The 60,948-nt window shown below is 37.5% G+C and overlaps 2 protein-coding genes across 3 annotated transcripts in view; both read right to left on the reverse strand.

The window, feature by feature from the left end:
• LOC132126360 (MAP kinase-activated protein kinase 2-like) overlaps nucleotides 1-14,623 on the reverse strand; it is a 17,415-nt gene extending 2,792 nt beyond the window's left edge. The window contains exons 1-8 of one of the 2 annotated variants that reach the window (XM_059537570.1): nucleotides 14,499-14,621; nucleotides 13,885-14,181; nucleotides 3,049-3,188; nucleotides 2,069-2,133; nucleotides 1,072-1,151; nucleotides 797-923; nucleotides 567-642; nucleotides 332-456 (exon numbers count right to left, since the gene is read on the reverse strand). In XM_059537570.1, coding sequence (XP_059393553.1) covers nucleotides 332-456; nucleotides 567-642; nucleotides 797-923; nucleotides 1,072-1,151; nucleotides 2,069-2,133; nucleotides 3,049-3,188; nucleotides 13,885-14,181 — 910 coding nt within the window. In that variant the 5' untranslated portion in view covers nucleotides 14,499-14,621. Of the gene's footprint in view, nucleotides 1-331; nucleotides 457-566; nucleotides 643-796; nucleotides 924-1,071; nucleotides 1,152-2,068; nucleotides 2,134-3,048; nucleotides 3,189-13,884 lie in introns of both variants that reach the window. The other variant, XM_059537569.1, reaches the window with a different exon arrangement.
• A 4,505-nt stretch (nucleotides 14,624-19,128) lies between these two features.
• Nucleotides 19,129-59,669, reverse strand: dnah1 (dynein, axonemal, heavy chain 1). The gene is made up of 78 exons (XM_059537549.1): nucleotides 59,508-59,669; nucleotides 58,915-59,055; nucleotides 58,380-58,472; nucleotides 56,817-56,886; nucleotides 56,576-56,738; nucleotides 54,982-55,105; nucleotides 54,637-54,769; nucleotides 54,302-54,460; nucleotides 53,720-53,963; nucleotides 53,011-53,168; nucleotides 52,690-52,901; nucleotides 52,315-52,610; nucleotides 51,856-52,006; nucleotides 49,558-49,748; nucleotides 49,242-49,467; nucleotides 49,040-49,159; nucleotides 48,530-48,612; nucleotides 48,249-48,390; nucleotides 48,002-48,157; nucleotides 47,661-47,859; nucleotides 47,191-47,444; nucleotides 46,225-46,437; nucleotides 45,925-46,089; nucleotides 45,713-45,834; nucleotides 44,453-44,558; nucleotides 43,737-43,916; nucleotides 43,374-43,514; nucleotides 43,082-43,245; nucleotides 42,770-42,880; nucleotides 42,352-42,646; nucleotides 41,994-42,107; nucleotides 41,754-41,903; nucleotides 41,497-41,583; nucleotides 41,163-41,349; nucleotides 40,854-40,945; nucleotides 40,630-40,784; nucleotides 39,858-40,035; nucleotides 39,576-39,770; nucleotides 39,318-39,437; nucleotides 39,083-39,241; nucleotides 38,810-38,917; nucleotides 38,573-38,713; nucleotides 38,323-38,483; nucleotides 38,068-38,225; nucleotides 37,666-37,839; nucleotides 37,115-37,293; nucleotides 34,902-35,129; nucleotides 34,053-34,249; nucleotides 33,275-33,410; nucleotides 32,728-32,936; nucleotides 32,345-32,516; nucleotides 32,078-32,269; nucleotides 31,884-31,994; nucleotides 31,588-31,773; nucleotides 31,280-31,471; nucleotides 30,196-30,363; nucleotides 29,761-29,952; nucleotides 29,424-29,555; nucleotides 29,016-29,141; nucleotides 28,774-28,893; nucleotides 28,316-28,465; nucleotides 28,005-28,165; nucleotides 27,675-27,900; nucleotides 27,381-27,576; nucleotides 26,780-26,931; nucleotides 26,237-26,433; nucleotides 25,991-26,135; nucleotides 25,564-25,722; nucleotides 24,801-24,932; nucleotides 24,491-24,661; nucleotides 22,429-22,608; nucleotides 22,031-22,207; nucleotides 21,718-21,888; nucleotides 20,910-21,040; nucleotides 20,472-20,616; nucleotides 20,068-20,274; nucleotides 19,567-19,801; nucleotides 19,129-19,413 (listed from the first exon to the last, which is right to left on the reverse strand). Exons 1-78 carry the CDS (start codon nucleotides 59,655-59,657, stop codon nucleotides 19,292-19,294), a joined length of 12,738 nt encoding a protein of 4,245 aa, XP_059393532.1. The 5' UTR covers nucleotides 59,658-59,669; the 3' UTR covers nucleotides 19,129-19,291.
• Nucleotides 59,670-60,948: the final 1,279 nt, after the last annotated feature.

Consider the following 60,948-nt stretch of genomic DNA (forward strand, 5'->3'; position numbering starts at 1 on the left):
TGTCATTCAAACAGTATATATAAAAAAATAATAAAGGAAGAACACGCCTAAGCTGGATATAGGCTACAGCAGTTTTAAGGGATGGATGTTTGCTTCAAGTGATAGGCCAGGTGAGTTAAATTATATTATATTGCTGTATGTCTGTCGTTTTCTTAACGATATAATTTCAAACTGGAATTATAAACAACCATGAATGTATAAAACAGGTCCAAATGATTACACACAGTCATGGAGACATAGCGATCAAAAGAAAAGCAACACTGCCCTCTGGTGGTAAACAAGGCAACATGACGTTTGACTGGGTGCAGAACAGACAAAAAATGCATCTCACCCTCCTCAGATACTTCAGCCCACTCCGGTTTAGGAAACTCGTACTGGCCCATGCGAATTCGCCGCTTCATTCCTGGTGAAATAGCCTGTCCTGTGTTGGAGTAGAAAGGTGGGAATCCACACAACCTTCATGCAACATAAAGAGGAACAAAGCAGTTTCAACTAGTTTATAATGACGTACATTATAGCTTTTCATTACCACTTAAGGTAACACCAGGCAGAGTCGTTATACTCACAGGATGTACATGATCACACCCAAAGACCACATATCACATGATTTGTCATATTTCTCAGGACCTAAAACCTCTGGTGCTGGAGATGCATGTAAAAAAAAAAAAAAACACAAGTTTGCATTTATATACCAAGTGTTATTCTATTTACACCGGATATACAAACAGAACTCAGTCTCTGTTTCTGTTTAAAGAGCGGTTCCTCTCATGATAAGATTAACATTCATCTTACTGACCTACATAATACGGCGTGTAGCAAGGCGTCTGTAATGGGTTATGCAGTGAAGTCTCTTTAGCGAAGCCAAAGTCTGTTAGTTTGAGAACTCCAGTGTCTTCTTTACTATTGTAAAGCAGGTTCTCCGGCTGAGGAAGGAATAGAGATGCTCAAAATATAGTCAACAATGACACAAAAAATAGAATCTTAATGCAATATCCCAGTTTCCTGAAAATCTGACTTGAATATAATATTATTCTCATTCTTATGGTAGAACTAGTAACAATCATCTGTTACCTTGATGTCTCTGTGTGCAATGTTCATGTTGTGCAGATACTGAATGGCTGTGCCGATGTCTCTCATGATCTCAGAGGCCTCTGCAGGTACAGAACAGAGGGAATCCAGTGTGAATGTTGTCTCTGATGCCATTTCATGATTATAAGTGTAAGACAACAGCGAACTTCCATTTTTTTTACTATTCAGTTCCTGCCTCAAAATATAGGCAAGTGTACAATTCAGTGACTTCTTCAAAAAATGAGTGACCACAACTAACTGCCATCTAATCTAGGGGTGTAAAAATCTGCTTTTGTTTCTATTTCTTTTGTTTGTTTTTCTGTCTAAAACCACAATACATACCGAACCGTGAGAAACTTAAAATGTTACACCCCTACTAATAATAATCAAAATCATAACCATAATCCTATTCATAACTAACAAACTTACTAACTAACCAATGGAAATTATATGAGGAAATAACCTCATCATAAATCTAACCATATTTATAGTTAATTAATAAACTTACTAACCAACAGAATGTATACAGAGAATTATCCTCCTTGTTATATTTATTGCTAACTTATAAACTATTTGATATTACATGGGAAATTAACTATTGATATTGCATGGGAATTTAAATAACTAACTTACCACGGGGAATTTATTGGAAATGATCCTCTGTGTTATGTTGTTAACTAACAAACAAATTAAACAACTAAAGGGAAATTGCATGGGACATTAACTTCCTCTCCATACTCATAGTTAACTAACCAGCCACTTAACAAATATTGGAAATTATCTTTCTCATCATATTTACTGTTAACTAACAAAGTATCAACTAAATGAAAATTACATGGTAAATTAACTTCCTCTGAATATTCAACCAACTGGTGCCTTAGAAGAGCTTAGGTTGGCCTAAATGTATGTGTGTGTGTTTGTGGCAATATACTTACACTTTTGCATGGTAGATTTCCTGTGTGTGTGTGCTAAAAAAAACACACAAAGACAGATAACCCACCTCGTTCCGTGAAGGCCTGGTCTCCTCTGACCTGAATTCTGCTGAAGAGCTCTCCCCCCTCCATACTGACACAACAAATGCACACACACACACATTTTCTTATTACACAGCTTAATGCACAAATACACAATCACAATAAGCTGAGTTCCTTTCCCAGCTTAGTATTTGAAAACAACAACAACAACAACATGGCTTTATGGTTACAGAAATTATGTGGATCATATTATTGCCAAAATACCCAAAAGCACGATGGAAACGGGAAATGAGCTCTAATTAAGAGATGGAACATTTATTTGTCTTTGTGAATCTCGGACTATGAAAGTGTGCTGCTCTCACAGTGAGAGTGAATGAGACGCTCTCAGACTGCTCAAGCACAGAAAACCACATCACAGCCGCTTAATACAGCGTTTGATTAAACAGCATGGAATCAAAATCAAAGCTTTGTGGCTTTTAGTCCATGTCTATTAACTTTGAGTTTGTCTGTGTGAAAGCTTGCAGTCTTTTCTGGAAAATAAATGACTCATGTTGGACTACACCAATTCCTGTCTATTAAGATCTTCTAAGTTCTAAGTTCTCTAGAATGAGAATGTCCCATTTCCTGAGTCTACTGGCATACGCCATTTAATACCACCCTTTAAGAAAAACATTAACACACTTTTAAAACAGCACATCTGTATGAAGTTTTTAAAGTCTTGTGGTTGCTGTTACTCATAACAATGCAGTCCAAACAAATGAGAATAAAATAAAAAATCCTTCAGATACAACTAGTGGAAAAGAGAACTGAAACCTTCATTCAGAACAAGACTGTGACATCAGATCACATGGTATCACTGGGTGAAAAATACAGGGGAAAGAAACCCAGTTTTTTCTGTTGTCTTTATAAAAAAAATGTCACTAGTCAAGGATGTTGAATAAAGAGCTGTACTATTTCTGGCAGCTGAGCATGATGGGAAATTATGTTTACCACTGACAGGACTGACCATTCCATAATTATGAGAAGACACTTTTTCCCACGATACATGTTTTCATAGAGGCTGAGGATCCGAACTATATGTGGCCCCCCGGATACTCGCCAGTGCAGCTCCACTTCTCTCAGAGCTTTGGGACACTCGTACAGAATCTAAAGAGATCAGAAAAAATATTCAGACTGTCAGTTTTTAAAGTTTTTAAAAATGTATACACTACTGTTCAAAAGTTTGGATCAGTAAGATTATTATTTTTTAATGAAAGCAATACTTTTTTTCAGCAAGGGTGCATTAAACTGATCAAAAGATATAATTTTACCAAATATTTGTGAAATAAATTCTGTTATTTTTTATTTTCTATTTATCTAAGAATACTTTTAATAATTGTTTATATATATATATATATATATATATATATATATAAAATACATGTAAAGATTAAATAATAAATATTATTATTTATATTTATTATTTTTTCTGAATAAATAAGATTTCCATTGATGTATGGTTTGTTATGATAGGACAATATTTGGCCGAGATACAACTATTTCAAAATCTGAAATCTGAGGGTGCAAAAATATCGGAATATTGAGAAAATCACCTTTGACGTTGTTCAAATGATTTTTTAGAAATGGACATTACTAATCAAAAATTACGTTTTGATATATTTACGGTAGAAAATTTACAAAATATCTTCATGGAACATGATCTTTACTTACGTACTTTTACTTTTTGGCATAAAAGAAATATCAATAATTTTGACCCATACAATATTTTTTAGGCTATTGCTAAAAATATACCCAGCGACTTAAGTGGTCCTTTTGTGGTCCAGGGTTATAATTTTATGTATTAAATATATATATTTCATTTTTCATCTAAATACTGAATTGTATACAGAACATTTAAATATATATATATATATGTATGTGTGTGTGTTCATTCTTAATCTCCTACTAAGTGGGACATCAAACACATGGCATGCACTGGAACATTGTGAGACCTTAACATTGCACATGTATCCCGTCAGAGTGTATTTTTGGGGCCTGAAAGCTGCCACTGCAGTGTAACTTCTTGGTGCCTTTTCAGTGTTTTGTGTCCTTTTCAGGCATGATACATTTCAACTGATACTGACAGCAGTAGTTTTATAAATAGTTTACTGTTGTATTTCTAAAAGCAAGACTAGCTTATAATCACACAGAATGTGTTTAAAAAAAATAAGTTTGTAGAAATCTGATATCACTTGTTCACTCACTAATGGATCCTCTGCAGTGAATAGGTAAAATCAAACTGAGATTTTATAAAAACATCACAATAATCCTCAAGTAGACTCCAGTCCATCAATAAACATCCTTTGACGTGAAAAGATGTGTGTTTGTAATAAACAAATTCATCATTAAGGCATTTTAACTTTAAACTGTTGCTATGGCCAAAATATAAGTCCATGATCCATATTAGGGTGCTTTCACACCTGCCTCATTTAGTTCGGTTGAATTGTACCAGAGTTCGTTTCCCCGTTTGGTGCGGTTCGTTTGGGCAGGTGTGAAAGCAGCAATCGCACTCGGGTGCGCACCAAAAGTGGACCAAACAATCGTACCGAGACCTGCTTGAAGAGGTGATCTCGGTATACGCTTTCAAACGAACTCTGGAGCGGTTCGTTTGTGGTGAGAACGTGATCGGACCTCGAACCGACCCAACTGAAAAGTACTGATCATTTTGGACTAAACCAGCTGCCGGAGTCAGCTGCGCTGTGCATTATGGGATGAGGAAGTGTTTGTTGACAGTTTGCACTATTGGAGTAGTGAGGAGGTGCGGAGCCTCATAGAAATTTGGTTAGATGACCATGAGCATGTCAGAGTTAAGAAGAATTAATGCACGTCTCCGCTTGAAGTTACAAGCGATGCCCGCTCGCCGTTTGCAGTGCATTAGAACGTTGTTTTCAAGCCGCATCCGCTCTTCATTATAGAAATGTATTGTTTGCATATTGTGGTGTATACAAACAATGTACTAGATTATGGCCAGGGACAAAACCAGCCCGCGCAGTCGTCTCTCCATAGTTGTGTTGTCTCCGTGTTGTTTGTTGGCTTTCCCTCTTATGTTGGAATAGAGCATCACAGTCCCGCCCACAGCCCGAGAGAGCTTTGGTGCCAGAAGTAAATTTCCCATTCATTTCTCCCATTGACTTTCGGAAAAATCCGTATCTAAAGAGTTTTAGAGCATGTCTGAGGATAACCAGCTACGGCTGAACTCATAAGCTTACAACATATCATTTCGAGTGAAAAAATTAAGAGAAAATCCAAAAAAAGTCAAAGGTACAAGACTGTGTACATATTTTCATTTCGAGCGAAGGAACTACTCATCCCATAAACCACCGCGCCTCACTGAATTCGACAGAAGCCACAACCGCGAAAGAGCCTTTTGAGCGACTTCCAAATCTGACGACGGCCGCGCAAACTTTTTCCTCCAGTGAATTTTATCTTATATAGTGAATGTGCAGTAATAGCAGTTCTTTCAGTATTAATCGTGTAAATAAATAGTTTTATATAGGTATTGTGTATTGATTTTTATATTTATCATCGTGTATTTTATATATTGTGTGCGTGTGTGAAAGCGGTTAACGATAACGTCACCAATGGTGCAGTGCTTTGTACCTGACTGAAATCACCGCTCAGTAGTCAACACATGTCGTTGCCATTACACAAATTATCAGGAAATGCACAAAAGGTATGCCTAGGCTAAATATTGTTTTGACAGTGGCATCATAAAATGCTTGATATGACTCATACCATATGAAGGCTACAGTAGCCTAGCTAAAGTGGACGATAATGCTAACTAACGTTACCAACCTCCATGCAAAACTCACCAAAACTTTGTAGGTCTTGTCCCTCATGCTGGCCCTTACAAAACCCACAAGCTGACCCTTGGGCACGCTACACTCAACTAACGTTACATGACCCTATCTGAAGTGGTTTTCACCCCTTTGAAAACTTGTTTTCCTCCTTGAAAAAAGCCATCATGGCAGCCAAGGAGATCATGATTGCACTGATAAGTCTACCGTGCAAAAACGCAACACAGGGTTTTATTTATTTTTTTATTAATGATCTTCAGTATACACGGACCTTCGGCGGGGTTTAACCAGACGGTTACACGAGTTCCACCAATCAGATGCATCACTGTGGGTTTGTGGGATTGTTCAGGATTGTGGGTAATGAAGTACTTATCCAAGACATCACGAATAAAAGGCATTTATCTCAAAACAAGGTTACTGCCTCATGAACCTTTGGCGTTTATATGGGCATATACTATCGCTTAGTACAGCCGTAGCTGGTTTTAAGTCTACCATGTATGGTTACGTTTTTATGGCTTATACCCCAACTGTCAATGCAGAAATTGTATTGAATTTTTACACCCATTCACTGCAGAGGATCTATTGGTGAGCAACTAATGTAATGCTACATTTCTCCAAATCTGTCCCGATGAAGAAACAAGCTTATCTACATCTTGGATGGCCTGAGGGTGAGCAGATTTTCCTTTTTTGGGAAAAATATTCCTTTAAAGTATTGGGGGGAACCCAAAAATGAAAGTTATGTAATCATTTACTGACTTTAGGTTTTTCTTCTATGGAACATGTGCTATATCCATCCCCACACTAAAAAGTTACACTCTAAACACTAAAGTTTAGCAATTGTTTACAACCAAGCGAACAGTAATGGGCTTCTGGTTTTAATTTCTATCAATTAAAGCCCAAAAGCAGTTTGAACCACTTGCAGAGGCGTGAACTGCATGCAATTTGACCCCCACCCACGTTGTCTCTGCAGTTAATAGCCAAAAGTTCACAATGTGTGTATGTGTGTGTGTGTGTGTGTGTGTGTGTGTTTCTCTTAAAAAGAGATGTGTTGCGTTTGCTTTCCAACTAACAGCAGCTAAAAGACAGTTTGAGTCATTTAACAGAGACACCCGTGGGCTGGAGCTTCAAGGACAGTGTTGCAAATGACTGACTGGAGCAACCTTTATAGTTCAGACCTGATTCAGAGATACAGGACCCACTTACAAAAAACTGCTGTAGAATCACAGGGAAACAGACGTCAGGAAACTCCTTTTACAACAATAACAGAACAGAAGCTGTGGTTGAAAGAAAACCACGAGAGTATCAGATAGCACACACACACAATAAATTACATGTGCATTGGTTTTGCTGCATAAGCTTTATGGGTAATCTTGTAAAAGGAGCGACAGCAACTATGAATGTGAGTGCTGTCTGGTGCTAACAAACACGTTCACTTACAAAGAACACTTATTAACAGTATTTTCTAAGAAAAATACTATTATTACTATTCACTTACTTATTAAGGCTAAGTAAACTAGAAACTAGAAACATTGTTTAGTGATTTTGAAGTCTCTAATGATTACCAAGGCTCCAGAAAAAGATAAATTCAACACTTTAAAATATCATTATGGTTTAAAATAATTGTTTTCTACTTTAAAAAATCTATTCCTGTGATGCAAAGTTGAATTTTCAACGTCATTACTCCAGACTTTAATGTCACATGATCTTTAGAAATCATTTTAATTAGGGATGCAATGATACCATTTTTTCAGAACCGATCCGATATGATCAGATCTGAGCATCTGCCGATACCGATCCAATCCGATACCAGCACAGTTTTTTCAATCAATGTAGAATTTCTATACTTCTCTGTGTTGACCTGATCATTAATCACAATCTACTACAGGTACATATACACAACTTCATTTTAATGAAAAATAACAAATGAAAAAATATATAATCATAATCTATGTCAAAAATAATTTATATTAAAATGATGAGCTTGAAACAACACGGAGGCACATTGTGCAGGCTGCACAGCCCTCTGAGTCCACAGAGAAAGCTGCTCGGCTTGTGTTCATCTTCAGTTCTTGCTTCACAGCAGTTCAGTCAGTGTAGTGTTTGAGTAAATGAATTACTCCGGGATATTGGTTTATTTTGACTCAGAGGTAGTGCCAGCCACGTTAAAAAAGTGAATAATTTAAGTAATTTGTGAATTAATGCTTACTGGAAAAGCAAACCGGTTCAAACGATTCAGTTCGATTTGGTGAACTGGTTCAATCGGTTCACTAAGAAGAACCGGTCAAATCAAACGATTCGCCCGCGAGCCAGACATCACTAGTACAAAGGGAAGATATATTGATACGTAGTGTATTAAATCTGTGCGTTAGTTTAATGAGCCTTTTATTTGAACGGTTTTACTGTGCGCTCTTGAAGAGAGTTTCCTGGTTTTGACTGTAGTAACCGAACACGACACACAGTTTGATTGCTGAATGGAGGATGACAGACAGCGGCAGCGGAAAGAAGAGTTTATGTGAACTGAATTTAATGACTTCAATATTAATCCGTACCTCACATTGAACTATCAGCTTCAGAACACTTGAAATATAGTGCACAAAAACGTTTTGGTGCTTTATAATGTTTTTGTGCCTTTCGTGGGGCTCAACAATAACACAATAGTATACGCACAATATCGGATTTGGATCGGTCTTGTCTGACCGATACCCGATCTGCAGAAAATACCAGTATTGGAGCTGATACCGATCCCGAGTATTGGATCGATGCATCCCTAATTCTAATATGCTGATTTTCTGCTCAACAAACTTTTATTATTTTTATGTTGAAAACATTGGTGCAGCTTAACATTTTTGTGGAAACTGATATATTATATATAAACTGATATTTTATATACCGTATTTTTCGGACTATAAATTGCACCTAAGTATAAGTCGCATCAGTCCAAAAATACGTCATGACGAGGAAAAAAACATATATAAGTTGCACTGAACTATAAGTCACATTTTTTTTAGAACCAAGAGAAAACATTATCGTCTACAGCCGCGAGAGGGCGCTCTATGATTTCAGTGCTAGGCTACAGGAACACTGAGCAGCATAGAGTGCCCTCTGGTGGCTGTAGACAGTAATGTTTTCTCTTGGTTCATTTCTCTCGGTTCATGTCAAATTAATTTTGATAAATAAGTCGCACCTGACTATAAGTCGCAGGACCAGCCAAACTATGAAAAAAATGCGACTTATAGTCCGGAAAATACGGTGTATATATATATATGTATATGGATATGGATATATCGATAGACGTATATAACTTACACAGTGAAGACTAATTCATTTACACAATGTATTTCTTATTGATTGTAGTTTTTGTCCTATTGCTTTTAATTAGTTTCTTGTTCTTATTTCATCACTGACTGTGAGCTTGAGATTTATTTTTATTATTATTTTCTTGTATTAATTTGATATTGACATTGGTGACAAGGATTATGAAAATTCTATGTTATCAAATCTTAATATAATAAAAACCTTATTAAAATAAAAAATAACTATATCAAGATATATATCGTTATCGTGATATAACATTTCTCATATCGTGATATAAGATTTTGCTCATATTGCCCACCCCTACTTTACATTATGAGAGAAAGCAGATATGACCATGTGCTTAAAAATGAGTCACCTCTACTTTTGTGCCAGCTTTTTCAGTTCCAGAACATGCTAGGCCAGTAATAATATTGTGACGAGTGGGGCGGGGCCGAGAGACGTGGGAACAGGAGCGAGGCCGGTGGAGTGATTGGGAATGAGCGACACCTGCTCGACCCACCGGTCTCGAGTCCCACGGAGGAGATGGAGGGATATAAAACCGGAGCGACGACAGTGACAGACGAGAGAGGACCAGGCCTGGATTTTAGTTGTGTTTGGTTTTTATTTGTGCGTGTCAGTCGTCCGTGAGGGGCTGACGCGCTGTTTTGTCTTTATTTTGTAATTAAAGTTTCAGTTTCATTTTCCGCCAGTTCCCGCCTCCTTCTTCCCGATGATTATGAAGGTTGAATTCGTTACAAATATATACATAATTTCAAAATTGTATGTACCATGAAAGCAATCAGTTTGCTAAATTCACAGAAACATAAACAGACAATATATGCAACAGGCAGTTCATCAGCACGTCTGCAGGGATTGATTTCAGAATGCATGATGGCTATATTGACAGTTTAATCTTTATGACTGCATTTAATTTCCTGAGTCTACAGCCACAGAATTGAACAGTCTCAGTTAACTATGAGACGAGTCTATAGACTTCCGACTGGATTCTATTTAGTAAATAAGTTATATTCTTTTATGTGAGTCATTAATTTGAATGAGATGGATGGGTTTTGTTTACAGATACCATCTAATGACAAGTATATATATATATATATATATATATATATATTAGCTTATTTATACTTTGAAATGACTTTTGTTTGTGTAGTCTAATGTAGTCAGATCGATGCATTCAATATTTTTAGTAAATTCATTTAGATGTTAAGGGCCTTTTGTTGTTACAGTTAGTGTTAGTAATAGTAATAATTGTGGTAATAATACAGTTAGTAATAATTTATGATAGTAGTGAGTATAACCAGAAGGTTTCTGTGACCACAGTTTCCTTAAGAAACTTTACAAAACCGAGTGGGGGATTACATTTTCTAGAAACCACTATATTTCGGTTTCAGCCCAGTAACGTTTAGAAATGTGTGGGGGTTTTGCATTCTGATCTGTTTGTTTGACTTGATTTAACTGGAGGTCAGCGTAATCCTAACCATCTCACGTTTGTTTCTTGGTCAAACAGAGACATGCATAAGTGTTTATATTACTTTCTGTGTTTGTCCAAGTCACATTTTATGATAACACGTGAAACATGACTCTGAAATGTCTCAAATAAGACTTTTGTAAAAGACACCACAGCGTTACTCAGCAGTCTACTTCATGAAAACTATTCTTATCTCATGTAATCTTATACCCTTCTTTATTGGGCCTGTTATAAAAGATTAACTGACTACAAATGGGACAGAGTTCGAGTTTAATTCATAGGCCAGATTTTGCAAACTGCTCCAGCATAAAACTGAGCCTCCTACAATAAATTCACTTTTACAGACAACTTGGCAGCTCGTGAAGATTCGTCATACAGCTTTGTCACACTGCCTTCTCTGTTTCTCCCTTTGGGGGAAATAAATTTCATCCCCTTAGGAAACATCAAGCGGCTGGCTTCCAGATAAACCTTGTGGCACACTCAGAAATATGCCAGGATTGAAAAAGGCTCAAACCTGAACAATGGCTGGATCCTGAACGTAGAATCAGTGTGGAAAGATGAACTCAAACACTGAACAGTGAGAGTGGCAGTGCCAGGGCTGTAATATGAACCAGTCCAAGCATACGGTAGCTCACAGCACAAGGAAAGACCATTGAACAGGGCTTACACATCTTTTCTTTTACATTTTACCCCCATGTTGCTTTATTCAATTATAATAAATACTGTTAAACATGACACAAGGTTGTGATTTTGTCTTATTCGCAGTCTTATTTTTTTTTTGTTACAAAAAACTAAATTGTCCTAAAAATGATATTATTATTATTATAATTGTTTAATATATTTAAAAAACAATTGATGTAATATTTATATAGACAGAAGTATACTGTCTTATGTACAAAAACATAAGCTGGTTGGTTGCCCCAGAAAATCTGCATTTTAATTGTACTAAAAATATATATATATATAATTTATATTTTGTTTATGTTCGAAAATCCAACAGTCCGTCAATTGTTTTTTACTTAACTGTATATATTATGTAGAGAATTGTGTCCTACAAAACATAATTGTCATGTGACCCTGGACCACAAAACCAGTCAAAAGTAGCACAAGTATATTTGTATCAATACTTTTGAAAAATACACTGCATGGGTCAAAATGATCAATTTTCTTTTTAAGCTAAAAATCATTAGGATATAAAGTAAAGATCATGTTCCATGAAGATATTTTGTAAATTAAATATATCCAAACTTAATTTTGGATTAGTAATATGCATTGCTAAGAACTTCATTTGGACAACTTTAAAGAACATTTTCTCAATATTCAGATTTTTTTGCACCCTCAGATTCCAGATTTTCAAATAGTTTTATCTCAGCCAAATAATGTCCTATCCTAACAAATCAATAGAAAGCTTTCAGATGATGTATAAATCTGTTTTTAAAAAAAAATTATGACAGGTTTTGTGGTCCAGGGTCACACACATACTGTATGTGCAATACTGTACGTAATTCAAAATATAGCTAAAACATCTTCGAAAAAAATGAATCTGAATATTTCCTTTATATTAATGTTGTAGACCATCACACTACAAACTAATCTCAATCAAGTGATCAAGAACCACCACTGCACTGGACTATGTATGCAGGGTATAGACTTTGTAATACAGAAACCCAATGGCAGGGTAATAAATATATCTCATCGGTTTGATCAGACATTAAGATATATTTTCCTTGTTGGCAGCCATTCAAGTCCAATATGGGAAATCAAGAGTGAATTAAATGAATTAGATTTAAGGGGTGGCTTCTATCCAGCTAAAGTGGATTAAACAGCACCTATACACTCACATTCATTACACGTAGCCATCAACATGCTACCTAATTAAATGGCAGCTAAGATGGACAGTTCTGCCCTATTCCTGTTTACCCTGTGATTAAAAAGGATAAAAGAGGATATTGAGCAATAAATTACTCCATAATGAGACAGGTCAGTTGGATTTTCACTGTGGTCCAGCACACTGAGATTCATTTAGGATAGCACAATAAGCATCAAAAGAGCCTCATTTACATTTTCCCATGCCATTTTCATAATAATAGGCAATGCCTCCATCACTCTGAAGAGATATTTGAGATGGTACTGTGTGTCAGTTGAGTGTAATTGAGTCTGTTTTTCACCATGGCTCTGTGTGATTCAAATCCTGACCCTACAAGAGACACTGAATGTGTATCTCAGGCCAGCTGCTGTTTAAGCCTGGTTAGATATCTTCCACTAAGTTGTAAAACAGAGTGAACAGGTGCAATTCAGACTTGCCAAATCAGACGGCCTGACAAAACTACAAGTGGACAGGGAAGTTTATAAATTCTTATTGCTTCACAACACAAAAACATAAGCAGAAGAATCATTACCTGACATTTTTGTAGTTTGCTTAACTTCCTCCTACACTTACAGGTCCATGTTTTAATAATTGAGACCAATTAGACTATAGGCAAATTTCCCCAGAGTTAAGCATTAATTTATTAAATTTGAAATATATATATATATATATATATATATATATATATATATATATATATATACAGACATTCAAACACATAGAGACACTGAAGACAAGCAAATTAACTGTTTTCTGTGACATCAGATGTGCATACATAATTAATTACTCTCTTGATTAGTAAGCTAAACTCCTGTAGCTCAAGCAACACCTGCAGCAAGTTCATTAGAAAATTTTACTTAATTTGAAACATTTTTTTTTCAAAGCTTTCATAATGACATATATATATATATATATATATATATATATATATATATATATATATATATATACATATATATATACATATATATATATATATATATATATATATTTAAAGTATATTTTTCAGCTAACAAAATTTATATTTGCAGCGTTATCAAAAAACAGTAAAATTTATTTACTTGGATTAACAATTCACCTGAATTTTTTAATTCCCTGATATTTCTGAATGTTCCATGAATCCAACACTTCTAATTTTTTCTAGATTTTGAAAAATATGGTTCATTTTAATAGGCTATTTTACGTTAATGTCCGTGATTTTTTTGACTTCTTAATGTTTTGAGGTGTAAAGACTGATTCTGAAACAAAACCACTATACTGCATGAGGTTAACAGCGTTCATTTGCCGAGAAATATGTATTGCACGAGTTGAGTCAACTCTCCCATTATATCCCCATTACAACATGTGTGTGTAATTTACCTTCAGCGCGCACTTTTGTCCGGTTTTCTTGTTATAGCACTCTACCACTTTGCCGTTAACACCCAGACCCAACACTTGACTTGAGACTTTGTAGTCCTCGGTCACGGCATGACGCTTGATTTCCAGCTTGGGATGGACGGGCAGGGGCAGGGGGACCTGAGTGGAGCCGGAGTCTGTGGACTGGCTCTCTGAGTGAGACGCGGCGCTCTCGCTCGCTTCTGTCTTCTCGCTTTGCGTTTCAGGCTTTGGCTCGGACGCGTCCGCTTTGTCCGTTTGAGGCTTTCCATTCTGGAGCATCTTTCAATACAGGCGAAATTAAGCTATCAAACACTCAACGTGGCACAAGAGGGTCCTTTAAAATCCACAGATAAACTATCTGCGCGCTGTCACTGAGTGACGCTGCTCCGAAAATACACTGCTGATGAATTCCTTTGATGACTTACGGTTACAGGATTACAGCACATTTACCAGCATTAGGCCACTTATATTCAGATACATATAAATAAAATGCCAGTTTCAACATCACCAGGAAGTTTATCATAAATAAAGTTGAAATTCCCTTATTTGAAGGCTAAGGTTTTGTCCCATAAAAACAAATTCGAAAACAGGGTTACCAAATAATAAAAGTCATATTCACGTTGAGTAGAAAAGGTCCCATCTGAAAGTGTCAGAAATGAAAAAAGGTGGTTTGTCCTGCGGAGTTCCCGTCATTGACTGTATTGCCGCGGTGTGTGTGTGTGTGTGTCGGTGTGTGCGCGCATTTACATGGGGTCAGTGTCTGAATATTGGTGCGGAAGCGCGAGCTACTGAACCGCTAGTTTCTTAAAGGAGCCGCGCACGTTTAGAAATGAAGTGAGTAAGGCAATATTCCCGTTAGAAATTACTGAGACACCGTGTTTTTATCGTCTAACTACACACTGAAACGATTAAAGGATAGAAAAATGGATCAAAAATGATCCAAAATTAAAATGATGTTGTTAAATATTTACCCTCATGTCCAGGGGCGTAGCACCAAATTTTGGGCCCTGGGTACATACCATCTTGCTGGGCCCCCAATACCATAGTGATACCAATGGGTAAGGTATTGCATTTTTATCATAAAAACACTTAAAATGTAAACAAAATAGGCCACACTCTGATTAATATATTTTTGTTTTATTGTTGAAAGTACTACTTACTGAGATGACCAAAGGTCTAGAAGGTCCAAACCTGGACTAAATCAAATATACTGTAAAGCAGTTCTGAAAATGACCATACCAAATGAGAGAAACTTTGGTCTGAAACACAAACTAAATAATGTCAGTTTTTACTAAATGCCCATTGACGGGTCTTTGCATGCGCAAATTTGCTGATCAGGTCTTTAAAGTCCAGTTTTTTGCTAGCATTTGAACAATAGTTTTCCTGTGCTTATCAGTAAGAGTTGTTGGCCATAATCCTGGGTCCTCTGACAATCCCTCTCCAGTATCCCTAAGTCTCTCATTCTCTTCTCTTTCCTCTTCAGCTCTGTCCTCCTGCTCCTGACTACCTTCATCACATTCTTCACTTTCCCTCTGATCACTTATATGAATATCAACCTCATCTTCTATTTCTGCCTCTGCTACAAGAGGAAATAAGCAAAATGGGTACATTGTTATTGTACACATTTAAACTTTAAACTGTAAACTTTAAACTGTAATTAGTAATTACACTTTAAAGTTTAAATGTGTACAATAACAATGCACTAATTTTGCTTATTTCCTCTTAACACTTAATTACTAATTACTAAGTGTTAAAAAGCTCACCTTGTCTCACTGTCACACTCACATCCACCTCACTGTCACTGCTTTCACCTAGCCATGTATGATGATGAGGGGCCTGCTGCTGCAGGGTCTGACTCTGAAACTGAAATATATGGCTTCAAATGGTTGCTAAAATATCCTTTATTGTCACAATACCTTTTTTTTTAAAAGTGTAGGCTAAGTACAAGATAATTGATGATTATTTGTCTGTTTAAAATAAATGCAGACTAGACTATAGAATCACAGGGTAAACTAACCGCCAAACTAGACATTCAGTCTTTGAATTATGTTTTAAAATAAGTCATTTTTCAATCATTAAGATGTGCATTATTATACTGAGAACAATCCTGTACTTAATGTAAGAGCGTGTGCGAGCTAATTTGCATAACAATGCGGTAAAATAGGCGCTAACGATCTGTGTTTTCTCGGGTGTTAGATTTTGACAATGGAGGGAAATATACAGTGTTTTCATGTAAACTTCTGACTCTGAGAGTGGGGAGAACTGCAGCAGAAGAGGAGACAAGCGTTTAGGCAGCTGCCTGGAGTGGCAGTGTGTTGAGCTCCGTCTGCTTCTCACTCCCTGTTATTTACGTAAGGGATAATGTATAACGTTAGATTACATTATCCTCCGCTTCGTGTCGGGGTCCTGTTCAGCCTGTCGGGGTTGTTATTCGCTATAACGACCGCCTCTCTATACATTATCCCGCTTATTACATGGCTACCCACAAAATAAATAAATAATTTGCACGAATTATTGATTTGAAAAGGAGTTTATTGATTTAAAAACGATTGTATTGCTTCCGCCAAAGAAAATAGTCCGTTCCGCGTCCATAGCAACGCGCTGTTTTTCATGGCAACGGTCTGTTATACTTCGCAGCGGTCTGTTATCAAGAAATAACAGACCGCATTCTACATTGGAATTCAGCCAAGCCATGCAATAATCAGAAACATTGTTTGCTCGCTATGAAGGGTGTGATACTATAAAGTATTGGTATATTATTCATAAATGCAAACATAAATGTATGCTATTCTACCTGGAGTAGGTATTTATGTTAAAACAATGTCAATGCTTGATGATGCATTTGGAGCTCACCTCTCTTTTCAAAAAAAATTGTGAGCAACTGCTTGCCCTCATTTGCCCTTCTCTCTTTATTCTGCTTCTCTTTTCGTTTTTGAGCCCCTGATTTTCCTTTCTTAAGGAGAGACATGACTCTTCACGGCTCACTCCAGCTCCTGTCTCATCAACTGATTCAATCACCGCGGGTCCGCAGCAGAAGCACCTGACCTGCGGGTCGTACCATTTGCATTGATTCGAGAGGGGTGTGGGGCCCTGCACAGCATGAAAATGACTTTTTTATACCAAACCAGCGCCTAACTACAAGTTTAGTTTTGCACAGGAACTTTTTTAGTTGTACATAAATGCTATACAAATGTTAGTGCATGTATATGTATGTATAGAAAACTGACTTCTAAGGGCCCCCCCCCCCTGCCTCGGGCCCTGGGTACTCGGTACCCTTTACCCCCCCAGTCCGACGCCCCTGCTCATGTCATTCCAAACAGAAAGATATTCTGATTAAATCCAAGTGCTTTGGATAGTAAGGAATGCAACTGACACATTCACGTCACCGTGATTTTGTCAAGTAAGACATGTTCCTGGACCAACATCTTTTGATGATCCTGGATCAACATTATTTTCCAAAAATATAGACTTAACCCAATCCCTTACCCCTAAACCTAAACCTATCCATAATTTATTCCTGAAATCAGTGGGAAATGGTAGCTGATATAAAAGGGCGTAGAAGCACCTAACCCTTATTGTAAGCCTAAAAAAGATATTTCCTGAAAAGCTAGATCTCAACTCTGATTGAAATGTTGTTTCAGGATCGAAAAGGATGTTGAACCAGGAACATGTTGTAGGCTACTTGTTGAAATCATGCTCACCATTCATGGCCCAGAAAGGTATACGGAAATTGTTAAAACAGTCCATGTGATATCAGTGGTTCAACCTTAATTTTATAAAGCTACAAGAATACTTTTTTGTACAATTAAAATTCAAAATAATGACTTTATTCAACAATTTCTTCTTTTCCATGTCAGTCTTTGATGTGAGTTCATGACAGTACCAAAGTATTCTCTTATCTTCATAAAATTAAGGTTGAACCACTGATTTCACATGGACATTTGGACTTGTCTTTTGTACTTAATTTGAATCTTTAGAAAGTTAATAGAGCGGGAAGTTGCAGTTTAGGGTTAGCGATATCTTTATCTTATCTTATTTACAAAAGATGTGAACTCTTTTTCGGTATATTTTTTATCTACTATTTATTTTTCTGTTTTTATTTGTTTTCATAGCAATATCTGGCATAACACTGCCAGAACTTAAACTGATAGTAATCAAAAGTGTCCATAGACATGTTATTGCTGACAGGATACCACATTCGGTAAGGCAAATGCAAATGCAAAAAAACCAAACAATTAAGACAAAAAAAAAACACCATGATAGTATCCTTCAGAAGCGTTATCAATGCTATCGAGACAGTAGCATAACACTAGTGCAGAGGTCTGTAGAACAAGTATGTTACGTCTATGCTATTTCATATTGTAGTTAAATTTTCACAAATTCATGGCAACAACATTCATAAGGGCATTAGACAATGTTATCATCTATGAAGCAATGGTTGCTGAAACTATATGAAAACTATAAGAGTAATAGGCCTATGTATTGCTGAATGAATAATAAGTAATGATCCAATGTGATATAATTTAACAATACTAATTTCTCTAAAACAGAGAAAACATCTTTCACAAACATCTACATGTCTCATATCTACATGTGTTTAGTGTGTATAATAAGTTGTATGTGGAGTTATCATGGCACAATTCCCTCCCAGACCTGTAAGTTGCATTGCAGCATACACAACGTGTAAGGTGCATTGCAATCCATGGAGGGTCAGAGAGCTCTCTTAATTTGTATATTCAAAAATGTCTTAATTTGTGTTCCGAAGATCAACAAAGCTCTTATAGGTTCAGAAGGACATGAGGGTAAGTAATAAATGACAGCATTTTCATTTTTGGGGTAAACTAAACCTTTAAAATATTTTTCATAAAAAAGCTAAAATAACACAAAATATACCTATAAGATGAAACTTAAATTTAAATGAAATTTTTAAATTAAATGTTTGTTTAAAATTGAAATGTTGCCTTTGCAACTAAAACTGAAATAAAAAACACTAAATTGTATTTAATAAAAAACTAATGAAAATGACAAAACAAAATTACTGAAATGCTAAAATGAAAATAGAAGTAAAAAGAAAAGAAAATTCTAAATATGAATAAATACTACAATATAGTGATATGCTAAAATATTAATAAATATGCCATATATATTGCATGATATCATTGCTTATGGGTGGAGTTCATTTTGTGGTTTGCGTGAGGGCCCCAAGATTTAGTACAACACCGCATCCATGCATAAAACTGTTTTATTACCACATTTAAAAACTTAGTAGTCATCTCTAAACACTGACTGAAGGTGTTTACAGTGTGACAGTGTTTTTTTCATCAATCTGTATTCTTCCAATGTTGCTTCGAGCTTTTATGTGTGTATGAATAAGGGTTTGTGTATAAGTCTAGTAGTCAAGAGCGCAGATCAAGGCCACACCCCGTTTGATCCAGTGCCCTTGGGTACGATCTGTGGGCAGCTCAACTGCAATCACATAGTTAGTTGAGTGCCCGGTGGTAGAGAGAGTTCCTGTGGGGGAATAAAAAAACAATACTTTGCAGATCTCTTGTGGGAAAATACAAAACAAATTGTCACATAAATCTCAATGACTCCACGGGATGTACAGTAGTGAAACATTAACAAAAGAGTGTTTCACAAAGAAATGCTCTTCAAATTGCTCACCAGCACGGGTAAGAGTTTTGTAGATAGGACACATGTAAATTCCAGACTGAGGGGGCTTGCGGTTGGGAACGGGTACCATCCAGATAACAGCCATCTCTGTGTAGAGCTCTTTGGGACGGGATTCAGTAAGCTGGCCTGTTTTTGAATCCCAGCGTGCCCCTTCAAGATACAGACCGTGGATGAAGCAGCCGATGTCGGGCCTCACAGTCAGCTCTGCTACTGCTTCCTTCATCACCTAAACGAGGGTTCAAACAGAGAAAAATCTAAGAAAACTGCTAAAATAATGGTGCCTAAAAAATATACACATCATGCTGTTTAGATATGCAATAGAACGTCCTATTCCAATGTTTGACCTTCTCAGGTATGCCATACTTCTCTTAATGGTCTATCAAATATCAAGCTTGCTTTGAGAGACTAATATGGAAACATAGTTGAGGCTTCAAATTGCATTACACAGAGTTTAATGCAAGAAAGCCTGGCTGCTGAAAGCAAATTATGCACCTTAAAGTCAAAAGCAATGGTGTCAATGGAGACCGAAGCGCGTCGGGCAAAGTTCTGCAGGGTTCCTGTGAGGAAGGCTTGGGGGAAGAAGAACCCACTGATCCAGAAAACAGCAGGAACACCTTGTGAAATCCAGTTCTGCAAATAGCTTATGCGCTGAACCAGATCTGACACCCAGGAAGCCAACGGCTTAAGAGATGGATATGCCTTGGGAGATATTAAAAGAAGAATATTATGCTACGCATTCAAATATATAAAATAAGTCTAAGCCCTCAGTAGTCAGAGTGCTAATTCTGATTTGAGTTACACACACAAGAGTGTTTGCATAGTCAAGACATAACAAAAAAACTCATTCCACAAATTCAGTGCATGTCTTGCATGGTTAACATTTACAAGAGTCTTGCCTTGGCCTTCCATAGTTCTGGAACAGCATTGATGAACAGACTGTTAGACATCAGCTCCAGTTCAGATGACATAACCACCAAACCCTTCAAAGCCTTCACCAGATCACTGAGACTCTGGGAAATCACTGATAGCAACTTATTGTATCTGTGAGAGTGATAGAGAGGTGCATTTTTAGAGTGTGTGTGTTTTTTAAACATACGTTATTAAATATACACTATCTGTAAGATTTTTCAATGTTTTTGAAAGAACAGTAATAGTAATACTGTTAAATATTATTGCAATTCAAAATAACCATTTTCTATTTGAATAAATTTACAAATGTAATTGATTCCTGTAATGGCAAAGCTGAATTTTCAGCAGCATTACTCATCATTTTATGTATAGAATGTTAGATGTATAGAAAGTACAACATAATTTTCTTGAAACTGTAAACTTACCTTATAACCTCCTGAACCAGGACCGTGTTCATAGATTCTTCATACATCACTGGGTATTTATTCATGACCTCCTGCACATTAATGAGACTGGGAATCTTCTCCACAATCCCCTCCACAATTTCCTCTATGATCTTAATGTGTAGAGGAGAAAAGAGAGTGTGCATTATACCTAAAATGCCTATGCATTTTACTTCACTGGTGTTAAACACAAACAATAATAATTGCAGCATTGCAACTACAATAAAAATTAAATGCACGGCTGATTAAAATGCTGCAAAGCCATGTGGGCTTCTACAACTATAGATTATCTGTTTAGGTTAAATGTGTTTTCACTACATTTAAGAGGACACTGAAGAGCACAGTTTCATGCAAAACAGCCTGGCTACACATACAATATTCATATAATGCACTACTATTCAAAAATTAGAGTTTGGTAAGATTTTTAAGTCTCGTGTACACCAAGACTGCAGTTATTTGATTAAAAATACAGAAAAACTGAAATATTGTGTTTTATTGTTAACATTATATTTTAAAGCACCTATTTATTATTTAAATATATTTTAAAATGTGATTTATTCTTTTGATGGCAAAGTTGAACTTTTCCAGATTTCAAAAGAACAGCATTTTTTCACAATGTAAAAGTGTTCACTGTTTTTATGTAAACTTAATGCATCCTTGATGTAAACAAATAACTTATTAAAGCATAATTTTTTTTTATTATTATTAAAATTCTGACCAATATATATTCAGTTTATAAACTGGTATAGAAAATTCAAATAAATGTATGTAGAATCAATATGACGCATACCTCATCTCTGGACTTGCCTCCACTGGCTGCTGCTCTGGGCTGGAGCTTCACTAAAGTTCCCAGCAGAGCAAATGTCTCATTTTGTGCAAAGCTTATGTTGGCATTGTCATGGAGGCCAAAAATCTCTGGTGAGTCGTTAATTGGTAGGCCACGAAAGTATGTCAAATAACCCTACAAAAAACAAACAAACATTAGATGTATAACAGAACACAAGCTAAATTGTATGCCTGGGAAACATTCCTTTTGCACTGATATGAGATCAGCTTTATTGTTGTTTCCTAATATCTGAGGTTAAGAGATATCAGTTCTGGACCTTGACATTGTTCTCAGTGCTGATTTGTCTGTATTCTCCAGAAGGAGAGTAAAGGTGTTTAGGGCCCAGGACAGCGGGGCAGTAGAAATCCTCCAGAATGTTTAGGATGCAGCGGCGATCCCAGTTGTCTGTCACGCGACCCCCATAGTTTATTTCCCCTGCAGTATACTTCAGAACCTGAACAGCGAGGGAGAGGGAGAGAGATCACTAAGATTTGTGAGTGTTGCTTCCTTTGTGCAAACAAAAACGCTACCAAATATAGATGTTCTGGAAATGTTTAAAATGGCATATTTATAGTCACCCAATATATGTTTTATCAGCTAAGGATATGCACAAAAGAAGGGAAATATTGTGTGAAATATTGAAACTGTGTGTGGCAAGAGAACATCTGGTTTTGCCTTATATGGGATGTCCTGATATTCATCCAGGAACATTTTCAGCTGGCTGAGGCAAATTTGCAGGTCCCCATCCGTAAACTCATATGGAATGTTAAATCCTAGTGGGCCGAATTTCCTCCGCTCAATAGCATTCCCATGGAAAAGGCTCAGAGACAGGAGGAGAGCCTTAAACTCTGCTGCCTGCAAAAAAACATGCAGAAAAAGATAAAGAGGACTGTATTTAATAATAAACATAAATGAGAAAGATATGTAGAATTTGGACCAATCAGACACACAACTATTTGATACATTTGACAAATAATATCTAACACCTCCTCATCTAACCAAAGGGTCTATGGACCCTTCCCCAAAAAGGAAACTATCACCTCAAAATGGACTGACCAGGCCTCTGGTTCCCTAGCAACCAAAGGCCCATTATCTGATAACACTAGTTTCACGACGCCCCAGGAATGTGGCTAAGCAACCTATGCGACACATTCGTTTTATAAGAATCTTAAAGATTCTTCTCATGAACCCCCCAATCTAATTTCATATGCAAGACACCAGACTAGAGACAAAGAGTTGTAAAACTTCCCTCCAAAAGGTACCATTCCTCACTGGCTCACTCAAATCCTGAGGGTATGACATCATCCCCCTATATAGATCACTGATCACCAGATCAGGGTGGTTCTCTTAGATTCAGGAATTCCAGGAGAAGATGCTGAGCTCTCATAACCCCGCTAAGCTTGTGCCAGGCTTCGGCCTTCACTATTCATTCATCAAGATCCTCTGGTTCAAACTGGTCTCATCAATTTACTTCAGCAGAGACCAACTGGAGCCCCAAAGTGCATCAGGACTCTTTATCAAACGGGCGAGACTTGCAAGTATCAAACTTAGTCTAATTAATTGATACATTAAGTATCATATGCACCTTTTACAAAGGAATATCAAATTGTACCATAGCTCCATGTCTTTATTTCATATCTCTTTACTGCTTAAGCTTTAACCCTTTTTCCTATGCCAACTGTATGCATGTGTGTGTGTGAGTTAGACTAGTATGAGTGTTTATGTAGTTAAAGTCTTATTTTGAGGTTTTTCATTGTTTGCTCATAACTGAAGTCGCTAATCATGCAGATTTTTGCTACATGCTCTTGAGTCGTATTGTACAGTAAGAAAGTTATTTTCCTTAACCAGGAAATTAACGTTCTTAGAATTGACAGACAGTTGACACTGAGAGGTCAAACAAAAACTTATAGCGGATCTAAATATTTATAATTTATCATAACTAGTTATGATTTATTATTCATATTTCCCCCTTGAGCTGATTCGTAACAGATATCATATGATATTTTTACATTTACATACACTAGCGATTTTTTTAAATATATTGTTTATTAAGCAAAGATGCATTAAAGGGTTAGTCCATCCAAAAATTTTAATTCTGTCATTGATTACTCAGCGTCATGTTGTTCAACCCTTTTTCCGTGTGGCGCAGCTGACACAGAACAGCAGATGCAGTTTACGTTCAATGGATATTCTCCAAAATGGCGCTAGGGTGACACGGAGGTGATGCATTGTTGAATAAAGTAATTATTTTATTTTATTTTTACCACAAAAAGTATTCTTGCAGCTTCGTAAAATTACAGTTGAACCACTGATTTCACATGGATTATTTTACTGATTATTTTAGCTGTATCTGATCGTGTAAGGACCCTTGCTGTCTGTGAGAGGATGCATCAAAAATATCTTAATTTGTGTTCCGAAGATGAACAGAGGTCTTATGGGTTTGGAACAACAGAGGGTGAGGAATCAATGACGGAATTTTCATTTTTGAATGCACTGTCCTTTAAACTGACTAAAAGCAAAAACATTTCTATTTTAAATAAATGCTGTTCTTTTGAATTCTTATTTATCAAAGAGTATTGGGGGGAAGGGGTGTTAATAGTTTTGTTCAAATAAATGCAGTCTTGGTAATTACAAGAGTCAAAAACATAAAAAAAATATTGCTATAATCCTAATTAATATGACATTTTTTTTCTCAACATAAAAACACAAAGAAACCGTGCTTATTTTCAAAAGGTACCTTAGTACAGGAATTGATAAAATCATCAGTGAGACTGCCGTAGGTCCTCAGGAGATTGGCTTTAATGCCTCGTGGTGGTTCTATGGTCATCTTGGAGCCATTCTGCAAAATTGAGACTGGAAACTTGTTGCTGGGCAGACTAGTGAGCCAAACACGGAAGTCCCGATTAACCTGCAATACAAACAAGTATTTCAGTATGTTTAAATTAACTCTTTCTTTTGAAAGAAAAAAAAACAATGAATGGAACCAAGATGAATATATTCAACAAACAGCCAATAAAAACTAAAATAGCTATTAAGGTGTGTCGAACTTTGTCAGGATCGATGTTCTCAATGAGTCTCTCCAGAGATGGCATCCAGCTTGGAGCGAGGTGGCAGTTCTGGAAGAAGACCCATTGTCCTTTCTCCATGGCACTGTGCATCATGGCCTCAGCACTGGGGCCCTGACATACAACCAATGCTGTTAGCCCAATATAGTCAATATACTAAGATATATGCAGATATAGTGTCTTGTGATGTTTCCATTATTACTCACTTGTTCAATCCATTACAAATCCTTACACAATGCATAGCAGTTGAGTACACAATATTAGTGACATTATTAATGATATTAGTGACAGAATAAGTGGCACTACTACAAAAGGCCAATACCCAATATAGTTCACTATATATATATATATATATACATATATATATATATATATATATATATAATGCTATTAAAACGTATGCACTAAATGGAAGAACATGTTGCCTAAAAAGTGCCCTTTTTATTTGTTTTATACCTAGCCAAAAAGCCTGTGAAACACAGTAGACTTTTATCTATTTATTGTGAAATTACTACATTTCCATGTCAATCCATGTTAATTTTTACCGCAAGCAAAGTGCTGTCACATTAATTCAGAGCATGCAGCACAGCAAAAATAAACTCTGTGTGGAAACGATCGCTGCACTGCTGCAGACACATCGCTCCTGGAACGCACTGCCGGATTGCAACTTTGTGCAGTGTGAACGCTTTGATCCGTTAACATGGGTTTCAGCATATGTTTATCTCTGGATGTTTTGTGTTCTGACCTGTCCTTGGCCAAGGGAGATGGCGGTCATCTTCTTTGAAAACTTCATGACCTCTGCAAACTTATAGAGGTCAGCAGCAGGGTCGGTACCAGGAGAAAGCACAAAAATGAGAGCGGTGGAAGGAGACGAATCTTTAAACACCACAGACAGGTCTGATGTCTGAGAGACAAGAGAAACATGGTGGAATGAGAGACATGACAAATCAAAACCAAAAACAGTGAGTCATACAGAAAAACATTATTAGTATGACTAAAAAATATGCAAATACCTGCTACAGGGTGAATTCAAATTAACCTCTGTTTATTTAACATTCTAATGTGAAGTTCTTACATAAACAGTGTTCCGTTAATATAAAAATGCTACTAGATTGTTAACACAATTATATGATGATATGAGCATGGTTTATATAGAGCATATGTGTGAGTACCTGTGGCTCGATGAAGTTCTGACCCAGCTGTGAAGCCACAAAGTCCTGCAGGCTGTGAGTGAGCCGGTCAGCTCTCAAACAGCGCAGAACCAGAAGCTTCTGAAATGAGTCTAAACCACAGTTCCACTCGCCTGGAAGAGGCTCCCTGTTCACATATGCTTAGAAACTTAGAATCTAAACCCGACATGCACAATAACAATACCATTTACAACCTCTAACAGGGCCTAAAAGTATGTTTGTGCCTACCTGTGTGGCTGGCTGCTGTCGAATATACTCTTGAATGCAGACTCATGTTTGGAGAAGCTCTCTGGCAGGTTACTGAAGGTGGGCAGGGTGCTCAGTGCCAGTATGTCCTGCCAGGCTCTCATGGAGAGCCAGTTTGGAGCAGGGTTTGGAGTCTGATGCTGGGGCCGCCCCCCTGATAACAAGAATTGCCACTCAGCCTGTACACACACAGACATTCATACACAAATCAAGATATTTCTTTACTTTGTTATTATTTCTTCCTCACTCCAAACACAGAAAATGATATGACAACATGGTGTTGGCTGGATTTATAGTGGAAGAAAAGTAGCATTATTATTAAAAGCCGCTTGAGGGATAAAGATCAAAAGAAAATAGAGACAGAATTCACTTAATGAACTTGTTTTAAATGTCCTTGTGTGGTCTCTGATAAACTGATTTATCGAACAATTGCCATAAATATTTTATGGTTGGAAAGAAAGAGGCTGAGCTAGAAAAAAAGGTTGAAATGAAGAGACATTTTATCCTGTTTTTCATCTTTCTAACCATATCAATCTTGCTGTCATTCATCAGAATTCTGGAACAGAGGAGGAAGGCAAACATCAGCTTGTGTTTCTCAAAAAGACTGCGACAGACGTTACTGTACAAGCTGAAGGTGAAGAACTCATTAATGTTGAAAATACGCTCCTTCACTTCATCTGTGGGGAAATAAGCCAAGACAGTTGGTTAATCAGTTCATTAATTTATAAAAGAATTTATAAAGTTTATTAACTATTACGGCAAATGTCTATAAGATGTCTAAAATAAGATGTCTTAAAATGTCTTCATAAACCTGGATATAAATCTTGTACTGTAGCAAATGAATAAAATCAAAAAGAAAAAAAAAAAAACACTCCATGGGAATTTTCTAGTTATACCAAGCTCTAAAATATTTTATTGGGTAGAAATAAAAAATAAAGAAATTTTTAATAATAATACAAAATTTATATATATTAAAGTTTATCCTTACCCAGTAAATCACAAATAACTGGGAAAGTTATGGGGCCTTTGAATATTGTTGTGGATAGTGGAAAATGACCTTGGAGACAAAAAGACCTTTGCAGGTCTTTCAGTGCCAAAGGTCAATAACAGAAGGGCATGTTTTCACCTGCTTTCTTCGAGTTGGCAATCCCACTCATAAAAATCCCCAGAAACCACTCCAGAGAGTACTGGTACATGGGGTCCACATTTGACAGATCTGACACACAGAAGAAGAGGATCTGGGCTCTGACAGCCACAGGGACGTATTCCAGACGTGTGGCGTCAATGTCCCTCTCAGTCGCCTCAGCTGCAGTCACTTTAGCCTAATGGTTTGAAAAAGTTCAAAAATCACTGATTTGGTATTAGATTTCTACAGCAACAAATAGAAAGCAGATTAAGCTCTTCAGCATTTCTTTCAGACCTGAATTTCTTCGGCTTTGACTTTGGAGGCCGCAAGCACTCTTATCAATTCCTCGTCATCAACAGGGTTTCCCTCTGAAGAGCTCAGTCGGAACAGGATCTGATCTTCTATCTCCTTTAACTCCTGTTTCATTTGTGCATTACTCACAATGAGTTGGTTCTTCACCTTTTCCAGATCCGGTCTCTCTTCAGCTACAAGACAGCCTAGTAGCTGATCCTCTAGCCCACTATATGAATACGCACAGAAACCCAACACATGTGAAATCCAGGACCCACCTCTAAACCTAAAAGCCCATGTTATCTTCTTGTCTTAAAAATTTAAGAGCAGCACCTGGGTGAGAGGGTGAAGTTAATGAGAGTCACTTTAGTAGAGATCTCCGGTGAGTAATGAGGGTTCGGCAGCTTAGTGGTGATGTACATCTTGAAGTCGTCATGATAGTGAATGACAGTGTCTCCGAGTTTTAGAACTATGTTGCCTTCATGGGTATATGTCTGAAGAGCATACACTCAAGAAAGTCAGATTTACACTACAGGCAGCCAAGAAATAATCAAATTGTCAAACACTGTCCATATGCATGTGGCTGCTATAGCAAGTTGTGAGTTTTATTTTATGATTTATTCACACAAAACAGTGATGTATACCTGTCGCAGGAGCACAGGGTCCAATGCAGGGTCTAGCTCCTCGCCAACATTCTCCAGCAAGCAAGGCTTTCCGAAGCGGATAGCATTTTCTAAACTACGCAGGAAGTCTCGGTCACTCAACTTCATCACAGCTAATGCGTTATCACGCTCCTGTGGAAACAGAACAAAAGTAAACACCATGCAAAAATTATATTGGAGTAAATTATTCAGTACAATACACACAATACTGTTCACAGGTTTAGGGTCATTAATATTCAAGTCCCATCTCATCAGTGTTTACTGCAATTTTTTATCAATTATCAGTAGCCTGGTGAGCATAAGAGACTTTTTTCAAAAACATAAAATAAATTATTGACCTAAAACATTTGGACACTAGTGCATGATTTAGCATTAGTTGTTTTGTTATCCAGGGTAAAAAAAAAAAAGATTTTAGTATAAAAATTCTGTATAATTATTACCGTGTTCTTAATCCACTTGTTGGCCTGTCCCTGAGGATCGATAAACAGAGGCCAGCGCTGAGAGTACTGAGCAATTACTCCGTTCTCCACAGAAAGACCATCCTTGGGCAGCCCTGCAATCTACACACAAAATCACGCACACAAACAAATAAACACAAATTTAAAATGTTAATAACTAGCATATTTACATAGCAAACAATATTATGTCTATGCACTGAAGTACTTATGTGTCGGTCTCTAACCTGCCAGGAGCGGATCTTGACTTTGTCTCCTAGTGTGCTGATCAGGTTGGGTCGTTCTGTGTGAGGGACTGCCAGTTCTTTAAAACCCCTGAGCCACTCCTCAGCCATCGCTGAACGATATTCTCCCTGCAGAAATCATACATATTTATATCTACTCTCTCTGTGAATCTCCCAATTAAATGTTAAAGATGAGATTTTTCTGCATTACGGCAATAAAAACAAAAGTGCTTATTTGTCAAAAAAAATAATCTTTCAAAATCAGATTTTTTAAAATTTGATTTTAGGGTGAAATATGACCTGATTTTGAAAAGTTTTTGTAAACAACCACCCTCATAATTAACTCACTCAAACATTCAAACATCATTCTACCCAAAATGCATTTTATCTGCCACACTCCCACACACTCACAGTGAAGGGACCGAGGTAAGCTACGTATCCTGCAGCCAGCAGCACATCTCCTGCCACGTTATTCACCATGTACTCCAGCTGCTGAACGGTCTCTCTCCAGCGCACTTTCTCATCAGCCAGTCCACCAATCAGCTGCCACACACAACAACATCCTGTGTCTGAACCGCCATGTGCTCAATAGAAACTCAAAGTATAGCAAACTTCTACAGTAGCTACATATTCACTAGTCATATATTTCATACTGATGCAAATCAGGCTGGCATGATAAAGTGGTTAGTTTGACAGGCCAGTGTCACTGTGAAATAAATGCCAAATTAAATAGTTTTTCTCCACTCACCTTATCTGCACGGATCAATCTGTTCTCACACAGCTGACATTTGACATCTAGCTCGTCTCTCTTGGTCAGGCATTCATGATACTTGGTCTGCAGTGTAGCAATGCCCTCCTCTACAGCTGCTAGTTTCTCCTTAGCATCATCCAGAATGCGTTGTGTTACATCCAGATCCTCCTGAGCTTCCTGCAAGGCTTGCTGCTCACACACACACACACACACACACACACACACAAAAATAAATTAATATAATTATTAAATTAGCCTCAGTTTTGGTCTGCTCACAAAAAAATGCAACATGCTGATAGGCAGAAAAGTGCTTAAAATTGTCAATTTTTATTACAGACACAGATATAAAAACAAATACACAAAAAAGGGAATGAACATTTAAGGAGATTTAAGCTAAACAATGGATTTAGCACTAAGGAATCAAGCTCCTACCCGTTTGGGCTCTACAGCTCTGGCCACAAAATGGTACACATGCATTGCTCGCACCCACTGACAGATGGAAGTACAGGCTTTGGACACCTTGGCGATTGAGTCAGGCTGGAACTCTGGGTTGTCAATGTAAGGCTGCACTTGTTTGATCACCGAATCTGGGATGTTTTCCTGTGGGATAAAAGACCAGATCAATGGATTATACACTTTGGTCTTAAATGTTTCAAATAATATTTCTAATGCCATGAAGATTTTGAATTTGTGCTAAAAACCTTACAATGCTTGGGCTCTGTAAAAGTTTGAATGTTTTTCAAATAAACCAAATACATTCATGCTCACCAAAACGGCATTTATTTTATATAAAATACAGTTAAAAGAGTAATATTGTAAAATATATTTACAATTTAAAACAATTGTTTTGCTACTTTAATATATTTTAAAATGACAATTATTTCTGTGATTGCAAAGCTGAATTTTCAGTGGCTATTAATCCAGTGTCGAACGATGCTTCAGAAATCATTCTAAAACTAATCATTTCTGATTTTGTGCACAAGAAAAAATTCTTATTATCATCAGTGTACATTTACATTTATTTTATACTAAGTACGGTTAAAATCTATTAACATATTTATACATATGACATATTGCTTGAAACTAACTGATATAAAAATTATATCATTATTGATGAGGATTATATATTCTTTGAATAATATCTGTCTTTAAATGCAAGATATTTAAAGTTTACCAAAGGTATACTTGAAATAGTTCCACTTTAGCTTTTAGCACAATCAAATATACTTCAGTATATCTTTAGTTGGACATCAGCACTACTTTTGCACAATTAAAGTGCATTTCAAGTGTTCCAATTCAGCAGACATTAAGTAGGCCTATATTCTATATTTAGAATAATAAAAATGCAATTAATGGACATTTTTATTAAGTACATAAATATGTAAAAGTATACGTAATATAATTTGCATAAAATAAATGTATTTTAAACACATTTCAGTCTATTTATTTTCACTATGTACACGGTAAACAAAAAGGGACATGCTTACATTAGCCACATACAAAATCTTTATCTCACCTTGTCATACTTGAAGAGACTGTCCAGAAATTTTCCTGGATCCTGCAGAATACTCTTTCCTGCATCCCAGTAGTCATCAACCTTCTCTCCGAGCTTCTCTCCTGCAACTTTCTTGGGTTTGATACCCTTCAGGATACAGACAGCTTCTATAACCAGCTTTACTCCTTGAGGAGGCCTCTGCATAGCCCGCACCTACAGTATATCAAACACACACACACACACACACACACACACCTCCTTGTGAGCTTGTATGACCTGAACTTTGTGGTATTTTGGACAGATGATAAACGAAAATATGATGTATGCACCTCAACGACATCATTCTTTTTCAGCGACTTCAGGCTAGCGAGGGCAGCGTCCAAAGCAGGAAGTGCTTCATTCAGATCTTTCTGAGCATCATCAGCGATGGCATGTGCCACACGAGCCTTTTCAGTGGCTTTAGCCTCCTCAGCTTGCACCGCTACACGGGTCTCCTCAGCTACCACTGTATCTTCCTACACACACACACACACACATATATATATCTCAGGCAACAAAAATCAATCTGGAATCTTATTCATTCATGTTTGCCTTCCTAACTATTTATTCTTGCTGTTTTATTCACTTTTATTTTCTCCATGGTGATCACAGTGTCCTTGGCTGCTTCCTCCAGCTGAGGCCTCATCATCTCCAACTCTTCCTGCATCTTGCTCACATCCTCTGCTGTACTCAGCAGCTACACACATACACATACAATCATGAAACATGTTTGTAGATCATGTAGAATGTGTAGGAAGAATAAGACGTTTCCTAAATCACCTTATCCAGGCCTGTTTTCATTCTCTGTCGAGCGCTGTGTAGCTCCTGCTTCTTCTGGCCAATCAGAGATGAGAAAATACTGAGGAGCTCCAGGTAACTCTTAGGAGTGACGTAGTTGTAGCGGGAAAGTTCAGCCATGTACTGCTCACACTTCCTGGACACCATTTGATGGATCTCAACACACATCAGTGCCTGTAAAGAGAGACAATAGGTCATTTTTACGATCTTGTATGCACTTACACATGTATATCTCACACATTTACTGACCAGGCTTTGGATGGCCGTAGGGCTGGCCTCCAGTTCTGGAAGCTCATTGAGGAAAGATGTTGCTACAGACTGTAGTGCCTCCTGCGGCCATGCGCTGAACCAGTCAATTGTGCAGCAGTTGACCAGTGAGGGGAACTGCCTGAGGCGAGCCCGGAACACTTCCCCTACTGGACTGTAGATGGAGACAGAGAACAGAGGTCTTGAGACTCAGTTTCCAACTGTTTACTGTATGTTTCAAGCTGAAATATTATGGGATATCATTCTAACAAATGGGACAACAGATAAAAAAAAATAAAAAATATATAGCTTTACACTAGATCTCTGCAATAGTTCTGAGCCATGTAGTTGTAGCACTGACGTATCAAATTAATATAAAGATAAACCTCATGCAGAGAACAGTGTGGATGTTGCTACGGACTCTCTTGATGTAGGCTGCCATGAGGTTTGCTTTTGTGGGCTGCTGGCCCATGTCCTGAACCACAGGTTTCATGGCAGTCAGGATCCGTTCCTGCTCCTCTGAAGTATAAAGATTGGGCACATCGCCTGAGTTCAGGATGTTATTCACATCCTCCAGGAATGATTCACTCTTAATCTGAAAACCGGCAGGTAAGACAGAACAAAAGTATTAAAGACTTGGAAAGCAAATTGTTGTTTGTGTCAATGTGATTTTCATGCAGACACTGTAAATCTTTAAGGAACATAGGAAGATTCCTAAAGGATCATGTGACACTGAAGACTGGAGTAATGGCTGCTGTAAATTCAGCTTTGCTAACACCGGAATAAATTACATTTTAAATTTATTAATGTGTTTACTATTTGTGTTTACAGCTTTAGCGAGCATAAGAGACTTCTTTAATAAACATTAATAAAAATCTTTCGAACAGTATAGCTGGTATATAATGTGAAAATGTTCATAATCTATGAGCTCACCTGTGTATCTACAAACAGGAAGGTGATCTGCACATTCTGCAGACCAGCCTTTAGCATGATGCTTTTGATGTCCTCTCTCCACTCTAGGAAGCCATAGTTCTTGGAGAGTTCAATCTGGAAGCACTCATATTCAGCTCTGACAATATAAGGACAGTCACAGTCAAAACATCTGTGTTCAACAGGGAAGCCATAGATTAGGTTTTTAATTTGGTCTATCACTTTTGGGTGGTTCTCAAATGGACATATGAATGAAGGTCTGAATGTTCATTTTGATGCTGGGATATAATAGCAGGATTTACACTGTTTCTTTGTGGGTGGCCATGTATAAAGACATTTTCACTAAAAAGTTTAAGATCTGGCTATTACTTAATTTTAAATGTTGCCCCTTAAACACATTCTAACAATAATTTGGACAATTTTTTTTCCTTGTGTATAAATACTGTGTCTATTGTCAAATGATGTATTTGTATTATATATGTCACAGTTTATTAGATGTTTTCAAATAGTTGGTACTGATATTGAACGTTGCTCGTGTATGTATTCCAGACATGACATAATTCTTTTCAGTTCTACATGAGTGGCAGATCAAAACGTTTACAGGCAAGGATAATTTTAACAAAAGTATTGATGTCAAAATTGTTTAGGTTTAAACATAGTTTTAATTCGGTGGGTCAATGTAACTTCTGGTTTTGATAAAATAAAGCCTTATTCAACTGACTCTCATTAGTGATGCTACTTATATTCTAAGAGTTCAGCATAACAACTCTTTAGCTCTCACATGTGTGTCGCAAGCCTGGTAAGTGACTGGCGTCCACTGCCACCAACTCCTAACAGCAAAGCGTTCCCCAGGGGTTGGCGCAGGATGCGGCTGATACGACACACATGCTGTATGGCGTCCATGAACAGCACCAGCTTCATCTTAGTGGTGCTGGTCTGGTTATAATCATCCATGTACTCCTCCATCACACTGGCCAGCTGTATTAGTGGATACAGAACAAGACTTAAAAAAAACTTTTTGATTCTAAAAACAACTATTTTATGCTAAATACTTGCCAAGGCAAGCAAAATGCGTGAAGTTACTTTTTAACAATGAGTAGCTGCTCACACAAAAGTCTGATCCAGGGTTATTACTGTTAAAAAAATCACTTGAAATAAAATGAACATAAACTGAAAATAAATTAAATATATAAAAAAACTCGTCAAGGCAACAGTTCTAATTTTTGTTTAAAGTACTAAAACAGTTGCAATAAATAAATTAAAAACAAAATCTTAATAAACACACACTATATAAACTTTTGATATCATATATAAATATATATATATATATATATATATATATATATATATATATATATATATATATATATATTTGATATCAAAAGTTTTCATCAAAGTTGTCCTAAAACAAAAACAATACCCATTCTTGTCTTAGCGCAACTATGATGAACTTTTTTGATCCGCTTCAAATGCTTTATATATATGCTCTAATAGTATATCACTCAAAATAAAATAACACTGAATAACACAGAAATGTAATATATCCACATAATTTGAGGCATTATTGATATGTGAAGCAAGCACCAGTAACATGTAAACGAATCAATACAAGGCAATATAAGCCTTGTACCTTTTCTTTATCTTCAATCAGCCGGTAGACCTTGACAGCCCCAGGGAACATGAAGTCCCCATATAGGACTGGCTGGTATGGGACCACCTCCTCAATCTTGCACCCAAACTCCTGTATGTGAGTGTGGAGGAGCTGGTCAAACCACTTCCTGTCCTCATCACTGACCAGTCGATCCTGGAACACCCTGCAGCTCTCATGATACCAAAGCTGCAATAACTGTATTTTATTCTGAGGAAACAGAGATGATACAAAAGATTATTATGAAGATTTGAATAGATCAGAGGTTCTTAACCTTTTTGATGTCGGGGCCCAAATTTTACAGTACAAAGTGGCCCAGGGCCCAATCAAATATTAGCACTTTATTGGTTTAATGGTCTCAGCCTTGGTTTGATTTGTATTCAATAACTAAATGAAATCCACTTGCAGTTTAACAGTTTATTATTCATGTGTATAGAAACCTGCACATACAACAAGATGTCAAACACACAACAATTCAAGGAACAAATCAATCTGCATCAAGAACAAAATTAAAAAGCTCAAGTCAGGCATATTAACACAAAACATCAGTAAGATTTGACAGATTTTACTTACAAAAAAAAAACATTTATATAAAATAAAGTAGGATTTGCGAGACCACGTGATTTGCCTGTCCAACACTACAGTCTATGGTCCAACATTGTTTTTCTTGATTTCTGTGTGATCTAACATGGTTGGCTAAATGTTAATTATGTTATAAAATTTTTATTATATAAAAATGTTAATAACGGTTTAATTATGTTTATTCCAGTCATGCAACTCCTGCAGTTAAACTCCACACCACTTCCTTTTTTTAATTGTCCTTGTAAAAAGGATCTGTGATGTCATATAATAATGTGAGGTTTTTCAACTTTAAGAATGAACCTCTTGTCATCTATTTCTGGCCTCCTAGCATGAATATAGTAATGTGAAATACGATTGGGAGTCTGCACAGGGTGTTTATTTTGATATGCACAATTTTTTTACCCCTATTTTGTATTTGCTGTGCGGTTTGGACACGGGGTGCGTCAGAAATAGACTAGGTGCCTATCTTTAGCGAAGCGGTGCAGAAAGCTATTTCTGCGATGATTTTGAAAAGTGCCGCTGAGCGTCTGTTGTAAACACAAGCATAGACTAGAGTGACAGCGATCAGCTCCTGTAGCCGCGTCGGAGCCGTAGCGCGTCACAGAGGTGTGCAGTGGAAATCAGGGGTGAAACCATAGACAGTAAAAGAAATGGACACAGCGACCCCATTGGAACTCAATTGAGACAAGTGAAGCCCATTTTTAGCGTTTTTTAGCACTTCAGTTTCTGACGCGCAGACTCAAACTAAGCTTGATGACGTCAGCAACCTGTCTGACAGATGTAAATCTTCTAGTAGCTGTGCGTGAAAACTGCCATCGTTAATCTTGCAGAGACGGCGAGCTTGAGCGGCGAGTTCTTTGGCATGAGTGAGCAGGAGTAAGTATTCTGATTAATTATTTTGTATAGTATTTTAAAATGTAACGCCAGTACGCCATATTAAGTTAATTGCCTGCGAGCTTCTCCTCCTGTCTGTACGGTAATGCGACACAGAGTCGAGTGGTTATGACGCAATCGTTAGCCTATTTTTACAAAAACTGTTTCTACGGGGCCATAATGTAACATAGAAGGTAATGGAGCCCTTTATACATTTTCGTGTATCTTTAGAAATAAATAATGGACAAACGGAGTCTTTAAACGCCTCAGATGTAAAGTTATTCGCTGTCAAAGTGACGCCAAAATGAATGGGAGTCAATGGGAATGCTAACGCAAGTGAAGTTCTGCTACAAGATGGCGGCACGTGGCCGACTTCAACTTCCGGTCGACTTCCTTGCCGCCTGGGTGAAACAGGCATAACTTTTGCTACAGGCTACGGTTGACTGAGTGTCTTCTTCTGCTTATTAGCGCTTGTTAAACAACTGAGGCATTACTGCCACTAGTGGTGGGATGGTGTATTGTAACTGTCTCATGGATAACAGTGGATATTCTGGTGTCTTCAATTGATAACTTGTTTGTTCCCGCGGCCCTCGCGCCCACAGGTGAAAAACGTAAAGTTTTTTGCGGCCCTCCAGGTGGCGCTCACGGCCCAAGGGTGGGCCGCGGCCTTATGGTTAAGAATAGGTGGAATAGATAACACATGACATATCTAGAAAACTGAGACTTATTAATGGTGGTACCTCTATTTTCACAGCCTCTGCCATCAGGATGCCCTGGAAGACTTTTGAGAGGTCCCTCAGGTTGAACGTATAGTGGGATTTAGCAGGTGTGGGTAGGAGAGCAGAGGTAAGAGTGGAGTACACCCTGATGGTGGCATCTACTAGTGGCTCATTAAAAGGTTTGATTTCTGGAACTTTCTCTAGAAATCATAGATGCAAAAAGAGTTTGTGTGAGAAAACCCATTCTGCAATATACAGTATGTCAATATAAGCTCAGTATTTATCTTTTCAGAAATATATCAGTAACTTATATTTGTAAATATCAATAAGAAATTTGACATTTAGTGGTTTAGTCTTTCTCTTCGTTCTCTCTGTCTATCTTTCTGTTTCTCTCCCTGTATCAAGCTTACTGCCTGGGTCCTTTTTACTCATATTTCCATCTGTAAAAAAATAAATCAATAAATCAAAGCATCAGTCAAAATGCGACCAAAGCTTATGACAGATGTTTCCTGTTGAATACCCACATTGAAATACATTCATATCTAGATGCCCACATGATGACTGTCACTCACCCATCCAGCTCCCCAGGATGGTGGAAAAGATCTTCTTCTTGCTGGCGTCCTCCATTTCAGGGAAGGACAGGAAGTTGAAGTGGCGTGTGAAGCGCTGAGTGATGGGGTTCCTGCCACCACCAGGAGGGCCCATGGCACACGCAAAGTTTATGTCAACAAGGTTTTTAAAGGTCCCTTATAAGCACAGAGGATGAATCAGAGTTTGTACAAAGTATTTTTGTAGGAATGCTCCTTAATATGTTTGAGGAAACCATGGATTCTTTGATGAACAGAATGACCAAAACTATAGTATTTATGTGAAATAGAAATCTTTCTGTTGCTTTTGATCACTTTAATGCATCTTTGTTGAATAAAAGCATTCATAAAAAATAAAAAACAGACTGACCCAACTTTTAAACATACCTATCTGTTTTCTGTCATACCAGCCTCCGTGATCCATCCACTGGCGCAGCAGTTCAATGGGAGGCTGAGCTCCGTATGTTTCCAGCATGGGCATGTTAAGATCATCAATAAAGAAAATAAAATATTTTCCCAAAGGAGGCCCAAACACACCTTTACGTCTGCAAGTAAGTATATGTATATGCTAAAAATCTAGTAATATGTACAGAGAAAAAAATTAGCAGTAACAGACTGATGAAAGGAAGAGACGGGAAGAACCTTCTGTCAAGTTTGCTGTCGATATAGTCTTGAGTCTGGTTGGCGGAGGTGCGAGCAGAGAACATTAGGAAGTGAGTGATGTATTCAGCAGGCATGTTCTTGAGAAGCTTGTCTGATATTGTCAGGGTCTTTCCTGTGCCAGTTGGCCCAATGCACAATACCTGATAAATCAAAAGAGGAAACAAGCTTAGCAGCACATGCACATGACATTAACATGACTGCATGTAGACTGAGAGTCAAAACTACCCACAGGCTTCTTATTGGAAAGCAGCATGTCTATCAGGAAGGACATGCGAACAGTGTCAACTGTGGGCACAATGATGTCAGAGTAGCTAGTTTCTGGGGTGATGACCACTTCCTGGGCATATTTCATCCAATTGACCCACTGAACCTGAAGCATTTGAAAATTATTTAATTTCTTTTAATCAAAAGTATATCTCAAAAATGGTTTGTAAATTAATTAAAATATTCAAGAAAACATTCTCACCTTCCTCTCTTTTCCATCCTCCTCCTCCTCCTCATCAAAACAACTTATTCCTGCATCGTCTAAATTGTAATCGTATACTAGTCCTTCCTCAGGGAAACCCAGTTGGACCTGAAAAACAAATAAACAAGGTTTGCAAAATGCAGCTCTGAATGAATAAACTTACAAAAAGCAATACAACTATTTGAATGCTCTGTGGCTCTTCAGTTTAATTATCTACAGATGCAAATTGCTGATAGCACTGAGCTTCATGATAAATGTTATGCTACTATTGACCTTTTCTTCAACCATCTTGCCCCTGAGCCAAGAACTGAAACGTTGGCAGCTGGCAGCGTCTCCTGTAGCTCCAACACTCCATATGAGTGAAAAGATAAACCAGGGCTCAATCAGCTCCTGCAGCCGAGACAGTTTCTCCTGGGAAGGGGGCTTCTTACCCTGACCACACACACAAAATTCAGTTTAGCCATGAATAAATTAGTTTAACCACTGTAACACTAAGAAATTCTCTGACCTCCCGTGGGATGAAGGGCTGAAAGAAACAGTCCATCAGTTTGAGCAGAGAGCAGGTAAGATTGCTGTCCATGGAGGTGATCACCTCCTTCACTGATTTTCTGACAAATTGGATGGAGTCCTGAGGCAGCACAAAACAACATCTCAAAACCTTGATAGACAATGAACTACATACCTTACAATATGTTCACTTTTATATGATCAACAGATTTTGATCAGGCTGTAGACCATATAAACTAAATACTACAGGACCGATCACCTGTAAGAACCTAGTGAAGAGAGAGTTGAGCTGATCTGTGTAGGGCTGAAACATGTCAGGGATTGTGCATAGCCAACATTCTGTGAATGGAGTCAGACCCAGAATACTGGGCTCAAGATATACCATGCCACAGCGAGAAACCGTGGCAGGAGATGCCACTGCCAAATCCTGCACCTCAAACATCATGGTCATCACCTGAGGGCCAACAAGAAAAATAGAAAATTATTATTATATTTACACAAAGGAGGTACAAAACAGAGCTATTAGCAGAAATTCTCATACGTCAGAGAGTTTGATGATCTCTCCAGAGCTTAGACACAGTTTCTTGTTGTCATCCAGAACCGTGTTCAAATTCTCGATCCACACAGCATCCACAGGTCCATCAAACATGTACCACTTCTTCTCCTGGTCCATAGAGGCAGCTCCATCCCGAATGAGACAAGACAGTATACCATCTGTCCTGTAATTTAACAGTTTGTGTCCTTTTAACAACCTTTATTTGTATTTCTTGCGAGATCTTTAAGGGGGCATCGGATGCCAATTTATTACTTTAGGGTCTTCATGAAATATCTGCAACACACTTTGGTGAAAATTCCCCAATAGTCATCTAAAACAATTCCTTTGTACCTTGTCAGAAGCAGCTATGTTCACAGCAATCCATTTTGGTGCATGTCTCTTTAAATGATAATGAGTTATTGCTCACCCCACCCCTCTCTTCCGTTTTTTGTGTATTCAGAAAATAAATAAATAATTAAAACACAGCTTACAACTGTCTGATGGACAGTCCATGACATCATACCGCTCAGAAACCCAAAACAGCTTGATAATTGAGATGGTTTAGTTTTTTTGGGGGAAAATTGGGGAAACAAGTAGTGAATGGATTTTTATTATTGTAGAGTGGTTGTGTCCACACACTGATAATATGCAAACACCATGTAAAAGTGAATTTTGCATCCAGTTATACCAAAATTGGATAATATAAACTCAGGTCAACAAAGCGCAACCAGACAACCTGTACAGCACTGTTATTACAGTAAATTCAGAGTGCACTCACCATTCATGAGTAAGCTGATCAAATTCTCCATAAAGCTGCCCCATAGTGATGGATTTGGGGTTGAGTATGTAGGTCTGTACAGACTCATATTCTCCTCCACTAACTGAGGGTTGGCCTTTCAGGGCGGTCATTGCTGTTCCCAGGACTTCATAACACTGTAAGTATGTTAGAGTGCAAATAAGTGAATTCCAAAATTAGAATTTGCCATTTTTGTTGCCGCTTACCTTTGTTTTACCAGAGCCTGATGGTCCTACCAACATTAGACCGTGTCTGACTACAGTGGTCTCATATAATTGAATACACTTGGTTATAAACCCTGCAAGACATGAAAAACACAAACAATTAATTTGCTGACTAACCAGTTTAGCTTTCAATATGATTTCCCCTCCAAATTATAGTGCTGGAGCACATAGACATAAAAAATATTTAGCACTAACTGATAGTAATTCTACCAATTGTACATAATCAGTTCGGTAAGAAATATGATTTACTATTGTTTTCTTATAAATCACATGATTCTACTGCACACTCACCATCCACATCTTTAAGGCATTTGATTGCACAGACCTTCCTGATGGACTCTTCTAGGGTACCATAGTCTATTGGCTCTTCACGGATCTTGGGGAAGAGGTCTGACACAATGCCATTGAAGAGCTTGAGGTCGTCCTGAAGGAACTTTGGTACATTGACATCTCTGATGGCCTGCAGGCATATCAGCTCCTGCATAAATAATACAATTCGTTCAGCAGTAGATGGTTATATATCTGTGGTACTTTAAGAAGAGATTCAATTGCAGAAAAAAAAAATCAATAACTTTGTAGAATACTGCAGAGCAAACATGCATACAAATATTGTGTATCATCAAACCTCATTCATATCAGGATTTTCCCTCTTCAAGTTTCCAGCGGCAGAGATCACAGTTTTTACAGCTCTCATCCCAAAATCATAGTGGTCCTAATTGACAACATGCAACAAAGTGAATTTCACATAAAACAAATAGATGAAGTCTGAAGAACAAACAGAAGCAAGCAAAGTGTATTTTTCTTTTTCATTCTTCTTGTCTGACTTTTCTATATGAAATTCCCCCTCAAAACATAGCTGCACTCATGCCACAAAAGTCAAACCTGTGAGCTGAGCTGTTCTGAGGACAGTTTGAATGTGCTGGTGATTTTTTTGGACAAGAATTTGGCATCACTGAAGCCGAATGAGTAAAGAGAGATCTCTGCTATCATGGCGTAATCAGGGATCATCATTGCCACAGGACGGAATAGAGCCTAAGGAACACATACAATATGTTATCAATCAGTCTTTTTTTATTTTGACCTTTTACATTGCTACTGAGGAATTCCATACATTTCAATTACCTTTAAATTATCTGGTAGTTCAGTTCGACCAGCATAACCAGGATTCATAGTGATGAAGACTGCACAGGATGGAACAAGAGGGATTTCCATGCCTTCAAATACAAATCTCTTCACCTGAACACAACAAACAGGACATCAGGTTTTCCACACATTTTTACCATTCATTTTCATGATTTTCTAGATAAATAAATAAAAATAAGGATAAGAATTAAAAAATAATTTACTAGATATGATGTATGATAAAAGTATTTTATTTATTTATTAAATAAATAAAATATAAAAACACTTCCCTTCTGTCCTTACCATGCACATATTATAGTGTTTAAACAGTAGGCCTCAAGTGTGTGATTTTACTCACTCTTTGCTGTTGGGCTTTTTGGATGGTTGTGATTTGTTGAGCCACAACTGATAAAACCTCCACATCAATTCGATTGAATTCATCAAAGCAGGCCCAGGCCCCTGAACTAGCTAAGCCTTTGAGGAACTTGCCCATGGCTATGAAGTCCAGCTGATCAGAGCAGTTAAAAACTACAGTCTGGATGGCCAGAGCTTTGCCCAGGTCTTTAGTAGTCTCTGTCTTTCCTGTACCCGCAGGGCCTGCCGGGGCACCTCCAAACTTTAAGTGAAGCGCACCAGTCAGGGTGAGGTAGCACCTGTGTTATGGGCAAATACTGTATATCATTTTAATTTCTAACAAAGAAAGCATCCTGTAAAATACTTTTCTTTGAGCATATGTACAGCTACATATAACTGTTGTTCTGTTTTCTAAATGTCACCTGTCTGTCAATGGAGTGATAACAAGTCGTCCTGAGTTACCAAGGTACTCATAACCATACAAGAACTCAGCATTCACTGCTCTGATGTACAGGTCATCACGCCAGTAATATCTATGAAAACACAAACACTAACACATGTACAGTAAACTGATCTCTCTCTCTCTCTAATATATATATATATATATATATATATATATATATATATATATATATATATATATATATATATATACACACACACACATACACACTTTACAAGACTACTATCAAAATGTTACAATTTACATATATTTAGATTTTATATTGTATAACCTCAGTTGACTGATCCACTCAAAGTCATTGACACTGGACACTTTCTCCTCAACCAGCTTTGCTGCCACATCTTTAGCATGCACTTCAATCACAATGAGTGCTGAGAGTACCATCCGCTGCATCTTTGACAGACGACCACGCACCAGCTGCACCAAATCTCCCAACTGTTTGGACATATACAAACACACACTTTAACTTAGATCCAATGTTTCCTAATCATAATTTACAATATTGTACTGCACAAAACATCCCCAGGAATTGAATTTTTTGCACTGTTGTAAACAGTACGTGCCTGTGTCTGTAGCTGTGGATAAAGCCGATCTGCAAGGTCTCCCTTATCCAGAGACTCTGACACCTCTTGGGTCCAAAATGTTTGACAGCCAGCGATCACCACCTGACCAGGCCAGGACAACACCCACTCTGTACGAGGACGCTGCAGAGTTGAGACTTCATATCAAAACATTCACTGACAACATAAACTACTTGTTATTATAAGAGACATTGTATTTAGGCTGTAACAAAAAATCTAGTGCATTTTGTAAATCTATGGTGATTCATACTGATTAAAGGGCCATTTACATAAAACAAACAAACAAAAAAGATGTTTTAGCTATGCACTTTGTTAAAAATCACTGACTTAAGAAACAACACTTACCTCTACATAGGCTTGCAGTGAACGACTAATGTTGTCTCTTACACTGGCCTTCATGGAGTTCTCCACTTCCCGCAACCAATGCTCCACATTCCCAGAAGGAGACACCGGGACAGACAACTGGACTTCCTCTCCCTCAGCAGAGTACATGTGTGTGATCAGCAGATCTGACTGGAACTTGAGCTACATGTTGTACAACAGATTTCAGAATTTCTGACATTAATTGAACACTACAGTATATGTGGTGGGCCTGGACCACAAAACCAGTCATAAGTGGCAGTTTTTTTTAATTGAGATTTATGCATCATATGAAAGCTGAACAAATAAGCTTTCCATTGATTTATGGTTGAGATACAATGGTTTGCAAATCGGGAATTTGAGGGTGCAAAAACATCTAAATATTGAGAACATCGCCTTTAAAGTTGTACAAATGAACTTCTTTGCAATGCATATTACTAAGCAAAAATAAATAAAATAAATAAAATATTTTCATGGTACATGATCTTTACTTGATAACCTAATGATTTCTGGCATAAAATAAAAATCTGTCATTTTAACCTATACAATGTATTGTTGACTATTGCTACAAATATACCTGTGCTACTTATGACCTTAGATCCACAGTATTATATAAACCAAAACGTTATTTTCTGCCATGCTAGTAATATCGTAAACATATTACAGCAAACAAGACCTGTTGTATGCAAAAAAGGACTCACCCGGGCAACGTTCTCAAAGCATTTGCGGAGATGTGGCTGGACTGCTGTTGGATCTTTAGTCTGAGATAAAATCTCCAGCAACTCATCATCTGATAAAAAGTAAAATCTACAACCAGAAAACAAGAGGGTTCTTAAAGGGGTCATATGATGCTATTTAAAATTTTCTTTTCTCATTGGAGTGTTGCAAGCTTTTGGTGCATGAAGAAGATCTGTAAAGTTGCATAGACTAAAGTCTCAAATCCAAAGAGATATTCTTTATAAAATTTAAGACTCTGCCACGCCCCCCTAAAACGACTCGTTCAAACATGACCCCACATGTCTACGCCACTATGTGGAAATATTTGTGTAATGCCGCCCAAATGTTCACGCAAAGAAAGAAGTTGTGGTTTCAGTAACCGCAGTTAGTGTTGAAGCAGCCAGGCTGGCTGCAAAAGGGAGTCAATCCCATAGACTCCCAATGTTAAAATGCCCAACTTTACAGCAGAAAAAATTACAGCCTTTACAGCCTTGTGCAAAAAATTATTTTGGTCTACATAGCTAATTTTACCCTTCATGACAACTGTGAGGGGGGTGAATTTTTTTATTACTCATCCGTTAAAATTATATTAAGCCTTAAAGTTCTGCATAATTAAGGGCTTGGCCACTAGAGTGCTTTAACCACTGGCGCATGCTAGGTGGGCGTGGCTTCAGCAACCAGCTCCCGCCTTTTTGACAATTTTTGATTACCCCAGAGTTACGCGCTGCCAAGATGGCTACGGCACGCTTCGCCCACTTTTGGTTTCAAAAACACTCTTCGGAAACCTATAGGTGACGTCACAGACACTACATCCACATTTTTATACAGTCTATGGTTATGACGTGTGTTATGTGCCGGCTTTTAGGAGTAGGGCCACAAAATCACCTCCATTCAAAATGTGAAACAAACAGTCTTCTTGTTCGGGCTTCAGTTGGCAAATGCCGAGAATATTCTCCACAACAGAGCGAATAGCATCCCGTGTCTCTATGTCCGCTGTCGTTTTCGATTTCCCTAACCTAAACTGCAATATTAAATTCAGCGCTTATGCTTAGTTTAGCATCTACGTCACGGCTCTCAGCCCACCCTCTGTTCATTGATTGGATGGCTGGTGCAGAGCCAGAGGAAATCTGGGAGCTGGTTTGATATCTCAGACTGAGTACAGAAGCGAACTGAAATTGAGCAGAAGTACGAAGGCTAGTCCTTGCCAATTGTTTAATAAAACCATAAAAATGTGTCATTTTTACCTGGGGAAGGCACTTCGTTTGGTCTCCAGGTATTCACTCAGTCCTTTCTGAACAAGTTCCAGTAAATTGTTACAGTCTTTGAGACTGGCCAATAAACGTGGTTCAGGACACACCTCAATCACCTGGACTCATAAAGACAATCACATCTCAATTCTTTGGTGAACCACTGACAAATCAAAAATAGTATGATTAAGTAGTCTGACCATGCTCACCTTATTGTTATCATGGGCAGCCTTCATGATCTTCCTCCAGGTGCGCTCCATGGTCAGATACCTCTTTCCTTCCACAGGCAGCTGCCGGTTGATGTCATCAGAGCTGAAAATAGGTTCCATGTACAGCCACGACCGCTGACAGATGAGCCACTCTTCTAATACTTCCTACCAGCAGAATACCACAGTCACACAAAGACTTTTAGGTACTGTTTTTGGTGTAGACACCTACAACTAAACAAACATCCAAAGGTACCTCATCTTGTGGATTTCAGAATCATACCTGCAGGATTATTGGCTTACCTGTGTCATTTTTAATTTACTTTCCCATTTGCTGATTCTCTCCTCAAAGGGTTTTTTATATGGGGAGAAGGCCATGCTCTGAGTCATTACAATGTGGTCATCCAGGAGCTGAGAAGCTTCGTCTGGGCTCTTCAAGATGTAAGTCCCTGTCTCCTTATAAGGCATCACCTCAAACATCACCGTTGACCATTCCTCCTCCATCTTTATCAGAGCCTATGTATGAGAGCAGAAAATAATGTCATGTGACATAATATCTACGTGGAATTGTTCAGTTATCCAATTCAGGAAAAAAAAGTATCAACCAGCAAAAATGTTCCTGTGATATTGTTATTAATTTATATAATTATCGAAGGGCTAGAAAATATCTCATGAAATATGAGTCTAGTGCCTCTAGATACAATGTCTTGACCTAAAGCAGCCAGAATTTTGCATTACGATCTGATTTCAGCCACAACTGTACAGACACCCCTACTGTAGCTTTGGAATGCAATGAGCCCCATGGTGCAGCTCTTCCAGTTGGCTTAGTGGGTCATGCAGCGCTGCTCCACTTCTGGCCTTAGTGGTCTTTTGTGGTGTAGCACTACCTCAGGGTTCAATGAACCTTAACAAATGATCCCACAATATATTGTAATTTCTAATAAATAAATAAATAAATAAAAAATTCCAATCCAACGACAGACAAGATGAGCTTCTGATAAAACTTGGCTGTCTATGAAGAAGAAATGCAATGAATAAATAAAATATCTGTAGCTTTAACAAAAGCCCTGAAGCTGTCAAAAGTCCACTAGTTGATGCAAAACTTCAACTCACAAATAAATGGAGATATCTGGTTGCAGGTAACACTGAGAAAGAGTATACAGTACATCGCTTATTTTCATATACTACCAAACACACAGTGTTCTTATGTGCCTCATAAATACAAAATACATCTTAAAAACAACTCCATGGGACAAATACTGCACTCACTTGCTCAATAGCATATTCTTTTCCAGCCTCCTGAGCCACTTGGGTGATTTCCTCTGCATGATTTTGCAGGCCCAGCTCCAGACAAAGGGAAAAGGTGAGGTTCGCTGTAGATTTTATATTCATGTTAATACGTTCAGAAAGAAGTTCCCAGTGGCGGTTCCGCATGCCAGGATTCCTCAGGCCCCGGATCAGGGGAATGAACGGACGGAACTCTTCAATCTTAGTCCGGATTTCAGATGCCACTTCTTGACAGGCTGAATAGAGTCAATAATGATAAAAACATGTTTTGAACAGTATGACACGAACACATAATGCATATGTCTAAACCACAGCTTTTTCTTCTCCTTTTATATTTATGAAAATTTCAACTTCACTTATAAAACAGGAAAACATATCTCATTCTTGATGCTAGGTATGACACAAAAACATACAATATTAGTTTGTGTCCTCTAACATTGTTTCCTACTCACCAGGAATGTCTTTAAACTGTTTGACACACTGGTGCATAGTCTTGTAAGCATCATTGACATTATTCTCCAATTGTTCAGGGTTGATGGCTGACAGCGGGTCATTGAGCCAGCTTTCATGCCAACGCAGCCAATCAGATGTTGTCTTCCACAGGTCATAAAATGGCTGAAACTCTTTGTTCAGCTTCTGTAGCTCGGTGTACTACACCAAAACCATAAAACACGTACCAGAGATTTTTCAGTTTTAATGTTCTTAGAAAAAGTATGGTCTCATTAATGTCATAGAACGAAAATAATAAAACAACGAATCACTACACACAAATTCGCGTGTAGAGTTAACCTACATTAGAGACTGGTTTGCCAAAGAGTCGTTCACGGTTGTTGTAAAGCTGTGCCATTTCCTGACACTCTTTCAGCTGCTTGCTCACTCTCCGCACCTCATTTGCCACCTCATGCGCTCGCCCGAGGTTTGTGTAACCAGATAATCCAGCCACCGTCATCTGAAAATAAAGAGAGGTGACTTAATAGCAATGCAAGGAGTGACCATCTATTAAAGGCAAAACCTCTCATTCTTGACTTTATGAGTCTGACCTGCAGGACATTCAAGAGATCCAGGAAGCCGTTTTGATCTGCAAGCTGGTTCTTAAGGAAGCGTTCTTCATCCTCAGCATGTTGGGCTTTCACTCTCTCCATCTGGTTCAGGATCATCCAAGGCCAGGCCATTGCTGTCCACCTACACAACATTTAGTATTTAGGAGCTCAGCTACTGAAGAAATGTGATATAGATGTGTAGAATGGCTAATTTTAGATGAGTTAAAAGCAACTGTGTTAAAACACGACTTAATTCAAAGTAGAGGCAATGATGAACTCACTTCTCATTGACATCCTCATCGGAAAGACTGTACAAGAATTCATCTGTTAGATCATAATCAGACATAGCTTTGGACAAACACTCCTGCAGGAGGCCATTAGCAGAGGAAGACAGAGAAAAAAGTAATTCAGAATTAAATGCAAGAATTCAATGAGGATTTTTAAGCTTTAATCAAGTTGGAGACTTTCAGCAACAGATGCTGATGGAATGGCAATGGCGACAGGAAGTCAAGTGTTTACTTCTATTGCCAAAGGACAGAAAAACTACTAAGCAGCAATAAAGTGGATGGCATGACAGATCATTTAACCATTTGACAAAGTACAAAAAAGTAATTTAAAAAGCAAGACGACATGGACTATCAAAATAAGGAAGATGTGGCCAGTGAGTATTGCATGTGCTCTGATTAGCCACATGGTGGCACCGTTTTCTGTCACTCTTCCACTATCCATTCCCAATAAAGGCAAAACACAAAGAATTGCGTTAATAATAAATAATAAAACAGTGACTGTACTTCATGTGCTTTGAGTTGCTCAGGGAGTAATTTCATCCATTCTCTCTGATCTATGAGCTCCTCAATGCAGCTTGGTTTCTCCGACAGCTTTCTGCTGATGGCTTTACACTCTGTACTTGCCTGAAACACACACAATATTACATTACAGCTATCCATTCAGACTTGATAAAACGGTTTCTAGTCCTAATGAACAATGACTCACATCCTCTATCTGTTGACGCAACCTCAGAGCGAGACGGTCCAGCACTGCACTGGCGAGGGCCCTGCGTTTCTTCACTAAGCTTTGCCGAACGGCCTCCACACTGACTTTGAAGGGACCGATGATGATGGCAGAAGGGATGGAGTGATTTAAAAGTTCCACCTCCCTCAGATGCTCCAGGACTTCCTGCTTCACTTCCTGAACGGTCTGGTTCTCCTGACTGTGCAACCTTCGAGACACGCAAATATAAGCAAAAGGACAATCCTTGCTCTGTAGTGTCTCAGTTCATAAAACAAAACAAAACAATATAAAGATTTACTTTAGAAAAGTGTTGATATCTGAATTGTGGAGCTCAAGGTGGCATTCATATTGACGAGCATAGGATCTGAGAGGTATGATGGCCTGTTTCAGGGCCAAACTGATGCTCTTCCTCAGATTGTTAACATCAGGTTCCCACAAGGCCACTGTATCTAACACATATCCAACGACGAGCAAGTTCTTCATTACAAACTGAGAGAATGGAAAGGAACAAATACAGAACAAAGCCCTCAGAAATTTCATTTTAATAATTTAATAAGCATTTTTACCACATAATTCTGGCTTTGATTAATAATGTAGTCGTTAAAAAAATCATTAAATAAAATACAAACCCGATTCCCAAAAAGTTGGGACACTGTACAAATTGTGAGTAAAAAAGGAATTGAATAATTTACAAATCTCATAAACTTAAATTTTATTCACAATAGAATATAAATAACATATCAAATGTTGAAGGTGAGACATTTTGAAATGTCATGCCAAATATTGGCTCATTTTGGATTTCATGAGAGCTACACATTCCAAAAAAGTTGGGACACTTATTAGGTCAATTGGCAACATGATTGGGTATAAAAAGAGCCTCTCAGAGTGGCAGTGTCTCTCAGAAGTCAAGATGGGCAGAGGATCACCAATTCCCCCAATGCTGTGATGAAAAATGGTGGAGCAATATCAGAAAGGAGTTTCTCAGAGAAAAATTGCAAAGAGTTTGAAGTTATCATCATCTACAGTGCATAATATCATCCAAAGATTCAGAGAATCTGGAACAATCTCTGTGCGTAAGGGTCAAGGCCGGAAAACCATACTGGATGCACGTGATCTCAGGGCCCTTAGATGGCACTGCATCACATACAGGAATGCTACTGTAATGGAAATCACTACATGGGCTCAGGAATTCCAGAAAACATTGTTGGTGAACACAATCCACAATGCCATTCGCCATTGCCGGCTAAAACTCTATATCTGTATCTGGAAAGGCACCATCAATGCTGAAAGGTATATCCAAGTTCTAGAACAACATATGCTCCCATCCAGACGTCGTCTCTTTCAGGGAAGACCTTGCATTTTCCAGCATGACAGTGCCAGACCACATACCGCATCAATTACAACATCATGGCTGTGTAGAAGAAGGATCAGGGTACTGAAATGGCCAGCCTGCAGTCCAGATCTTTCACTTATAGAAAACATTTGGCAAATCATAAAGAAGAAGATGCGACAAAGAAGACCTAAGACTTGAGCAACTAAAAGCCTGTATTAGACAAGAATGGGACAACATTCTGTGACGAGTCAGCTGCCTTTTCCCTGATTGTCACCGGCACCCCGTCCTAAATCGCCGCCCTTCACCAGGCTCCCGACTGGAGTGGGTGTGTGAGAGGAGGGGCGCTGGACGAGTCAGGGCTGGCGGCGTGTGATGGGGCACACCTGAAGGAAATGGAGCCTCATCACCGCCGCTGTTTAAAAGCCCAACGCGCCTCTCCTCGGGAGATCGGTCTCTTCCCCGTGCATGCACACTGGTGTCCTCGTGGGCCCAGGAAGGGTGCGTTGAGGGACTCCCGCGCCACTAGAGACGTGAGCTACAGGACCCGCGATCCGAATGAGAACCGCACCCGTTTACACGGCCGTCGGGCCAGGATGCCGGGCCGTACATCCCCTGCCAGCGCCGCGGCCAACGAGAGTGATGCGGCCGCTAGAGGAAGCCGCCGCCCCTCGCGCCCCGGACCGAAGAGGGGAGCGCGTGAGGCCGCCGGACTCCGCCCCTTACCTGGACCCTTCCTCCATGAACACTGCCCGACCTACACAAACCCCGCAGCACGACGAGGACACCAGACTCCCTGTTTATTTTGGACACTCTTCCCCTTTGGCCACTTTTATCCCGTTTTATTTGATTTCTGTTAATAAAAGCCTCTCCGAGGCCTGATGCCACGCCCACTTCCTTCACAATTCCTATTCCTAAACTTGAGCAACTTGTCTCCTCAGTCCCCAGACGTTCACAGACTGTTATAAAAAGAATAGGGGATGCCACACAGGGGTAAACATGGCCTTGTCCCAACTTTTTTGAGATGTGTTGATGCCATGAAATTTAAAGTCAACTTATTTTTACCTTAAAATGATACATTTTCTCAGTTTAAACATTTGATATGTCATCTATGTTGTATTCTGAATAAAATATTGAAATTTGAAACTTCCACATCATTGCATTTTCTGTTTTTATTACATTTTGTACAGTGTCCCAACTTTTTGGGAATCAGGTTTGTAATTTCTTCATAAAAATGATTTATGTACAAGCAATAAGATAGGGAACCTTGTCTAGTTGAGGTATGTTGTGTGTGGACAGGATTCCTTTATCAAACAGGTTGATAACGGAGGTCTCAAAGCTCTCTAGAGGAGTGCTGTAACCAACACCATTCTGATCAAGGACCAAATCCACTGAGAAAAGGGGTTTCTTTTTTGGCCTGCATAAAATAATGTTGGATCATGGATAAGTTACATATACAGTAGTATAAAACAATGGCACTCAATTGATCTTATTTAGATCTTGTTTTTTGACTCCAAGGCTACCCTTTATCTATAGATAAGCTGATATGTTCCTCTTAATATACAGTATATGTAAAAAATAAAACAATTTAATGTTGTAGTACAACAGAACCACCGATTTAGATTTTATAATTTAAAGAAAAGAAATGTAATAAAAAGCAACATCAAACATAATCCTATAAGCATATTTAGGAAGCAGTAACCACGATAATGAAAATGCACATACTTGTATGGGCTGTTTATGAGATCAGGGCCCCAGGTCAGATCTTTGGGGCACTGTAGGACATTGTGGCAAGCATCGAGCAATAATTTGGCTAAGCTGACCAGGGAATCCTGCACCAGGAACCTGAGTGTGTCCTGCTGAATGCTGCGTATCAGTGCCATCAAGCGACACAGTTTAGACATGTGATAAACATCCCAGTTGGAAACAGAGAGATTGTACCAGTCACGACTTCCATGCAGACTAGACAAAATCCCAGTACATAAAGTGTCCAGCCATGACTCTTGTAGAAACAACTGGACCTGAAGGAAGACAAAGAATGTATGATGACACAGAGGCACATTTGTATGTGTAAGTGTGTACTGGTGATAGTTTGTATACCTGTGCGTGTTTCTGAGACAGTGCCGATTCAAACTCCTCCAAGCTAAGTGACTTTGTGAAGCTGACATGAAACAGACTCATTTTTGCCACCCTGTTGCACTCTTCTCTCACTGTGGACAGCACAGTGATCACCTCAGGCTTAGTGAGCAGAGTATTAAAGACAAAAGCTGCACGGTTCTTCTCAAAAGGATAGTCAGGCACTGACACAAGGCCTAGAAGTAAAGGAGACAGCACATTGTGGGTGGGCCCAAAAAATAAATCAACAACATTAAATCCCAGACTGTATAAAAGTCTCCTTTCTTTTGATGTCCATTTCTCTACCTTTCTCAGGAACTTTCTCGAGTTCATTTTGAGGAATTTTGATGTGGGGGAACTCTTCTGGGCTTTCCTGTACCACCTTATCAAAGCACATCTGGTTCATAGTATGAACGTACTCAAAACAAAGCTCTTCCTCCAGCTCCATCACACACTCCTTTAGACTGTATAGACACATGTGTTCATTGAAAAACAAACTAATTCAGCAGACATCAGTAATTGTTTACAGAATTATATGCTGCGTTTTCTGGAATTGCACATCTGGTGTGGATGGAAGGTGCAGATGATTTTTATAGGAAACTCTTAATATTTTCATTTAATGTCTTAATGATACAATATATATATATATATATATCTGCAGATGCATAAAAATCATACACTGTAAAAAAAAAAAATAATAAATTCAGACCTCTCCAACTCAAATTTTTCTACTGATTGATGATCACATCTATATTTTTCAATTGGCCAAACTGAATTAGCGTAAATTCAATTTTAGAAATTAAATTAGGCAAATTGAATTTTTTTTTTACATTTTTACTGTCATTGTTGAAAAGAAAATCTTACTCAGCACAATTTTAAAAGGTAAGGTATAAAACATATAATTACAGGGTGTTTTTGGCCCTCATATTTAAATGTTTTATGTCATTTTAACATCCTTGCATACATTGAAATGTAAAATTATATTTGATCCTATTATTATTTAAATTTTTCTCACTGTTTAAATTGGAGGCCTGGTGTGGATACTGCATAATTTCGGATGCGTTTTAAACTGGTGAGGTCAAGGGTGGGGGTGCCACTCCAGACTAGCATACAGTCAACTGAAAGATGGTACAAGATCATGGCCTCAGTGTACTGTCTCAAGTCCCGGGCAAACTGGACCCTCTGGGCAAAGATACGGGGGTCCTCTGCACAAAACAGCAGCCTGATCCTGGGAACCCAGTATTGCATTGACAAAGCCCCTTGGGAAAGAAAGAAAACATAATGAAATGAAACACAATGGTTTATGAAAGTCTACCTACATCACTGAGTAGTAAAACACTCAAAACACGTTTTGTGGTTTGCAGCCGATGTCTATTAGGTTTTATGCTATTTATATGATATAAAATTCTCTTTAGTAGGCATCTATAAAATATTTTATTTGCTTACATTCTCTTCTGGGATGAGCTTATTATGTGACAATTTAATTACTTTGTACTTTCTAACAAGAAACTCATCAAATTCGGGGAAAAAGTGTTCTTCAAAAGGATTCATGAGGTGTTTAAAATAACCACAGTTCATGAATGGTTATTGAACTTGCCTTCTCTCTGTCCTCCATTCAAAATAGGTTTTCCATCAGAATCGCGAACCCATCCATTACAGTCTGCTTTATGCACCAAGTACTCCTTCTTCTCTTGGCTGTACTGTAACACCCCAACCAACTGCCAAGAATACTCCAAAGCTGGGCTTTCTGGATCCACTACATGGCAAACACATGAAGAACAGACATTACATTTTTCCCACATGTGCCCATATGGCTCCCACTGGATGGGCTATAAGATTAATTTATTTTCAGAATGAACTACAAGACAAATGATGGGATCCATTCGACTACAATATGTCAGGTATTTCCAGAGGGTTTAAACAGCACTGTACCAGGTGAGATGCTATTTTTTGTTGGCAGCAAGGCTTTGGCAGGAACAGGTTTGCGGTCGATGGAGCCTTGCTCATAACCTAAAGCCAGCCATTCCTCTGGAGTACGGGAGTCAAAGTCCTCATTGTCGAATATCTGTTGTTACACAAAGTTCTTTAGACACAAAATGAGCCACTTATACAAAACACACAATTACACAGCCAATGAAACAGAAAGACACATGATTTTAAACTGAAGCATCTACATGGACACCGAAATGAGGGTAAAAGCCACAAGGAAACTGGGACATTAAAATATGAATATTTAATAAATATTTAATTTAAACAGTATACAAGAACATGAATGACCTCCAGATACAGGTAGTTTGAAACTGGTGGACTCGTCTCATTTTTGAGCATCAGCTGGTTGGAATCAATGCCTCGCTCTGCCAAAAGATTATTGATATCCAACTTCTGATACTCCCTCCTACATCTGGAAATTAAAACAGACATTTACAATATTGAAAAATGCCTTTATGTAAAAAAAAAGAAAGAAAAAAAATCTAATCTAATATCTAGTATCAACCAGTGCTAAATGAAAAAAATAAATTGTACTCAAAATTAAACATAATAGTATCAAAATAATACTATATTTAAAAAACTTAAATATACACTGTTGTTGAAAGGTTTGGACTCAGAGTCAGGAGGATTTTTAATATTTTTGAAAAGAAAAATATGCTAACTAAGGTTACATTTATTTGATAAAAAAATACAGTAAAAGCAGTAATATTGTGAAATATTATTAGAATTGAAAGAAGAACATCTCAGGTTGCGTATGTAACCAGGTTTCCTGAGAAAGTGAACTCAACTCGACACTATGGAAACACTTGTTTGTGAAAGGTATCTGAAGCATGTGTGCAAACACACCAATTCTATTGCCCTATGTAGTAGTTTCTGAATATTTTCAATGCTAAAAACATTTTCTAACATCTCAATATTTCCCTTGATCCATGCCCTTTGATTGCTATTTTTGGTGTCCAAGAGGTTGTGGATGAATTTTCAATAAAGTATGATAATGTTCTTGCCTTTGCCTCATTGATAGCTCGCAGACAAATTTTAAAGCACTGGAAGTCTTTTAAACCTTCTCCCACTGTCAAGAGGTTAGAAGATTTGATGTCTATCTATATGTTGAAATATTTAATTGTATTTATTTATTTAATATTTAATTCTGTCAAGAATACACCATTTATCTTGGCAGATCTGTCGTATGTTTTTTAAATTAACCTATGGATACAACTCATGATTATTTTTTTTATTTTCATCATATTTTTATGTAAATGTATTTAGCCGCATTGATATGGGTGCTAATGTCTTTCATTATTTTATTCTCCTCATTGGGGGTGGGTTGGGGCTGGGTATACTGAAGGTTTTGACTGTTCATGTCCACCCTCAGTAGCTGTTAAAAAATGTCTACATTTATTAATATTGCATTGTCCTTTGTATATTCCAAATAATAATAAAAATAAAAATATTGAAAACAGTCATGCTGCTTAATATTTTTATGGATAAAATAGTTTTTCAGGATTCTTTAATGAATAGAATTTATTTGAAGTAGAAATTATTTATAACATTATATATGTCTTCACTGCCACTTCTGATCAATTTAATAAATCCTGGCTGAATAGAAGTATTAATTTATTTGAAAAAACTGTACTGTATTTTTAAATGATAAAAATCTCAACAATTGACTATTTACAACACACCTTGAGGCCACTCTTTTCAAGTGACTATTTTCTTTAACCTGGAATAATTGTATTCTTTTTATTTTTATGATAAAGCATGTCAAGCATCCTGTCTATGCTGGCATCTATTTTGCTTAACAAAACAGACCTGAGGCTCATTTTTGGGTTGTGACCCAACAGTTGAGAAGCATTTGTGTAAGATGTTTATCTGAACCGCTCACCTCTCAATCTCAATCTTACGGGGCACATGTCCTGTGGGGCAAACATAAGGCACCTGAACTTTTGGACAGTAACTTCCAGGGTGGAAGTCTGTCTCCTGCTGGAGTTCATGCCATTCCTCCTCCATAGCACTGGGTGGGACAGGAAGCATTCTCAACATAGATTCTAATAAAAAACAAAGATAGAATAATTAGTATAATTAGTATCTATTTAGTATAATTAGATTGTTGTTTGATTTCTTACTTTTGTGGGACTTGGACTTGTTTCCTTCCCGGCACAGTGAACTGGTGCTCACTGGGTCTTCCGTATATGACTAAAAACAGTAGAATTAGTTTTGGTGATCATATTTAACAAAACAAGTTGAGTATACTTTTACTATATGTTTTTATTTACATGTATGAATAGGTAAGGACCTATATTTTCCACAATGCAGAAAATCTAAATGAATTGCAGAATTCGGTCATAAATATAGAATTTATACTGTATAATGTGCAAAACTGTATGTTCAACATTTTATTTGACATTAATTAATTCATATGTTGTACATTTGTGATAATGTGTATCATAAAACAGAATATAAAAAAAAATTAAAACAGACAACACAGAATTTATTGTAAAGATTTTTATATAATACTTTATATTGTTATTTTTAGCAATTCAATTTATAGACTTTGATCAACCTGATTAGACAATTGATGATTAAACAGAATCAACAGAATTTAATTCAAATGCAATCCAGAAAAAAATCCACAAGAAAAAAACAAAAACAGAATTGACCTATCGTAAGCCCCGCCCCCCTTAGTTACTGTTGCTCCCTCGGACAAACAAACGGAGATGCTCAATGTCTCACAGTGACAGCTGTCAAGGTGAAAACCTTGTCTCACAATGTTTTTGCATAATTTTGGACACAAAATTGCCACTATTAAAGTGGGAATTAAATATTCCATGGAGGGATATATAAAAGATTTTAATATAATTGTGGGTAACTCAAAGCGAGGGTTTACAGATCACAATGCAAGTGGGAGTCTCATATTACAGTCGCCATGATCACAGATGACAACATACAGGATCAACACTGTCCATGTATCGCAAAGTACATTTAACTAGTTTAATATGGAAAGGCACTGAAATGTAGATCTTCGTTTATGTGTTTTTGACACTGTACATGACGCGAGAACAGATCGCTATTTAAGTTTGTAATAGCATTTACTTTAACGTTAGCTAGTTTAGAGATACCTTGCTGAAACGCAAGATGACATTAATGTTCTGCTTGAGAAGATAAAAAAATGTCCCTTAATGAGAGTATGACAACCAGAAAATTTACTTTTTGTCTTCACTGGCATTGGGGTTGAATGCTTAGGGACATTTTGCTCTGTTTTGTTTGGGTTTTGGAAATGTAAAATTGCCCATCTTCTCAGGATATTTGGAATCAGTGTTACAAGTACCACATCGTTTTTCCGTTTTTGTATTATAAACACCATCAAACGGATGAAAGCTTTGGATCTTCCAATGTTTCTCAATGGTGCTGAAGCCTAAAAATGTCTGAGTTCCACTCCCTGTGCAACTGATACTAGACTGCCATTGGCTTATCTATGTTCAAGGAGAGGGGGTTACCGATAGGTCAATTTTGAAAACAAAAAGTACAACGAAACTTATAAACAATGAACGAATACAACGACAGATTTGTAAGAAAAATTAAATGGATTTCATAGGGCCCTAAATGTAAAATTAAAAATGATAGAAATAATCAGTGAAAGAAGAGAAAGATTGGTTTACCGGTTGCAGGCTTGCTCCTGGTTTACTTACGAGATTTGTGAATATGACGGGCAAAGGGGTCAGTTTGTGTCTGTGATGTCCTCTAGGATGAATCATCTTAGATATAGATGTATGGTTTTCTTTCTGTTTTTTTTTTTGGTCCATAAAAATAGAATTTACTGTATAACATGCAGAACTTAATGTTTTGTTTTCTAAAAAATGTTATAATATTTGTGGTGTTAAATGTGTATCATAAAACACAGAATACAAAAAAAGAACAAATAAACAAACTGGAATTTAGCAAAAAAAAAAAAGAAAAAAATAAAAGAAAACATTCTAGTTTTGTAAAAGTTTAATATAATATTTTATACAATTTAAAAGATTATATATAATATATATATATATATATATTCAAATTTAATGAAATCATTCAGACATAATTTAGACAGAAAACACAGAAAACTGATTTCTGAAAGAAAAACAAAGAAACAATGGAATCTGGTAAAAAATAAAACAAAATTCCATGAGGCCCTAAATGAGGACATAAAATGATACAATCATTAGAAGAAGAGAAAGATTGATTTACCTGTTCTTGTTGACTTCTGTCTGGTCTTCTACCAACAGATGAGGTGGCACTCAACGCAGGCAGTTCATCCCTGTGACCTCCTCTTGACACCCCTGGAGGGAGAGGATAAATCCTCTCAGATCCAAATTGATGGTTTTCTGCCTGTTTTTGGCCATAAAAACAAATGTTCTATAACATGCTATTTGACAATAATAAATAAATGAAATGTTTTGTTTTCTAATGTAATGTTTCTTATTTGTTATGTAAATGTGCATCATAAAACACAGAATGCTAAAAAAAAGAAAAAAAAAAAAACAATGAAAAAAACAGACAACACAGAATAAAAAACACCATAGACTTAAACTGACGGAATGTTTAAATTATAATAGTTCACAACTATTGGAGTAATATTTCTAAGCAATTTAGACTTATCAAATCTATCTATCTATCTATCTATCTATCTATCTATCTATCTATAAAAATTAAGCCTTAAAATCTTCAACTTCAAGCTTTAAAAACTAAGGTTACTGATTATTTAATCTTCTTTAAGAACACCCTTCAAACTACAGTCTTTTCTGTCTCAGGCCAGTAGAAGAGATTTAGAAGAGGTAAACCTGTTGCCGCTTTGGTTCTGGTGCACTGATGAGAGAAGAGGCGGTGTTTAACGGGGGAAGTCCGTCTCTGGGACCCTCGCTTGGCTCAGCTGGACGACGGGGACGAAACATCCCGAAATCTGGATTTTTGTCCGGCTGTTTCTTCTCCATAACTGCTTATCCAGAAACCGTCAGAAAATTAACAGAAGTTACACAAAAGTATCCGAATCTCATTATAACCAAGCACTGATACAGTATCAAACACTGTATTTTAATGAATACTAATGAATATTATATGATAAGTTACTATGTTACATTACGGTCGAGTTAAACACATAATTCAACCAAAAAGAAAATTTTTACACAATATCTCACTTCAAATCACAGCATGCTCACTAATAAACACGTCAACGCGTACCTCACTAACAAACACGCAATTTTTCTCTTTTTTTGAAGATCTCGAAGTCGTCTGGTAAAACAAACTCGTGTCGTGAGTATTTCGTGTTTTACTTGCTTAGCAGTGTTTTAACTGTCATTTAGCGACGCTGCCACGGTTGCCAGGCCAACGCCGTGCACGCGGGGTTTGTTGTAGATTCCGGTGCACGAGACTAGACCGAGCGCTTTGCAGTCCTTTACTGTGGAGAGCAAAACAAACATTAGTCTGCAGGTTTATAGAGAAAATAAAGAATATATGTATTTCAGATCGGTTATATTATTTAAGGTTCAGCTTTAGTTCAGGGTCTAGCAAAAAAAGCCAAACAAATAAGTATTTGATGATGTAAATAATGATGTCATTCGAGTTCTCAGTGTTAAGAAGAAGAAAAAAAAACAATACAGATAGAGTAAAAAATGCTTCCTATATAAAATTTGGGGACATAAGGCTGTTCAAATGTGCACATATCAATCTGGATTTAGCTACTATTTCTGTCATTAATAGATGTGGTAAAAATAGTAAGAGCAGTTGCTTTGATGTTCAAACTGAGCAATAGTAACTTCCTCACTGTACTGATTTCTGCACTTTTTTCTTACCTTTCATTTTTTTTCATTGTTATAAGGTTTTCCAAAATATTTATTTAGAACAGATGAAACAGTGTAGGACTATTATCAACTAAAGTCTACACATGTGTAACCATAAGGTATTTATAATAATAGGTAAATTAAATAATAAAAAAACATATTAATTAGTTTTTTCCTGTATTTAATAATATTAAATTTCTGTTCTATCTTTTTTTCATTTTATTTCGAATAAAGCACAATATAAAACAAAATATATAAACACAACAAAAATGTTACAGCCCCAAAGAAAAACCATGTCCCAAAGACAGGAGCGGGATGAAGCAAAAGCATATTATTATTGTAGGTATTTCCCCAGATTTCCACTCAATAACTCAAGTACGGTGTAACGCAGTTTGTAAGATGAGAAGAAGGAGGCGGGAATCGGCGGACATTTGAATAAAACTTT

This window comes from Carassius carassius, chromosome 44 (assembly GCF_963082965.1).
Source record: "Carassius carassius chromosome 44, fCarCar2.1, whole genome shotgun sequence".
NCBI classification, from domain to species: Eukaryota; Metazoa; Chordata; class Actinopteri; order Cypriniformes; family Cyprinidae; genus Carassius; species Carassius carassius.

Bases quoted from the DNA above. Each gene is read 5' to 3' on its own strand.
- dnah1 (XM_059537549.1), bottom strand. From the start codon at position 59,657: ATGGAGAAGAAACAGCCGGACAAAAATCCAGATTTCGGGATGTTTCGT. The intron at 41,584-41,753 runs GTTTGACTTTTG...GTTGTCAATTAG, and splicing joins CAGAACAGCTCAGCTCACAG to GACCACTATGATTTTGGGAT. The intron at 28,466-28,773 runs GTAATAATTATA...CTGTTTCCACAG, and splicing joins ACAAGTGGATTAAGAACACG to GAGCGTGATAACGCATTAGC.